Raw genomic sequence first — 50,924 nt, 5'->3', positions numbered from 1 at the left:
CTAAAATATGTATATATATATTTTTATATTATTTTACATACAATATATACACTAAGAACTGATGACACAAAGAAAAACATATTAACATACAATATAAAATACGTACAATATAAACACTTGTGTAATTTTCATCTTTTCTGAGACATTGTCAATGTTTTTGCCCAAATAGTTTTCCCAGGTAGTTTCCCCAACAAACACAGAAACTATGCTAAAATGACACTCGTTTGATTGCTCTGATTAACATTAGAATGCCTGTGTAGAAATGGTAAACATTGGAAAAAGCCCTATATAAAAAAACAAGCTTTTTCCACATTTCCTTTGTTATAATAAACTGTGTTGTGAAACACACTGTGTTTACTTATTTGGTGTAGCTAAGTAGCCTAACAGTGATTAAAAGATGTAGAACAGTAGTGACACCCTTTTCCTAGAGCCTGATGAAGGTAAGCACCTAGAATCTTCTTCTCAGTGAAACCCCAGAAAGATCAGTGATCAGTGTTCTAATCTTTGTTTCTCTGGTTGACAGTTCTAGTAATAGGCAAGGCAAGGCAAGTTTATTTATATAGCACATTTCATACACAAAGGTAATTCAAAGTGCTTTACATAAAAGGAAGTAGAATAATCATAAAAAACAATATTATATTAAAACAATAATAAAAACAATAATCACAAAAAAGGAAGTAGAACATTCATAAAAACAATGATCACAACAATAAAACAAAAAATGTAAAATGTAAAAACTGATTGATTTAATGATTTAAAAATAATTTAAAAATTGATTTAAAATAAATTTAAGACAATGATTATACATAGTGCAATCAGTTCGGACGAAGCACAGTGCTCATTCAGTAAATGCACAGCTAAACAGATGAGTTTTGAGTCTAGATTTAAATGTAGTTAATGTTTTAACACATTTGATCTCTTCTGGAAGCTGGTTCCAACTGTGGGCAGCATAATAGCCAAAAGCGGATTCCCCTTGTTTTGTGTGAACCCTTGGTATTTCTAACTGACTTGATCCTAATGATCTGAGTGGTCTGTTAGGTTTATATTCAGTGAGCATATCTTCAATGTATTTAGTAGAGTTCTAAATTAAGTAAACAGTTGTCTGATATGCTTAAAACAACAAACAATGAACGTACAGGTGTTATATTAAAACTATCAGGCCAGCAGCTGATGGTTTTCAGTCATAGCTTTATTTAGCTCATTGACTCATAACACATGAACTATTGATCATCTCTAATTTAGAACAGTTTACTACCACTGCAAGGCTGTATGCTAGTGTCATGCTGTTATTTTATCTTCCAGATTTTTCGTGGACACATTTTTTTGAGATCACAACTTGTTGAGACCTGTTTGAAAGTTATTTTGTTGTTTAAAAAGCCCCATTTGGATTGTACCTCAAAGACTCAAATTTGAACGCAGCATTGTTGAACTTCAGCAATTCAGCCTTGGGCTTCTCAACCTTTGGTTTATGTTTCAAGTCTAGCCAGTTTTAGCAAGAGGAATGCGGCACAAAAAATTCCACTGGACCCTGAACACATGGGGAAGGTATGCTAGTCCCACCAAGCCTGCAAAAGACTGCTGAGCAGCCGGATTCCACCAGCTTTAGTGTTTGATGTATTATTTTATCAGTGCATTGGATTGTCACAACATAGACTCATGCACTATTGTCAAGAAAGCCTCAGCGCCATTCACATTTGATTGGCCGGATTGTGACCAAGCCGACAGGAATCCTTGAATAATATGAATGGGATCACAGTGGAATGGCGTCTCTGCATGTGAATGAACACGATAAAAGGAAAACTAGCACTGAAATAACATCTGAAAGTTGGAGAACAACTTTCATGCCATTATGTAATCCAAGCATGACAAATTAAAAATGCATCGATTTGCACAGGAACAAAAGGAACATACAGCAATTATATCGTGTGTAGTAGTTTTCCACAGTTAGGGAGGAGTACGTCATGTTTGCACTGGTTGACAGGACACTGACTGGGAGGCGGTACCTAATATTGTTCATTTGTTGTCCTGCTATGAACCCCAAGCATGTGACCGTAGAGTCAGTTCTTGACCTACCTCTAGGCAATTCTCTCACCAGACTCTTCTATAACTCTTCTTTGTTTTCTGCCACATAAAAAAGAAGAACATATTATTGCGTGACAGCCATAAAAGAAAGACATGGTAACGGCTGATTACAATTTCCCATAAAATACAATATGGCCCATAAAGTCAGTAACAAAAGGACTAGAATGAAAGCAAACTTGGGTTAACTATCCTTGGAGCTTGTAATATAAATAACCCACAGCTGCTTGCCTCTCTAAATATGCATTATCTGGCAATGAATGCTCATTTACTAGACACAAACACACCACAATGACGACTACTTCTTAGACAATTAAATGTCAATGACACTATATGGTTGTTTAATACAGAGGAGTTCTTTTAATGAACAACATTTACACAAAACAATGCTTTACCAAGTGGCACAATTTCAGAATCAATCGTTAAATGGCCCTTTCAGCTTCCCGATTGTGCCAACTCAGCTTAGCAACATTGGTTTATTAGGCGGGATCTGTTTGATGACTAATGGCAGACAGGATGACTATTTTGGAAACCTGTTTATCTTTATTTAGTCATTTATCTTTGCTGTTGATTTGCACAGAAACATACATTTTCTTAGAAAAAAGTAAGCATTAAAGGAATAGCTCAACCAAAAATGAAAATTACCCCATGATTTACTCGTCCTCAATCAGAGTTGTATTAAAAAATGTCCTAGCTCTTCCAAGCTTTATAATAAAGGTGAATGGGTGGCAATATTCAGTAGTCCAGCAGAAGTCCAAAAATGCATCCATCCATCATAAAAAGTACTCTAAACAGCTCCATGGGGTTAATAAATTCCTCCTGAAGAGAATCGATGCCTATACTATGCCTACATCCTACATCAACTACCGGAACGCCATTCTCTAACATGAGTACAACAATTGTATAAAGTTTTAAATATGGAAGTTTTTCTTACAAAAACTTAGCGATTCACTTCAGGAGGCCTTTATCAACCCCCGGGAGCCGTGTGGAGCACTTTTTATGATGGATGGATGCAGTTTTTTGGACTTCAGAAAATAACACCCATTCACTGCCATTATAAATCTTGAAATAGTCAGGACAGTTTATAATATAACTCAGATTATATTCGTCAACTTATCTTATGTCATATAGGCTTAGGATAAGTTGAGGGTGAGTAAATCATTGGGTAATTTTCATTTTTGGGTGAACTATCCCTTTAAGGACCACCCCAAATCTAACTGTTTTTGGGATGTAAGGATATTGAATGAAAACAGACGAAAGGACTAATACAAATTCATACGATTTAGCCACCAACAGTGTTGGAGGTAACGCATTACAAGTAACGTTACGTAATAAATTACTTTTTTCAAGTAACTAGTAAAGTAACTCATTACCTTTAAATTTCTAAGAAAATACCCGCCAGTTACTTTTTTCCCCATTTATTGATTGACAAGTCTACTGTCGGGAAAGTGGGAGTAAACATGATGATACTGTATTCTAGACTAAATGTGAACATGCATTAATTCATCTCACTCACAAAAACACATATTTAGTATTCATCAAAAGGAATAAAAACAGTGAAATGCAAACTCAGAATATGACACAACCCTGCAATAATTAAATATGGTAAATAAAACAAATATCCTTTATGTATTTAATCCCATTTAATTAACCATTGTCTTTGCTGCTGATCTTCGATGATGCAATTCAACCATACTAATAAGCAAAAATTACTTTAGATAAACATTTGTGCTTCATTTTTTTTTATAGCTGAAGAGTGATCTCCTGCAAAAATGTACTTTTCTTTCAGCCTGAGGTGAATTCAGTTCACTTTTAGTGTAAAAGGGCTTTTACATTAGAATTGTTTTATATTAAAAACAAAAAAGCAAGCCTGCCCAGATTTAAAAAGTAACTTGAAAGTAGCGTAACGCATTACTCTTCATAAAAAGCAACTAATGTAATTAGTTACTTTTTCAGAGAGTAACACAAAATTGTAATGCATTACTTTTAAAAGTAACTTTCCCAACACTGGCCATTAATTCCCCAAAATGCAAAATAGAAACAAATTGCCATGTGACGATTCTAGGACTGAAATGACTATTGTGACATTGTACTACAAAACCTGTCATAAGGGTCCATTTTTAAAACTAAGATTTATATATAAATAAGCTTTCCATTGATGTATAGTTTGTTAGGATAGGACAATATTTGGCACAACTATTTAAAAATCTGAATCTGAAAGTATTGAGAAAATCACCTTTAAAGTTGTCCAAATGAAGTTCTTAGCAATGCATATTACTAAGCAAAATTAAGTTTTGATATATTCACAGTAAGAAATTTACTAAATATCTTCATGGAATAGGTCTTAATATCCTAATGATTTTTAACATAAAAGAAAAATTGATAATTTTTGTCCCATACAATTGGCTATTGCTACAAATATACCAGTGCTACTTAAGTTTTGTGGTCCAGGGTCACATTTTCCCTTTTGTTTTGTTTTAATCCACAACTACTTTTGTTCTTACAACCAACTGGAAACCACAATGAAGTATGAATGAATGATTTTGTATGAATTTGTACAATTTAAAACACTGAAAATGGACAATTTCTAGAAAAAAAAAATACTCCTAACCAGCAATAAACCGAACCATCGATGGGACATACAGTAAGATCACATGAAAATGTACAAAAGAGATTGTACAAATTCATATGAACTCACCAATTTGCCAAAACAGGGGTTGACACGAGAGCATGTTGGTTTTGGGATTCAAATTACTCACTTCACCTTTTGTTTTGGTTAAATCCATTACATGACTAACCTTTGTCCTACAACCAATTGGAAACCACAAAATATGAATTTGTACACCGTGATTCATACAGAAACATATATTTTTTTAAAGAAAAAGCATGAAGGTCCAACCCTAACCACACCTGTAAACGTAACCATTATGGAATTTAAGCAAATTGTATGAAAATGTATGAAAGGAATCAGACAAATTCATTTGAATTAGCTACCAATTTGCCAAAATGTAAAATAAATACAAATTGCAATTAAAGTTTGTTGGTACTGGGACTGAAACTACTCAGTCACCTCTCATTTTGCTTTAATCTATTGTCATCTTTACAACCTACTGGAAACCACAATAGAGTATGAATAATTTCATAGACACAAACTGTTAAGCCATAAACACAAACAATAATAATAAAATCTCCTTTTTTATGGGTGGATTTTCACTCAGAATTTTTTTATAGAAGTACTACCAATCAAACACTAAAACATTAAATTTCACAGAATGGACATTAGTATCCATAAAAGCATAAGTATTTGAACCCCATTAAAACCACACCTTCTTTTTAACCACTTTTGGCTTTTTTAAAGACATCATATGCTGAATATAAAATACAGCAAACATAATGTGTTAGGTAACTTCGTGACACAAGGTTTACTCAATGATTACCTAAAAAAACAACTTTCCACAGTCAGCTGCTACAGCATAAATACTTTAACTTTTCATTAAGGACTAATCAAACATTATTCATACTGTTCCCAATATGCCTGGATGTAGTTGTTCTCCTCGGGGTACAAATGACGGACAGGTTTGGAGCATTTGGTGTAAGCGTTGCTGGTTTTGTGGGCACATTCATCACTGTGGGTGTTACAGGTGCTGCAGTGGCAACTAAGTGCTACCGGATAGGTGAAGTGAGGATCTGCATGTGAAGGGCAGCCGGGCAAGATGGCCGTCCGGTACTCTACTTCCTGATAGGTGCAGCCCCTCTGAACCAGGAAACGAGGACCCACCAACTCCTTCACATTACTGTCCTACAGAATGAATGTTTTGCCACATTGTCACTAAATCATTTCCAGTTTTTCTTAAAATAACACATTGTGAAATACGTTTACTCATCCTCATATATTTCCAAACCCACTCAACCTTTATTCTTCCGTGGAACCCAAAACAAAATACATATATAATGGCAATAACAATGTTATCTCTGAATGTGTTCCACAGAAGAAGGTCATACAGGTTTGGCAAACAATAACAGAATTATCAATGGTGGAAATCAGCTTGTCGTGCTGCAAGCTGGAACATTTCTTCCTGAATCCAGTTCTCTACATTACATCTTTTCCTCACCATGTCCACTTACCCTGGAGAAACAGAAGCCCATGCAGATGGTGGTGTTGACAGCCACACAGTAATTGCATTCCTGCCTCTCGATGTAAATGGTGTACTCAGTGGGAGCACACATAGGCATGGCTACCTTCATCAAAAGTCCTAGCATGCCAACTACATACACAGGAGACATGGCTGGTGGATGTCTATTAAAGGGATATGAAGAGCCATAGTGAATATAATGAAAAATAAACACTAAAAATCACAAAACTAGACAGTAAACCAGGCAACATGATTTAAAGTAATCTTAAACTACAGTAGATGTGACATTTTTTGGTGAAATGTGAGTGGTTGCACTTGTTTTGGGTGGTTCCAAGGAACTGTTGAGCTGTTATGTATGCTGCCTTCCAGTACCTTTGTGTCGGGCGTTTATTATTGCAACACAATCGTGTTGAAAATATGTCATGGATACATTATAAACAAATAAAATACATAGTGAACAATAAATCCACATAACTACATCTGAATTTAGATTCTACGTTGATAGGAGTGATGTAGAAGTATTCACTCTGAAGTTTACACTGCTGATGCATCGGAGAGAAAATGGGTTTCACAGTAAACTATCTCATTTTCAGCATTAAGAAAAAAGTGTTTAAATGCTTGTTGTTTAACATCACATTTATATATGATATGAGAACAGGAGGGCCTGTAGATAGGGAGTATGTGTTATTTAATAAAAATATAATGATATTTTCAGACTGACATATTTTTTTTTCTCAAACATAGTCAGTGGGGTAAAACGCCCCCAGGGGGCAATGGGCAATTACTGTAGTTATTCTGTTCTGAACATCAAATCTTTTGTTTTTCCTTTAAATGTATTCTAACTAGTTGGTTGAATAAAAATATTTGGACTTTATATTTAAAAATTACCTAAAATTAGCATCAGGTAGCTATTTAGCTATCCAGTTGGCATTAGCTAACAAAATTTTTCAAATAGGCTATTTTAATTTTGTAATTCATAATTATTGATTATATTCTTTTAAATTTTATGTACATAATACATAAACGTAGGTAACTGGTCTATTGTCTAAAATTGTCTACGAGTTTCTTACTCGTACATACAACGACTCCACAGTAAAGGCAGATTCCAAACGCCGTTTTTGTATCCTTGAAGGGCACTTTGGGAAGGAGATGCCATTTGTAGGGGTGTTCCAAATGAAAACACAAATCCCTTCACAAAGGGCCCTTCACAAGCCCGTTAGCGAAGATTACAATTCAAGTAAGTAATTTATGGTCACGATTCCTTTTAAAGTGCTCTTTTTATGCCTTTTCAAATATGACCTTTCATGCAATGTGTCAGGTAGCTTGACTGTCTGTCTGTCTAAAGGATGGCACACAAAGCGGCTTTCACACCGATTGCGGAAAGTGCTGCACTTTGAAACCCATTCGTTTCAATTGCTTGTGCCGCGCAAGGATGGCTTGTTTCTGCGTCAACCAAAGTGCATATGCAGCTGAGCGCACCACTGGCGTGCAAGCCGTGCACGGCGCGCTCAACACTTTTCGCGTTTGGTGTGAAAGCCGCTTAATGCAATATAAAATGTTGACGTTTATAACATAGAGGTGTGCCCGGTTCGCTTACATAAGCAAATTGCGAGCACTTTCCACGGTAGACTGTGCTAACTTGTCGATCAGCCACTTCAGCCGTTTCATTGTCAGGCTCTGGCTCGAATTGGTAAGGTAAAATCGATGCCATCTTTTCTACGTATTGACAAGTCTCCAGGGCTGTCATTCAGTTATGGCAATGGGCTTCGTTTCCCGACACGCGCTGTACGCGGTAGACCAATCATAAAGGACTGTGCCATCTGACCAATCACAGCAGTGAGAGCTCACGGAAAGGAGGGGTTTATAGAGAGTGATTCTTCGAACTGCTTTGCACGAGTCATTTACGAATCATTTAGAAATGAGGTAAAATTAAATCTATTTTTGGAGAAAACTAAAGTGTTTTTTGACCTTGCATACATGTAAACATGTTTTAGTAGACTCATAAAACAATATTAGCAACCTTTAAAATGGCATAATAGGAGCACTTTAAAGCCAGATAGCAGTGGTAGAGGTAACAAAATTCTAATCACGTTTCTGTATTTTTTTTCGGGGTACTTGTACTTTCATGAGTATATTTTTATTTTAATTAAAAAAAAAAAAATAATTAAAAAGTAATTTTACTTGTACTTAAGTACAATGATCAAAGTCTTCACAATTCGTTACTGAGTACACCTTCTAGGGTTGTAAACATGATCTTGCGATATTAAAATGTGATAGGATTGTGTGAGATAAGCGAAATCTGCACAGAACCTATAGATCAATTTGGAGTAGACGTCACAGTTACGTCACTTGCAGCTGCGTGCGCATAGTGGTTGAAGAAAAACACTGGTAACAAGTGGAGGAAATTGGATAAAATCCACGGAATAAGAGAAAAATATTTTTGTGCCTTTTGATTTTAAGATCGGATTGCAAATAATTTATATAGAATACTGTAGTCAAAGATGCCATTTGAAGCTAAACGAAGATGGTTAAACGGACGTTCTATGGAGGAAAACTGTCATTTTTTGCCACTAGACAGGCTCGGCCCACAAAAAAGTCATCCCTGTTTCGGATCTGTAAGACTATCCCACTATCTAACGTCAATTTAATTGAATAACAGTGCTTATCGGTGGGTGACAAGCTCTTTTAATATGCGGAGAACATTTTGAAAATAGCATCTAATTAATATAATCTACAATATTTTTAAATCTAACTATTTTGCACCATATCCATGTAATTCTCTAGCCATAAAGGCTATCTCTCCCGGGTTTTCTGCAACCATGATGTGCATTACAAACATGTAATTGGTCTATACAAAGCCAATAAAAGGCAAACCTGCAACCTTTAGCTAAAAAGCATAACAGCTAAAGCTAACGTTTCCGGTTTGAGAAAGGAGACCAGAGACCAGAGTTCTCTTTGAATGGACGTCAATGGAGAAGAGGCTTCACTATGCTGACTAAAAAGCTTTTTATTTTCAACGTGTTTTACACTAAACAATACTTTTGGAAAAAAATACCATTTCATAAGAGCAATTACTGACTTTTGGCGACAAGTGGCATTCAGCTTATAGCACTTCCCATATAGCACTTAATTTCTATGGTATCCATAAATGCAGATTGAGTGTCGCACATCTCTGAACTGAAATTTAATGACGTCAAGGCTGTAATGTGATTGAGTTAAAAACCTACCACAGGCTGGGCTGTGTAGTTGTAATCATTTCTTAGCTCTGTATCATGCTTGAAGTAAAATGTGGTCTCTATTTGCACCTTGCCAGTACTTTGATTATGATTACACTTATTGTTTGCAAGTTAAAAAGTTGTTTATTTTTGTTATTTATACTTTTTTTTTTTTAATTTCTATGTTCAATATGTGAAAAGGAATTCAGTTTGGTCACACACAGCTTCAATCAGAAGTTCTAGAAGCTCAGAATTTAAATACAGTTCTAAGGTCTGAAGTATGTGAAATCGTACAGAGATAAGCCAGTCAATTGAGTTTGTGGCAAAACATTTTATTGTGCTTAGATATCATTGTCTTTTACTGCATATAATAATTCATCCTCCGAAAGTACTAAAAAGACATTTACAAGACAATAAGTTAAAACAATTCAAAATGCACCCGCAGACAATTTTTTTTTAGTCATGTAGCTTTTTTTTTTCTAAACTACTAAACTAAAACTTTTTTTTTCAAAGAGCATTTTAAAAAAATGTACTGTGTAAAATTCTTGTCTCATTCTCATTTTGAAATCTCTTGCCATGTCTCATCTTGTGAACTAAGTGTCTGATCTCACGGTGAGTGAATTCCCAAAAATGCAAATAGTGTCATTAATTTCTCACCCTCATGTTGCTCCAAACCTGTAAGACCTTTGTCCATCTTCAGAACACAAATTAAGATATTTTTTGATAAAATCCAAGAGCTTTCTGACCCTGCATAGACAGCAAAGCAACTGACATGTTCAAGGCCCAGAAAGGTAGTAAGGACATCAATGGTTCAACCATAATTTTATGAAGCTACGTGAAGCAAAGAAAACAAGAAATTGTTGAATGACAATTATTTCATTATTTTTGTTTTGCAGTTTCAGAAAGTTCTCGGATTTCATCAGAAATATCTTAATTTGTGTTCCGAAGATGAATGAAGGTCTGACGGTTTGGATGAGTAATTAATAATTTTTGCCAATTCGAGCTAACCAATCAAAGGCTGTATATGGTTACATAGATTTATATATGTATTTCTTTAACTTGCTGTAGGTGTTTTTAAATAATAAATGGAAAGCAAAGTTATGTTTGTACTGCTATATTTTATTTCTTCAATTTATCCAATTTAATTTTTGTGTTTTTTGTCAATTCATTAAATATGAATGGCTAAAATATACTAGCACTCCGAGTAGTTTTTGAGATGAGTACTTTGTACTTACACCTTACACAACTAAATATTCCATTTGTCACTTAAATTAACATTAAATAACTTAAAATTTCACATTGACTAAACTAAATTTTTTTTAAGTCAGCAGGGTAACCAATTATATTAAGTTGAAACAACTTTTTGAAAGATTTTTTTTTTTTTTTGTATGTCCTCATACTTGATTTTCAGTACTCTTTCCGCCAGTGTGGGAGAGTTCATAATAATCCAAGTTGTTTTGTTTTGTTGTGATTCCATCACACACATAATATACTGTAAGAACCTTGTATATCTCTCAAAGGATATTTGTTGTAAAAATGTAAGATTTCGCATATGAGCACAACATTTTATCTACATTTATTGTTTAACTGCTGTTTATTGCTGTAATTGCATGGTTTTGTAATTGTTTTGTATGTTTCTTCAATGGAACTGCATTCATAGTATTTGTTAACGCATGTTATTTATGTAGCAGAGACCGGAGATGAAAGTAACACTTTTTGTTTGACCATCAATAACTCTCTGGTTGTTTGTGCTAGATCTTTCAAACCACATTTGTCTATTACAAATAAAACTTGCTTGGATGTGTACTACACAATCACTGATTATGTGAGGTAATGTCAAATACAACAAGCTCAGATGTTACAACCTACCCCACTGGGGTGAGTTGTAACAGTTTGGGGATAGATGTAACAAGGTGAGGTAATTTGCTAAAATAAGATATACACTATCCAATTTATGCAAGACGTTTATTCAAAACTGAGCAGATTATTCTTTGTTCTTCAATAAAGTTAACAATTTAAAGTGACAAAAAAAAAAAAAAAAAAAAAAAACCTTTTGTATGGTTTTAGGACTTTAAATTTAGAATAAAAACAATTCCTGTGTGTGCTTGTTTGAGTGTTCGTGCATATGTACTGTATTCCTGTCACATAAGAGTTCAGTCACTAGCTGTGTTGTCATCTACCTATTTTTATACGGGATATAACATCAAAAAAAAAAAAATAATAATAAAAAAAATAAATAAATGCTAGATGGAAATTCCAAGATGAGCGTAAATTCTAAAAATGTGCACAAAAAACGTATTTGCTTTTCTGAGGCGGACTATGTTTTTATCCAAAAAGGTATGCACATAAATTACGATGGAAACACATTTACCACATAAATCCCTTGATGTGCAACAAAACATTCACATGACTGCTTCAAAAGGATGTGATTGGATAACTGGACTTATTGGAATCAGGAGTTGGTAGTAACTTTTTTAATATACTGTTACAACTATCCCCACCCCAAACAGCCATACCATAGCGTGTGGGTTTGAAATGAACATGAATGTAAAACATCAAATTAAACGAGAGAAATTACTACTTTATGTTACGTAGATCAATTATTTGTATCTATAATACAATGATTGCTAGGCAAAAAATAGTCTTAACAAGAAAATGTACTTTCTTTGCTGAAAATATTTTTTTTGGTCATAAAATCTACAGTGTTACTCACAGTCACATGCTGCTTTTCCTGTAAACTCAAAAATATGTTTGGAGTGTGTGATATTGATAAAATCACCACAGCTCTTTTCTGACTTGTCAAACTGACAGTGTTTCAACTGATCCCATGTTATAACAGTTTTTTTTTTTTAATCAAATGTGACCCTGGATCAAAAAAATTGTAGTAATAGCCAAAAATACATTGTATGTGTCAAAATTATTGATTTTTCCTCTTTGCCAAATAATTAGGATATAAAGTAAAGATCATGTTACATGAATATATTTTGTAAATTCCCTACCGTATTAGTAATATGCATTGCTGAGAACTTCATTTAGATGATTTTTTCAATATTTAGATTTTTTTTGCACCCTCAGATTCCAGATTTTTAAATAGTTGTATCTCAGCCAGTTTTATCTATAGCTTTCAGATGTTGTATAAATCTCAATTTAAAAAAGAATTACCCTTATGACTGGTTTTGTGGTCCAGGGTCACAAAAGTAAATTCATGTCCCAGTTACATTTTTTAGAAAAATATTTTTTATATATTTTGTACATTAACATTGTAATCAATATTCTATTAAAGCCAATTATGACTCTCATCAAATTAGTGTTTTTAAGCATTTTGCATTTATTACAAAATAATATTTCAAGGCAGCAACAGTAGGTTTAAACAATATATTTTATTTGTGAACTTATGTTCAGCTATTCTTTTTAATGGTTAACTTTTAACCATTTTTGAATTTTTCAGATCATCAGTCATCAAAGCTCTGTAAACATTGGTCACAGGTTTACTTTACCTTAGAACTGTATATCAATAATACGCTTCTACAACTTTAGCTTGAAGCTGTGTGTGAGCTCCTAACTGAACTTCTTTTCACAAATTGAACAAAAAAGATTACTTTAAATTTCACCGAGCTGATTACTTACTAAAAACTCCCAAAGATCATGTTTTCAAGCCATTTTAAGTCTTATTTTGATGTAACAAAGTGGTTATATCTAAGCGTGAGCTGTTTACTTATTTTTTTTAATTTAGTCTTCCCAACATCGCCATTAAAATTGTTCATTCAGACTGATTTGCGAACACAGAACACACGCTAACACACACCAACACACGCTAACACACAAGGCGGGATTTATCACAAGAACCAATTACAGCCGATCATAAATAGTCATATCCAATCATATCGCGATGGAAGCATTGGCTGCTCTCACGTGACGGGTCTGTTAAAACTCAATGGGCTCAGAGGAGGTGAGAGAGACATGGACTCCCGCTGTAACTTTACCTGCTGGTGTCGCTGTTGGACAATGTTTGTTTAGAAACATTATCATCCAATATTTTGAGGAGACACTGCCTCCCTTGTCTCCTCAGAGGACAAACCCCTGCTGTTTCAAGACGCGTGTTAACTTTAACTTTTAACTTACGTTTAAACGTGGTGCTCCTGTGCGAGACCCCACAAGACGCGGACGTAACAGCAAAAATACAACAAGAAAAATCAAAAATCATCAATGTTCTATGTCCAGTGGCCCAAATCAGCACAGAATCATAGAAAAGACTTTTTGGACTAGAGCTCAAAAATACATACTGAATCTTATAGCTGTCTTTTCATGTCTTTTTGAGCTTTCTTTAACTTTTTAGCAGCAGTATTATAGTAAATCAAAGGACCACTTACCTGGAGGATCTGGTTAAGCCTGCTTGTGTTGAAAGGCTTCTGTTCTTATATAGACACTGAACCTGATCTCCAGATGTCTCCATCGTCATCTATGGTGCAGCATGCATAAAACTAATGTTTTCTAAGCATATCACCCACATGCTGTATGGTCACCATTCAGGACCCACTAAATATTCAGTCTGCATCTAAAGTAGTGAGGTTTTTCTCCTCAGAGAAGAGGCTGCTGCTGCTCCTTTTCATATTTTGAGGTGTTACATTTAATATCAGCTTGAGTCTTAGATGTTTCTTCTAAAATGACCTGTAAAATAAAAGAGAAAATTACATGTGTAAAATTATAAATAATTAGACACAGAGTTTTTGTTTATTTTTTTAAGTAAGTTTAATAGAATAGCTCTTGGTCTTAGACGAGCTTGATGAGAAATTTTTAAGTTATATTACAATATAATAAAATCTATGACCTTTGATAGCAAATGTTACATCTGACGACACTTTGACACCTCAATTAATCTCATGAACAGATAATCTGCTAGAGAGATACTAGAGAGATCTTATTTGTATTTTCCTCTCCTACAATAGCCTTTTTTGGTCTGATCCAAAATCAGCCTTGTCACTGTATGATGCTTTGGTATAAGCATATATAATGCCGCTTTCTACAATAATTACAGGATTGATTTAATACTTTTTGTTGTTCCTAAGATACCCATTGTAGAAATATATCCCATGTCGGTTATGTACACAAATTAAGCTGTGTTATGACATGGCAACAAATGGGCTTCATCTAGTCATCTTGCTTGGCAGTTCACACACCTGATCTTTAATAAAGCTGCACGCTATCAGTTCAGTCAATTTACCGAGCTCTCATCATATAAAGCTTTCATGTCTTATCTGGCGTACAAAGTTCACAATATTGAAAAATGGAAAATTAAATGCATGCACCGTTTGCATGCAATTCCTTCCAGCTGAGTGATACGCATCTCAACATGCTCAAAAAGGAGAAAGAATGCCATTAAAAATTGTTTTGCAGCTCGGAGAACCTGTAACAGCATCACAACGACTAGATGTTTTGACAGTGTCACAGATTAACTTCCTCAGCCGTCACGCAGCACCATTACTTATGTTGATTCACTGGACTGAACTATAGGTTTATGTTCACAGTACACATGCAGGTGCCTTTGAATAGCATCTATATATGATTTTATAGCTATCTTTTGCTAACTCATATCTGACGACGTCCTATAGACCCCTGGTTTCACATGCTGTTAATAATTGTTTCATCTTATCACCTGTAATGTTTCTGTCAAGCTGTAACTGAATGGAAAACAGCACACTGTTTCTGATTTACCTGGAATCGTTAGTAGACACTGATTCAACAGGACTTGCGGGAAACAAACGAAAAAAAAAAAACGTCTTGTTTCAAGTAAACTTCAAAACAGTACTGGGAACTGAAGACTTTGACATGACCTGTGATGAAACGGTACGTTAGTCATATTCTGGAAGTCCTCTGATCTTCTGAAAAGAGCTTAGCTCTCACCTTGCTGACTAAGCATGGTTAAAATCAGCACAAACTCCTAAACTCCTAAATTCATTATTATGCGAGATTAGGAATAAAAAAACATTCACTTCCTTTTACAATGTAACTTGATATGTCTTCTGGCCTTGAGGGATCATTAACCCACGTTTTTTTGTGGTTGGTCCAAGATTACAGAAGACCTGACTCCTTATCAGTTATTGGCACTGACAGGAGCTACTTGGTTTCGTCCTCCTGTTGGCAAAAGCTTTGAAGGAATTTCCAGCTGAACATCCCTTCTGACCGCCTATATATATCTATTTGAGGTCTCTCTGAGCGCACTTTCCAAATCATGCCGGGGAGTGGAGGTCCAGTTGCGACGTTCTCAGTATGGGACTACGTTGTGTTCGCCGGCTTGATTCTTTTTGCTGCAGGCATTGGCTTGTTCCAAGCCATCCGTGGACGCAAGCAGACCAGCAGCGATGAGTTTCTGCTGGGTGGCCGTCAGATGACCGCCGTGCCTGTGGCTTTGTCCCTCACGGCTAGTTTTATGTCAGGTATCACTGTTATTGGGACTCCCGCAGAGTCGTACTTGTACGGCACACCGTTCTGGCTCTTTGTCTTCTCCTACACCATCATGTCCATCATCAGCGCTGAAATCTTCGTGCCTCTGTTTTACCGGCTGAGCATCACCAGTACATACGAGGTAAAAGGGCGCCACTGGGCACAAGGGGTTTGCATAAGGACAGAGACAGAAAACACCATTTGTGCCTGTGCTTGATAAAGAATCAATAGATGGAAATAAAACGCGGACCAGACAGAGTGAGATTAAAAGGATTAAAGGAAAGAGGTTATGTCGGCATAGGCAATTTAGACAGGTTCATAGTGAGAAGTGTTTTATTATGTAATCTAAAGTGCAAACACTATTCTTGGTTATTGTCCATGAATGATCTAAAGTGATCTAAAGTTCAGTTGCTGCCTTTTTTAGGTTAAATTATATTAAATTGACTGAAAAACTGAATTTCGTATAACTTGAAATTGTATAAGATAAAATTGGTTAAATTACTGGCGTTGAAGTAATGGAAAAATGGGCTTCCATGACTAATTGATTGCATAATTTTGTGCCGTGTGGAAAAACAACAACCAAAAAATTAAAAATATAAATATTTAAAAATGTAAAATAAATCTAGATTAAAACAAAAAAGTATATAAATCAACGAGTATTTCAAAAACAGTGAAACTACAAAGGTTTCGATAATGTGACGTTTAACTACAAAATTCTCATCATTAACCGTTAAAACAACAGATGTTAACTGTATGTAATAGTTGATCGTACAAACTGTTTCGTGTAATTATGTACATTATGTAAAGTAAATATGTTGTTTTGTTTGCTAATAATTAATTGAATTGGTCACTTGTTTTCGCAGTACTTGGAAATGCGTTACAACAAGTTGATACGAGTGATTGGGACCAGCATGTATATTGCTCAAACCGTAAGTTGGCTTCTCGCATGACTTTATACATAACTAAACTCACATCGCAACTGCGTCATTGTATATTGCTTTGGAAAAACAACGTCTGCTGTGTCTGTGCTTCTTTCATGTCATAATGTGACATGAGTGTTGAATATATTGAAGAGAGATTATTGTCCAATTATCTAATGGCTGTTGTTATCTCTCTAGGCTTTATACACAGGCATGGTTATCTATGCTCCTGCACTCGCACTTAATCAGAGTAAGTAGAGATTTGCATTTATTAACGCTTGGACAAAAGAAGTATTTTATGCTTATCAAGGCTGCATTTGTTTGATAAAAAATAGAGTAAAAACTGTAATATTGTGAAATATTATTTCAATTTTGATCCTTCAGAAATCATTCTGATATACTGATTTTGTTTTCAAGAAACATTTCTTATTACTGAACTATGAAATTCGTTTTATTTTTTCCCAAATTCCATTTTATTTTTTTTTCCAAATTCCGTTTTTTCTGGATTCTGTTTTTTCCCATTTTAATAGTTACATTAAATTTGATTAATCAAATAGCATGTCTAATTAATTAAAATCATTAAACTTGTACAATTTCACATCAATTTAATAAAGGTTTAACAAAAATGACATGTTCAGGGCCCTATGAAATGTTTTATTTTTTCTCATCATATGTTTTATTGTTATCAAATTCTGTGTTTTAGCATGTCTAATTATTTGAATGCATACTTAATTTATTCTAATTTATTCTAAAAATAGCCTTATAACAGTTTTTTTTACCCTCAGAAATTATGTGTTTTGTATTTAAAATGTTCTGGTTATCAAATGAAGGCATAAAACATCAATTTCAATTATCTTTTAATTATTGAAAAATAAGCAAACTTTTTTTTGGCAAACAAAGGAGAATGTACTATTAAAATTAAAACATGGAAGAAATGTTGTGTGCTTATACCCTAAAAAATAATGTTTGTTTCATTTTAGTAGTAGTAGTAATAGTAGTAATATATATCTGGCACAATGTCTTCAAGTTAAACTGGACTTTTATTTTGACGGGTTGCCATGTATACCTTTACATTTCTGGGTGTATATGATATAACTCTAGTTTTTCTAAAATGGAATGGTCAAATGCTCATGAAGTGACTCTCAGCAGACATTGTTCATGTATTTAGTGAGACAACAGATGCTGAAATCATGCATCATGTGCGCTTCAGTGTGTGTAGTAAACAAAACCGCTCGTCTGCTCCATTCATTAAAACAGAGACACGCAGAACATGAAGGATTCACATTTAAATGGTATTTTTGCGGCGTAATATTTACAGGTACTAATCTTACCCCAAACTTTTTGTGTTTCAACAAAAATCATGGTTTTGAGAAAATATGAAGCAGCACAACTGTTTGCAATATTGATAATCATAAGAAGTGTTTCTTGAGCAGTAAATCAGCATATTAGAATGATTTCTGAAGGATCATTTGACACTGAAGACTGGAGTAATGATGTTGAAAATTCAGCTTTGAATCACAGGAATTTGTGACCCTGGACAACAAAACCAGTCTTAAGTAGCATGGGTATATTTGAAGCAATAGCCAAAATACACTGTATAGGTCAAAATTATTGATTTTTCTTTTATGCCAAAAATCATTAGGATATTAAGTAAAGATCATATTCCATGAAGATATTTTCTACATTTTCTACTGTAAATATATCAACATTTAATTTTTGATTAGTAATATGTATTGCTAAGAACTTTGTTTGAACTTCAAAGGTGATTTTCTCAATACTTGGATTTTTTTGGACCCTCAGATTCCAGATTTTCAAACAGCTGTATCTCGGCCAAATATTGTCATAACCTAGCAAATCAGCTCATTTATTCAGCTTTGTGTATAAATTTCAGCTGGTGTATTAATCTCAATTTAAAAAAATTGACCCTTATGACTGGTTTTGTGATCCAGAGTCACATATATTCAAATAGAAAACAGTTATTTCAAATTGCATTAGTATTTCACAATATTAGAGTATTTTTGATCAAATAAATGCAGCCTTGGTGAGCATAAGAGAATTCTTTTGATCGGTATTTGTATATCAAATCAAATAATCAGGGTTCCCACTCCTTGGTTAACTTCAAATTCAAGAACCTTTCAAGGACTTTCCAGGTCCAATACCCTCAAATTCAAGGACTTAATGTGGGGACACATTTCAAGTGAGAGCAAGGTTACATCGTACCTTGTAAGATACATTGTTACAGTTTTCATGTGTCAAACACAACTATGCAAAAAAAAAAGCATTTATTTTTGGCCATATGTGACCCTGGACCACAAAACTAGTCTTAAGTATATGGGTATATTAGTAGCAAAAGCCAAAAATACATTGTATGGGTCAAAATTATCAATTTTTCTTTTATGTCAAAAATCATTAGGATATTAAAAAAATATCATGTTCCATGAAAATCTTTTGTAAATTTCCTTCCATAAATATATAAAAACGTAATTTTTGATTTGTAATATGCATTGCTAAGAACTTAATTCGGACAACGAGCGATTTTCTCAAAATTTATGTTTTTGCACCATCAGATTTTTTTAAACTTTTTTTAAATTTTTTTTTTAAAAATTAACCCTTATGACTGGTTTTGTGGTCCAGGGTCACATATGAAAAAAGGTCTTACGCGTAAATGCGCATAACTAGCGTAAATCAAGCTAGTATGCATAGGCCACGAAGTGTTGGCAAAATAACACAATAGCGGACCAGAGGGAACAATATGATATTGTTTCCAGAAAACGTCTTGCACAAAATAAATTCAAGCACTTTCAAGGACCTGTATCTATTATGTTAATTTTCAAAAACTTTCCAGGGCCTTGATATTTTTTTTCAGATTCACAAACTTTCAAGGATTTCGAGGACCCATGGGAACCCTGAATAATGCTTAGCCTACATGTAAATGCATAAGGGTGATTCTTCAATTAGATGCACTTTTCTGTCCCAAAGGATGATTTTAGGAAACGAAATCACATAAATGTCTATAAATAAGCTGTTGTGTTGCAGTCACTGGTCTGAATCTATGGGGAGTGCTTGTGGCAACAGGGGCCGTCTGCATCATCTACTGCACCCTGGTCAGTAACAAGACAAACAGTTTTGCATTTTTGCTTAAACTTCCATGAAAAATAAAATCAATTTAGGCTGTGAAAAAAGCTCCACTTTTCATCTAGACTCGAAAAGACCAACAATACTATCTTTTATTTCTTATTCCTGGCCTTCAGGTGCTCATCTAAACTATGATTTTGCACAAAGGGACAAGATGTTTTCCATTTGTGTTTTATATGAATTTTCTTTTGTTAACAGGGAGGACTGAAAGCAGTGATATGGACAGATGTGTTCCAGATGATCATCATGTTAAGTGGATTTATGGCAGTCATTGCTCGTGGAGCTGTGCTGCAGGGGGGACTTGGAAATATCTGGAATGACAGCTACCATGGAGGACGTTTGGAAACATTCAGGTAAAGAAATCTGTTTTAGATAACCACATTACATACAGTTCTGTTCAAAAGTTTGGATTTCTTTTTTAGAAATGCATACTTTTATTTAGTAAGGATGCTTTAAATTGATCAAAAGTAACATTTATGATGTTACAAAAGATTTCTGTTTTAAATGCTATTTTTTAAACATTCTGTTCATAGAAGAATCCTAAAAAATGAAAATTGTCACAGTTTTTACAAAAATATTAAGCTGCAGAGCTGGTCTGATTCTTAAGCATCAATTGAGCATATTAGAATGATTTATGAAGAATCATGTGACACTAAAGACCGGAGTAATGATGCTGAAAACTCTGCTTTGCATCACAGAAATAAATTACATTTTAAAATATATTAAAATAGAAAGCAGTTATTTTAAATTGTATTAATATTTCACAATATTACTATTTTAACCATATTTTAATCAAATAAATGCAGCCTTGGTGAGCATTAGAGACCACTTTCAAAAATACAAAAATTTTAGACAGTCAGACAGACTAGATTCTAACATACCTCTCAAATGTTCCTTCAGTTTTGATCCTGATCCTTTGAGACGTCATAGTTTCTGGACAATCGTCGTTGGCGGCAGTCTGATGTGGACATCCATATACTCGATCAACCAGTCACAGGTCCAGCGCTACATCTCCTGCAAGACAATGACTCAAGCCAAGCTGTGAGTATTCTCTCAAAACATGATATTTTTTAGACTTTACTCATGTTCCTACAGGTCCAAACACCACTGTCTTGTCAACATTTGCCCACAGATCTCTGTATATCAATATGGTGGGATTATGGGTCACAGTAAGTTTGGCCATGCTCTCGGGTCTCACCATGTACTCCATCTATAAAGACTGTGATCCTTTCACCAATAAAGATGTAGGAGCCACAGACCAGGTAATGCAAGTTCCAGTAGTGGCTTCTTAATTAATCTTTACTCACAATGCTTACATTTAATTTGACTGAATCTAATGTTCGCCAGCTCCTTCCGTATCTGGTGATGGACATACTAGCAGATTTTCCAGGACTGCCTGGGTTGTTCGTGGCTGCAGCTTACAGTGGAACATTAAGGTGAACAACAAATGTCTGTCAGAGCATATACTTACTTGCCGGCAACATGGCAAAATAAAAGTTCACTGATTTTGGGTTTTCATAAAAAAATAAAATAAATAAATAAAGATAGAAAAAAGTCAAAAAGAATGTAAATATTAACATTGTATTTTTAAGTAAAATATATAATTGTATTTAAAAAAATATTACAATACTATATATATATATATATATATATATATATATATATATATATATATATATATTTTTATTTTAAAAATAACCAAATTAAACAAAGCACAATTATGTTTTACTATTCTTTTATTTTTTTATAGTTAGATTTAACCAAATCTCTAGGTGCTCTCATTAAAATCAGAACCAACAACTTATATGCACCCTGTATACCAAACTATATTAAATAACGTATATAATTAAATAAATAATGATAAAATTTTGATGATTAATTATAGTTTTTTTCCACATACATATTGTTCTATTTTACACTATATGTATGTGTACAGTTTGTTTTTTTATTTTTAATATATTAAGAAATGTTGTTCATATATTTATATTCTTTGTACACTCTTTCTCTTTATTTTTAAAAATTATTTTGTTATATATTTATATTTCTTCCCAATATATATATACAGGGGTTGGACAGTGAAACTGAAACACCTGGGTTTAGACCACAATTAGTATGCCGTTTGGCCTCCTTTTGCAGCCAATACAGCATTATTTCATCTTGGGAATGACAAATACAAGTCCTGCACAGTAGCCAGAAGGATTTTGAGCCATTCCTTTCGCAGAACAGTGGCCAGGTCACTATGTGATGTTGGTGTATGAAAACATTTCCTGACTCGCTCCTCCAAAACACCCCAAAGTGGCTCAATAATATTCAGATCTGGTGACTGTGCAGGCCATGGGAGATGTTTAACTTTACTTTCATGTTCATCAAATCACTCTTGTCACCAGTCTTGCTGTGTGTATTGGTGCATTATCATCCTAATATACGGCACCACCTTCAGGGTACAATGTTTGAGCTATTGGGTACACATAGTCAACCTTCACACTCTGCTCTTATTGGTGGAATGTGCGATCAGTAAAGACTGGCCACCAGGCTGCATAAATATAGCCATGAAACCTCCAACACTATATTGGCCAGTGTTTCAGTTTCATTGTCCAACCCCTGTATATATATATATATATATATATGTAACATTATTTTTTTAACATATAAAATTACATTTTTGATTTTTTTATTTGTATAACAAATTATTATATATTATAAATTCTAAATAATTATATTGATTTTTTTCTGATAGCTTTCTGTATTATTTATTTATATTATTAATTTATTTTTAAGTATTTATTTTTTTATTTTTTTAAAGCTTAAAACAAATTGAAATACCAGAGCATACTTAAAATACTAATTTTAAAATGAGAACATCAGAATTTAGCTAACAAAATGTGCAGGACCCTCGATTTCAAGTCATGATGTAACACTAAATGTAATTTTTGTTGATGTCAGGTCACACGTCAGCTAGCATTAGTTATAGCTTATGTTTCTGGTTTCAACAGTACGGTGTCGTCAAGTATCAATGCTCTGGTGGCTGTCACAGTGGAGGACTTTATGAAGCCAGCCTGGCCCTGGCTGACAGAGAGACAGCTGACCTGGATCAACATGGGCATGAGTGAGTTTCAGTGCAACAGCTGTATATACAGTGACAACTGAAGCCGGGGATAGAGGGGGGTGATGGACTGATGTGTAACAGTGTGCTGCTTATCTCTAGGTGTATTCTATGGAGGCGTATGCATTGGTATGGCTGGTATTGCATCCTTGATGGGCAACATACTGCAGGTAAATCGATTCTATACACAAATTTGAATGTAATACTGCATTAATGTCCCTGCAAATGTTCTATTAGGTTTCAGTCAATCCACTGAGCTTTTCATTGTACCTAAAGCACCCTCTGCTGATAACAGACTGTAATGACAAGCTATGAAACTCTTCCTCCACAGGCAGCTTTGTCCATATTTGGTATGATCAGCGGACCTCTCTTGGGCCTCTATTTTCTCGGCATCTTCTTCCGCTGTGTGAACTCCACAGTAAGAATATATATTTTAATGTACTCATTACTACTTTTCAAGAGTCATCTTTTTAAACAAACTGCACCAAGTAACTGTTTTTCACAGCAAATGACAAACAGTAACCAATAAATATCTGCTTTTTACATTATACTACATTCACACCAATAAGTCTTGGTGCAAATTTCAAGACCACTGTCATATTTCCAAAAAGTATGTAAAATTTTCAAGTTTAAATCTGACGTATCACAGATTCATACAGATTAACTGTGTTTTCCTACAGGGAGGTTTAGCTGGTTTGATTTCCGGCCTGGTTATAACGTTATGGGTGGGAATTGGAGCTCAGTTGTATCCTCCTTTACCTAGTAAGACCCTTCGGCTTCCCTTGAGTGTGGAAGGATGCATTGCACCGGAAATGAATGAAACCACTACTATGACACCACTCACCACAATCCTACAGAACACAACTTCAAAGTAAGCAATCCCATATTTGTATACATTTACGCAACAATTCAAATGATTGGGGTCAGGGTCTGTCATGCTCACTAAGCCTGCATTTATTTCATTAAAATACACTGGCAAATTGAGTTAAATTGTTAAATATGATTTTTTTTAATGCAACCTACTGACATCAAATCTAACTGTAATTTCTCTTTAGGCCAAGACCAGATTTGGCAGACAACTGGTATTCTCTGTCCTACCTTTACTTCTGCCCTGTGGGCATAATAGTGACCATGGTCACAGCACTACTAGTTAGTGCAGTCACAGGTAAAGTCACTCTTTTTTTATCTTATTGTAGGTCATGCAAACAGTCAGAGACTGAGCCTAAACTCAGAGATTGAACTCATTAAACTCGTTCATTTTTATTTTTACTTTAGGTGGCTGTAAGCAGGAGAAAACTCGACCTGAGCTCTTTATTGGAAAATCAGATCTCATCTGCTATGGATGCAGAAACTCAGACTCAGATGTAAGACCTTTCATTACCAGTGTGACACTGTACTACAAAAAAAAAAAACCCTTATAGAAATGTATTTTTATATAATGTGTTTCCTACATCTCAAATGGTCGGAAATTAATGACGGCTTGAAAATTCCCCTGCACAATTAAACAACATACTATGGCTGTCGCAATTAAAACGAAATGTGAAAATGATTGAAAAGTGCCAATTTGCAGAATTACATTTAGACTCGCTCACACGGCATCAGATTGCTTTTACGAGCTGTTGGGTGCAGTGTTGAGCTTTATAACCAAACAAATGCATTTCTGTTGAACTTAGGAATGCATTGGCTAATCACAGGCACTTAGATCAGTCAGTGCTGAAAATGCCAGAGCTGTTGAGTTTGCACACTGACGAATTACCTCATCATAAACAACACAATGCAGATACGATGTAAATAAAAGATGAATTTTGTAGTTTCAGTGATTATAACGGGTGTTTTTGCATAACTTGTGCTAGACTAATGTCTGTCTGTGAAGCCAGAATGTGATGTGCCCAAACCAAAGCAAAAATTTTTTTATATTGTTTTCAATAATGATGTTAATAATCACTATTACAATTTAAAGAGTAATAATCTACATAATATTGCAGCCCTATGAGCTCCTGTTTTTAATTTAGATACAATTTTAAACAATCTATTGTTATTGACAATATATTAAAAATATTGATTAAAGCAACTGGGAAAATGTAAGTATTTGATAATAAATACAACATAGTATAATAATAAGGTGATTGTAAAAGTTGCCCTCACAAATGTAAAAAATGGCCCAGGAAATCAGTTCCAGGGGCAAATATTGCCCCTTATTCGGAAAGTTCATTTCTGACCCTGGTCTGAAATAATATTCTTCAGCTAAAATGATAAAATATTTGTCTGCGCTGATAGCCTCGTGGTTAGTGTGCAGACATATAGCACAACTGTGCTTGCGGCGACCCGAGTTTGATTCCTGTCTTGAGGTCCTTTGCCAATCCCGCCCCCCTCTCTTCACCCAATGCTTTCCTGTCTGCTCTCTACTGTCCTATCAAACACAGGCAAAAGCCCATGAATATAACTTAAAAAATATATAATAATAATAACATGAGGTGAAATGGCTTTGCATTTAATTGCATCTCATTTTTTTTCTTTTTAGGACTTAATTAAGAAAGACCCCAAAAATATCCAGGGACTGGACAGTCCAGTTTTCAGCAGCAATGAAATTGCACTGAAAGAGAAAGACTACAAAGAGAAGATCACTAAGTTTTAGATGTGAAAAACTAACTGATTTTTGGTTATGTTGTAAATAGTAAATTATAACTGTATTTTTGTATGTTGAAATTCATGATGACACATTGAATCCTTTTAAACCTTCCCATAAGAAAAGCAAGAAATTAATATTAAACATGTTTTTTATGCCAACAGGCTACATTACACTGTATAAGTACTGTTCTCATAAACTTTGTCAAAATTCTGTGATTTTAATAATCAAGCTGTGAATAATTTACACTGGAATATTTAGTTTGTTTTGTATTAAATCTGAATTGTTTTGAAATAAAATTTGACAAATGATTTTGTGTCAAACTCACTGAGTAAAACTGAAATCAAACAAGTACACTAGGGTTACACATGGGTTAAACAATGACTGAACACGTGCCTCCTCGATGCCGGTCAAGGAAGTCAGCCATACAAGGCCGGCCCCCTCTACCTGTTTGTTTGACGTGGAACCGAGCTGTTTTTATCAGGGAGTGGAAAAAGAATGGAGCCTGTAGCAGGTGGGGGAGTGTATTAACTGCTGCCAGCCACTTCCTGCTTTCACTACAAACGTTTGTTTCAGCTTACAGGTAAGTTCTGCTCTTGTTGTCCTATATTAATTCTGTTTTTATACAAACTACAACAATTACACAAACAAGAGAGTAGAATAAAAGCGAGATGAGAGAAAAAGATAGAAGCAGGAATAGTTTTTTTCTGAAAGATCTATAGCACACAGCTCACAGCTTTTGTAACAGTAATGTATACTAAATGTAAACGTAACAAAATTATTCGCGAAACAATTATAGGAAGCCACTTAATTAGGGTAAATCTGTGATGGGTGACATTTATAAAATGGGTCGCCCATGACTGTTTGTTTAGCCTATGCAAAACCATGTGGCTCTTTGTTGTCTTCTGTTTCATGTCAGCGCCATTTTAGACGTAAAGCCTCATGTTCCAACTTTCTGTATGTTTTCTTTTAAGTACACATTTCATTTTTAATCCACATATTAACAATTAAAACATCTAGTACAAAAAAAAAACATTCTGAAAAAGAAGAGAGAAACACAGTTTGAAAAATTAAATACAAAGGAAGTCATAATGCTGCCTATTTACCAGAAATAAAAGTACAAGGTAATTGGAGACTTTGCAAGTGCATAACAGGAAACCACATGCAACACCACACACAGATAAAACATGCTGAATTAGGTCATGAGCTGTATGAAAGTGCTTTGTCTTCTCTCTCGAGCTGGAGTGACTCATGATTTGTGTATGTGTGTTTTTTTAAGGAGCAAGCAGTTATGGGTGTGTTAACTCTTCAGCTTTTGGTATGTGGCCAGCTAATATTGTATTCGCTGGTCTTGATTAACATAACTGATGCACAACAGAACAGTGTGTCACCATTAACCCTGATAACTACAATAGCTCCACCTCTGAATGCAACAGGAAACTACACAGAAAATAATGTCTCAAATTCAACAAGCTTTTCAGGATACAATAATAACACAACAGCTCAAAACAGCCTGACAACCCCGGCAACCACTGTTGCATTCAACAGTACTTTGGGACCCATCCTAAGCAATGTAACAGGATCAGCAGGACAGCCAAACAAAACAGAAACAGCTCAGACAACCCAACCAGCCACATCCTCACCATCCAACATCACATCAACAGCTGCAGCCTCTACAGCCAACACCACTCACAGCAGCAATGGAAGTGCTACAACAAGCACTACACCAGTGACCAAACCAACAGCTGTTACTTCAACAGCTATCACTCAAAACAGCACAACTTCTTTGAATGAATCTCAAGGTAGGTCGGGAACATGTTGTAGCATTAATAATGTAAACCAAATAATGAAATATGTTTCTCTTGCCTAACTATTCCTACCTCTATTTTAAAGCAGGTGGTGGCATGAATCATTCAGAGAAATCTCTGACTGTTTTATTCAGTGTTCTGCTTGGTGTAATAGTTCTGGTAATTCTGGTGCACTTCATGTACAAGTTCAGGAGGAGCAAAGAGAGAAGTATCCAATATACTCACCGCCGTCTCCACAATGAAGATACAGGTTAGGAAAATGTATCGTTATTTTTTTTTTTTGGTCTATCAACCACTCACAAAACCTTAGAGATGGGTTACAGTCTGGGAAAGTTGGCAGGTCAATTCCAACATCATGCCAATGCTGTCAAGTCGTGCATGGGCAAGCATATTTAATCTAGTATATAGTTTACAGTAACCATACAGATTAAATAGTCACTGAACAGTACCATCGTCTGTAATTTCATTCACAGGTGAGCCATTTGCAGTGCCAGATGACACACTGGTAATTTCAGGAGGACTCTATGACGGTCCTCAGATTTATAACCCCACCATGACAGTGCAGAACGAAGATTTCCAGACAGACACATCTGGATTTGCTTCCAGACCCACTCAGTTCCGCTTGGAGTTTCTGAGAGAGGATCAAGACAGAGAATTCGACCATGAGACCTCCACCTTTGAGACATTCCATGCACATGACCAAGAGCCTTAAGATCTCAGCAACAAACCTCTTTTTATTAAAAAAAAGAAAAAAGAAAAAAAAAACTTTCTGAGCTGAAAATTTTTACTTTTACTTGAAGCTTCTATGGAAGAAGACTGTTTTAAACGGTTACATTTTTTTAAATTTTGAAACTGAACTTTTGAACTAAATTAGATAAACAGAAATGTAAATACAAATATCTGTAAAACACACAACTAAAACCAACAATAACTTTACCAGGAACCAGCATCTTTTGATAAACAAAGATTCTGTATTTTAATCTAACATACTACATAGAGAAAGTGTGTACTGAGAAATAATATAAATACTTCTGCTTATTCAAACACCAGTAGAAATCGTAAGCAATCAAAAGCTATTGTCTTAAGAGTTTTTGTACTCCAAGTTTTTTTTTTTTTTAAGGATAATTAAATTTTTTGATGCTTTGATGCTTTTAAGCAAAGATCTTGTCTGTTACTTTTTTTTTCTTCTTATCTGAATTGCTAACGGTGGTCCATCCAGCATCTCGCATTCTTTTTATTGCAGCCAGTTTTAGCACTGTTCCTGGAGACTTGCATGGAAAAGAACTCTGCACCTGTACATCATTTGCACATGATGACAGTCAAAACAAAAACATGAAGGAATAAAATGGGACAAAACTGGTCAAATGTATTTTGTTTTACCTTCTTGAACAAGTCCAAACTCCCTGTGTCTGCTTCTTTTGGTTGCATTGGTCTCTTTGATTTAACAGGTCTTGGAGAGAAACTCTGCGCAACAGATACAGGGGATTAAGAAAGAGTTAACACAAACCACAATCTTAAGGAAAAATGCAGATCACTGAAAAACTGTTTGTATATAGCACAACACCAATGGTATGTGAACAGATAAAATTTACCAGTATGTCATTGCTGTCTGAGTTGTCTGATTTTGGGTCCAGCTTCAGAATGTCTTTCTTCCAAGACCCTTTAATCTCAGGTGTGGGTGGTGTGCGAATTCTGAACGACTGAAGCGGAAAATAAACTGGCTCACATAAATGCGCAAGATGAATGATGAGTAATGCAAACAGTTCATACCTTTATCTGAGGTGTTGTTTTAGTTGTTTTGCTCCATAATGGAGTATGAAGGTCTTCGTTCACTGTCCCCTTGCATCAACAACAAAAACAACAATTTTTTTTCTAATAGATGAATGAGAACACACAAAATGGACATCGATAATGGGAAAAAACTCACAGCAGGAATGTAAGATGCATTTCTTGATGCAGGTACATATTCATCCTCATATAAAAGTTCATACACATGCTTCTTTGTGGTGTCAGCTTTTTGTGTTTTAGAGATCTTGTTTCTTCCTTTCTTTGGTTTGATTTCAGTTACCTAAAACAATATTTTCATATTGCACTGTCCATTTAAAATTGCCATGTATACTGTCAATTGACAAGATACAACACCTGTTGAAGTGTGTCTTTTTCAAGAGACGAAACTGGTGTCCTTAAGGCCATCTCCTCTCCTTTGAGCTTTTCAACTTGTTGTCTAAGCTCATCATTTTCCACTTGCAGGTGGGACAGCTCCAGTTCCTAAAAGTATCAGTTATTTTGGTATTTAGCAAAGCTTTGTTTATCCATTATCATTATCAACTAAGATAGCAACCTTTGGTTAAATGTATCAAGGACACAATGGTAACTCAGCATCAAAGTTTCCAATTAATTTATAAATTCAACTTTTGGACCTAGGACTCTTTGGTTACTATCTCGGACATCTAATGACCAGTTATGCTGAGTATGATATTCAATTCAAACAATGGATTGAAAAATGTCAAGTTAAGGCATAAAATGACAAATAATTACCAGTGATGCTTTGCTTGCACTGACTTCAGCCTCTCTCATTCGTTTTTCATTCAGCTCTGCATCTTTTTCTTCTACCATTTTGTCATATTCATGCTACCAAGAAAAGAACAACATTAAAATGAATAAAAAGGGCTCAAAACAACTGACAATATTGTACAATACTATTGTATAATAGGCCACTTATTAAGAATGATAATAACCTTATGCCTCTCCATCAAAGCAACCATGTTTGAGATCTTCTGCTGACATTTGATTTCTGTGTCATCTTTACTCTTCAGTGCCTCCATGGCTGTTTGCTTCAGTTTTTGCACCTACAAAAACCCCCACCAAAAACATGATCAATTATTTGCATTAATTTAAATCAATTTTTCAGTTATTGTATTTCATTGGGGGGAAAAATACCTCAAGGTTGAGTTGAGCCTCTGATGTTGATTTATCTTCGAGGTCAGAACTTAGTTTCTGAAGCTCCTCCTTGTGATGCTTCTTTATACTTTCTGAATCTTCCTTCAATTTAATAATCTACAAGAAATATGTCAAATACTGTAACATGACCACTACAAGCAAGCATCTATTTACTCATAATTCAGTTTTACAAGAAAAGCAGTGTATATGCTAAATCCTCTAAAAAAAACTCCAGTTTCTGGTTGACTTTCAACATAAACCTTATTTGATCATTCAAAAAAACAATATTAAATGATTTACCTCTTTTAGGCATTCCTCATGAGCTACTGTTTTGGTCTCTAGTTTTGTTTTAGTGTTTGTTAGCTAAAAAAGAGAAAATTTTAAATTTAAAAACATGTGTTTAAGAAGTACAGAGAACAATAGTGTAATGCATGTTACATTTTTTTTTTTACCTTTGACTCCAGTGCTTTGATTTGTTTGTCTTTTATCAGAAGTTCTCTCTTTGTGGATTTGCCCTATTGGGATGATTTAACATGAATTATGGTTAGATATGTGAGATGATACTTAGCTAAAGTAAGAAAAAAAGTGCAGAAAAAAAGTGAACGCACACTCTCTTTTAACTGCTGCTGAACATTCTTACTCTCTTCATCCTGCCCAGCAATTTTTGCAGATAACATATCCACCTTCTCCCTGTAATATGAAATTGTACATGTAAGACAAAACTAAACTATAAATAAAACCAAATTTGCAATGTTACAAAACAAAAGTCTCTTCTAATCTTACTGAAGCTGCTGTTTCTCTCTCTCAAGTCTCTCTATTTCAGTCTTCTCTCTTTCTGCATTTGCATTGCTTTTCTGTAAATAAATAAACCACAGCATACAGCACTTGAGGATCTTTTTGTCATATTTACAACATACAGAGGCTTGATTTAATTTAGAAACCTTGAGATGAGACTGAAGGACTTTCTTCTCTAAAGCACCACTATCAACCTGTTGTTGAATGGTGTCCTTCTGCATCTGCAGGTCATTAAACTTCAACATCAGCTCCTCATATTTCTCCCTTCAAGAAAATAAAAAGGTCAATACAATACTGAATGGATTTCAGAGATACAATACCAGAAAAGCCAAAATACTTAATTTAATTTGATTTAATGCAATGTTTTTATAACTTGTTTTTTTATTATAAGAAATTCAGGTCACACTTTAATTTGGGGACCAGATAGTTATTAAGGTAGTTGTTAAGTTTAGGTATGACGTAGGTTTAGGGGATGTACATTACTGTCATGCAGAATAAGGCATTAACATATTCTTTATAAGTACTAATAAACAGCCAATATGCTAGTAATATTCATGATAATAAACAATAGTTAATAGTGAGAATTGGTCCCCAACCTAAAGTGTTGCCAAAATTTAGTGTACATCCTTGTTTTCACATATAGTACCTCCATTTCCATTTGTTACCTCCTTTACATATCTAACTACCTACTGTAGATTGTCTGTATAGCTTGTGAAATAGTAAGCAATATATTAGAGGAGTAAATGGCTAAACAAATTTACATGAATTGTTTTTAACATGAGTGGTTCCGTCTGAGATATAAAGATTAATGGTATAAAACCAGACGCTCTTACTTCTGCTGCTTTATGTCGTTCTCCAATCTTTCTACCTCTTGTGATGATTTACAACTGCTCTCCAAAGCTCCTGACAATTGTTCCTCCACTTCTTTTAATTTGGCCTGGATGAAAGACGTACAGATATAATGTGAGTATCTAAGTTAAACTGTAATACTCAACTCAAATAAATACATATGCTTTGTAATATATTGAAAATAGAAACTTATTAACCTCTTTTAAAGCTACAACTTCTTGCAGCTCTTCATTGTCAAGTCTAGCTTTACTCAGGGCTTCCTTCATGTTGTTATTTTCTGTGGTGACACTCTCCATTTCATCCTGAGAGGGTTGAATGTTAGATATAAATCATATAAATCATATAAATATGTTAGATATAAATGTAGCACTGAAATGACTATGCTGCTATGTCGATGCATGCTTAATGACCTTCTCACCTTCAAATCACTTGCCTCGTTTTTTTTCTCTTCAACTGAGGCAATAAGCTGGAATACCTGAACCTCCATTGTCTTTAATTCCTCCTTTACAGACAACAGTGAATTTGACTTCTCATCCTGTTACAGAAACACTGTGAGCTTGGTTTCATAAATGCATAAATCACAGAACGTGAATGCTTAAACAGAGAAAACGACATACCAGCTCATTTCTGAGTGTCTGTATTTGCTTGTTATTGTCCTCTTTCTGTCCCTTGATAACTTCTTCATAAAGATAACCAAGCGTAACCAATGATTTTAGAATGGTACTAAACATGCAATGATATCATTATTCATTAACCTATATAGTTTTAACACACCTAACTCTGTGTTTTTGTCACTGAGTTCATTCACCAATGAGCTTATCTTTGTCTCAAGATCTTGTGTCCTGTACAAACAACGAAAGCATTCAATAATGGGTTTTAAATGAATTATTAAAGTCTCTGGTTAATATTATATTTTATTTGACTTGTGATCCTGGTTTGAGACGTAAAAATCATTATGTCAGGTCTTGCACTTACACAGCCTCTTTAACCTACCTTTGTATCTCAGATGTTAGTGAGAACTGCAAAGAATTCACTGTTAGCTGCATCTCTGAAAGTTGTTTTGACTGTTGCTCTTTCATGTTGTTTAATTCCTGTAGTTCACTGTCTTTCGTTTGAAGAGCTTTCTCATGGTTCTCCTTGCTTTGCTCCAGTTTGTAAGTTAGGTCTCTCTGGGTTTGCTATGAAGAGCAATACAATACACAACATAAATTCTTTTAATCTTTATGTACTATCCTGATAAGTAAGTATACTTGATTTAAGATCTTGCACAAGGACAAACCTCAATCTCCCTTTTGAGTTGCTCTGTCACCCTTAGATTCTCCTCAAGTGCATCCCGGTCCTGTGTAACACTTTGAAGTAATTTCTGATGTTTCCCTAAAAAACAACAAAAGTGATGGTAAATTACTTTTACTTTTTAAAAAATCAAGAAAAGAATGACACAAATGTTTCAAGCATTCTTACTTTCTGACTCCTCTATTATACTGCAGCTTTGCTGTGCCTCTTTGAGTTTTAGTAAAACATCTTTGAGATTGTTTTCTTTTTCTTGGAGTTTTTCTTGAAGCATAGCAACCTCAACAAGTCAAAGTCAAGGAACACAAAATACACATGTTTTCGTTCCAACATGGAAAAAAAAGGTAAATATTACTGTATGCAAGATCTTTCAAAATAAAGATTAAGCAAATGCTGCCCCCTTCAGGCTAAATGAGGTAAATGTATGGCACATGTGCATAGGCACTAACCTGCTTCTCCTTCACATGGCATTCACTCTCCAAGTTCACTTTAAGATCCTCAAACTGTGTGAGGCATTCTCTTACTGTAGAATGTTAACCAAACAATGCTAAAATGTTTCAATTCATTGTGTCAAATATATTACATGCTTCAAATTAATTCACTTGATTATTTAAAAAATAATTAGAAAAATGAATAAAAGCAGCACATTTCAACATATCCTGCTGATCAGCCTCTGACTGTTTCCGAAGACCTTCAAATGCTGCCACCATCCGCTGCAAATGAACAAATTACTGTGTCATAAAATGATTGTCCTAATCTACGGTTCGACCTATTGCCAACACTTTACCCATCCTAAATAAATAAACAAACAAAAAGTCATTATATAGTTACCTGAATATTCTCACTGTTCTGTATGAACAGGTCATGAGTTTCTTCCCGTTCAGCCTCAACTATTCAGGCAAAATGATAAACACAGTATCGTCCCATAATAATTGACAATGAATTATTTAGTGTTATGCTATGTGACATATTATAATATGCTCTCACACTTACACAAATTCATCTTCTCAGCAGATCTCTCAAATGTGTCCTTGAGTATGTTACACAAATTTCTGGTTGCATTACTTCTGCATAATAAAGAATATAATAAATTAGAATAGAATAGAATAGAATAGAATAGAATAGAATGTGCTTATATAAAAATTACCCACTTATTTCTAAGGTCTTCATTCTCATTCAGTTGATCCTCTAACTTCATGCTCAGACTTTCATTTGCAAACTGCAAAGGACATAATTCAGTCTTTAGTAAAGCAGACAAAAAAATAATATAAACAAATGCACTACCTGCAAATGTGATTTACCTGAAGCTCCTGAATAGCTTTGCGTTGCGTCTCAATGGTTTTTCTGTTCTCCTGAAGCTTCCTGTCTTTTTGTGAAATCTCAGAATCCATTTTGAACTTCCAGAGTTTGATTTTCTCAGCTTCATCAAGCAATCTGGAGTACAGCTGGCTGGATCTTAATGATGTCTGTAATGCAAAAGCACAACAGCTATTAAACTGCTTAGATTTATTTATATTACGCGTTGCACTGAATTCATAATGTGGACCTCAAACCATTCTAGATTATAAAAAATAAATGAATAATCATTTAAGCAATAAACTACAGTGCAAAATGGATTTAACAGTGCATTTAATCAGACCTCCTCCTTTTCCATTGGCATGACTGCAGCCTTCTTCATACCCTCTGCAAGTACCAAGTATCAACATTAATGGATTTACAGAATTAAAACCTGAAAAGCACACCTTTCCATTTAGACTAGAAATGTTACCAGTTCTTGATGTCTTAGTAGGAAGCACCATTTTAGATGGAAACGGCAGACGTGTCTCTATATCTGTACACTTGTTATAACTCTACAAAGAGAATAAACGTATCATCCAACAATTAAATGTTCACACGGCAGTTTCGACAGCCAGAGGTCAAATAGCAACATTACAGCACAAACAGAGAATTTACAAGTTTGCCGACCTGGTTTGAAGGAAACAAAACAGAGTTTTCTTCAAACAAGCCTGTTTCCTGAGGCTTCACTGCTGAAACTTGATTCAGATGAGCTCTTGGGGGCACCAGCAGTTTGAAGTTGAATGGTTTTTGCATGCTGTGGAGTCAAACGAAATATATCACTTCAGAAATCCTCAGAACTGTATACCGGATAGTTTTATTGTCGAGTCGTTCCCCCTTTTTGAGACCAAAACGTTAGTTAGCTGAGAAACGTCAAGTCGAAAGTTGAGGCGGTTAAGCAAAGGTAAATATTCCTCACAAATGTTCGATTTTCGTCACTTTTCCTCTTTTGTTAACTACGTGTATGTAATTAAACTTAATTTAAGAGACATTTCTTTACCTTCAAGCAAATCACCTAGCACTTTCTGCAACGTTTTTATAACAAATACGACTCCGCTGACTAACGGTTTTTACCTGACGTCAGTTAAACTCGCGCGACTCTGATTTGAAATGGTTTGCGCGGGTCCACGCTCCGATAAGCAAGCCGGAACTTCCGAAATGTAATATTTATTTCCCCTACTTTTCTATAAAGAATGCTAATTATAAGACAAGATTTAAGCTTTATATCATGCTTCAAAAATGCATTATTATTCGGCGCCTCAGAGACCCAAGCTAACATAAAGGCGTTGAATTTTTTATTTTTTGAATTTTGAATTATATCTTTGAATTATAATATTCTCATATTCGTGTAAATATACACTGCTGCCAGTTGGTTGTTTCTTCTTTTATTGTTTTTTTTTCTCCCCCCTGAAAATACATTTATTTTCAAAACCACTGCTGTCACGTTTCTGAAAGGTACATCTAAGGGTTAAAGCTTCAGTAATATCAAATGGGTTTTGAATAGGTCATATGAACATTTTTGCAGAAAAAAAAGTCAGAGAAAAAAAAGGTAGGCCTACTTATATCATTGTTGGTCTTAAAAGAACACCAGGGTTAACACCCAACACTTGAAAGATATGAAGCTTTGTGAATATTTTATTAAAATGAGAATCATTTTTATTTTAGCCATTTTGCATTTGCATGTGGGCTTATTTGGCATTTCAAGAACAATTCCCATTAGGCTATACACAAACGCTTTTGCGTTTACACAGTTTTAAACAAGTAATATTTCATTACTAAATTGCTAGACTAAACACATAGACACACATGCACAAGAATACACAAAACAACTGTTTTAACTTGGAAAATATTTACCAAATGACATGTTTAATTTGTGCATATATTTAACAAGATACACTATTTGTACATCTACTGCTTTCACATTTTTGTTACAAGGCAACATTTGTAGATTAGTTCTTTATATTTTCACTAATTTAATCTTTCACTCACTCTCAGCACACATAAAATGCCCCAAAATAATAGCCACAGTTCTTGACCTACAATAAATGCATGTTTTAAACTAAAACTAAAACTAAATTCTAAAAATAAAAATATCAATTGCATGAACATGCTCATGCAAGGCACTGAAATGTTTGCATCACTGTCTCAGTAACCAGAATAGTCCAAGATGAATGTCTGTAATCAGATCCTCAATGTAGTGAGTGCCGAAATGTAAGAATCACCCCGAATAAACCAGGACCATCTAGTGTCACACAGCATCTTCTGCAGTATTGTCATCAGGTACTTTCAGTGCCTCTACAACCTCTTTGCCAGGTGCCTCCTGGAGATTGGCTCTCTTGGATTCCTCTTTTGCTTCTTTATCCAGTAGCCTGTAGTTGATGCCCATTCCGATGAACAGAAACAAACTGCCCACCAGCAGGATAATTCCACAGGACATGTATGTATACTTGTAGTCATGGTAGATGTCATTGAACTTCCCTGTGAGTGCAGACAATTATTATAAAGAAAAGTCAGTGATCCATCAATGTAAATTCAATAAAAAGTGATTCAAATGTAGGTCATACTTTGCTTTCACTCACAAATCTCTTGCAAGATAATAATGCACAATGCATGAATCTATTCCTCATTATGCATTTTAATTTTGCAAAAGTGCAAAAGTGTTTTCTTCTGGGACTGCATTGTTAATGTGTTTCCATGGATGTTTTTTTTTTTTTTATAATAAAAATGTATCTGAATGCACAAGGGAAAATTAACTTTAACATTTTGTCTTCACTAGTGTCAAACAGTTTTTGTATATGCTATTTAAAACCGGAAAATTGCATTGAGTATGAGACATAAACACGCCATACTCACCTAGTAAAGGAGGCCCCAGTAACACTGGCCCACATTCCACAATCGTCACCAGTCCCACAGCACTGGAGAAACGTTGAGATCCTACAAGATCCATTAGAGTCTCAAACAGCACAGAGCTCAGCCAGCCAAAGGCGAACCCAAAGAAGATGGCATAAATCACAAACCCTGTGTAGTCTGTGGTCAAAGGGGCAAGCAGGTGGCACACACCATTAAGGAGAATGGAGGCGGCGAAGAAATGTTGCACTCTTGGTCTCACCCATTTCGTGTTAGCGACTATTCCCATTGAAGGTCGTGCAACCATATCTACGAAGGCCAGGATAGAGAGTAGAAAAGCCGCCTTGTCCTTAGCAATTTCTTTACTCTTGGCGTAATTACTGAGGAACACAAGAGGAGTGAAGAGGCCGAAGAACATGACAACGTTACCCAGAAGGTAAAGCAAGAAGCCACGGTGCTTAAAGAGTGTCAGATCGATAAAACCATTGATGATCTCTATCAGGCTCTTTCGCTCTCTGGCTTCGCTATTACTGTTAGCAGCTTTAACAGCAGGTTGGGGCTTGGGCCCAATGGGCCTCATCAGTGATCCAGCTACACAACAATTCAACAGAAGTCCACCCAGAATCAAAAAGCTCCCTCTCCAGCCAAACTGGTCGAAGAACCATGTGTTTAGGGGAGCCAGAGTAGACAAGAAGACCGGGCTACCAGCCATAGCGATACCATTAGCTATCGGGCGTCTCTTGTAGAAATATTTGCCAATCATTGTGAGAGCTGGGTTGAGATTGAACGCCAGTCCCAGACCTGGAACACATCATAACACACACAGTTCAAAATGAAAACAGGTCCCCTGGGTGATATTAAAATGTGTCAGAAGAGTGTAATATCACTACGAGTGTTATTACTGTAAATTGCATGGGATAAGAGCAACGGTGTATGTTTAAAATTCATATTTGTTTTTAATTATACCTCCCACAACACCCACACAGAAGTACAAGCCTTCGACAGTATTGCAGAAAGAGGCACCGATGAGTCCTGCTCCTGAGAGGCAGCCTCCTAAAATCATAATAGGCCGACTTCCATACTTATTGACCAGGATACTGCTGACAGGACCTGGGAATGAGATGTGAAAAAAAAAAAAAAGTCAGAATTTGCACAGAACAGAGTAAAATGCATTTATTTCTTTAATATGCCAAAAGCCAACCTTTTTTTCAGTTTTTAAAAGCATTTAAATCAGTATGTATATATAATAAATCAGCATGTAAATATTTATTCATGTATTTATTTTTATAACAATTATTTTGATATTACTGTAGTTTTGGTCAAATAAAGACTTAAAATTCTTCATTCATCATAAAGATATTATTATATGTGACCCTGGACCACAAAACCAGTTTTAAGTAGCACGGGTATATTTGTAGAAATGGCCAAAAATACATTGAATGGGTCAAAATTAAAAAATTTTCGTTTATGCACAAAATAAATTGGGATATTAAATAAAGATCATGTACCATTAAGATATTTTGCAAATTTCCTACCATAAATATATCAAAAATTAATTTCTGATTAGTAATATGTATTGCTAAGAACTTCATTTGGACAACTTTAAAGGCGATTTTCTCAATATTTAGATTTTTTGCCACCCTCAGATTCCAGATTTCAAATAGTTGTATCTCGGCCAAATTTTTTTCATATCCAAACAAACCATACATCAATGGAAAGCTTATCTATTGAGTATGACGAATCTCAATTTTAAAAAATTACCCTTATGACTGGTTTTGTAGTCCAGGGTCACATTTGTGATACAATCATAAACCACTTCAATACTTCTGTAAAATGATTTGAATTTATTTTTTTATATTTATTAATAAATTATGACTCTTTTGATAAATTAAAGCTTTATCTGAAGTTAGTTTACTTGTTTACCAATGAGATAACAGTGTTGTTGAAAAGCATGCTTGAGATTAAGTATAAGATATGTAGTGTGTGAAGAAAAATCAATGTAATAATAAAAAAGAACAATGGTTCAAGTAACACCCAATTTCAAGTTATCAGGGAGTTTAACAGAGAACTTGATTTTATCCATTGGGAATTGATGGGATTGAAAAAAGATGGCTTTACCTATCACAGGAACACTGTTTCAGAGGGGGAGCATGTTATTACATTATGATAAAAGATTACAAAGACAAACATCTCTCTGAAATAGCATGCGCAAATGAACGGTTCACAATAACACCTGGAATGTATACTGAAACAATAAACGGTCAATTTTGACTTCATGACGTAAGATGACAGTCACTGTTCACACCACTAGAGGGCATTGCAGCTCTGTGGGGAAGAACAATAGAATTTGACATTGCATATTACTGCAGCAATCATCAAACTGCAGATTTTGCTGTTTCTCACCATCATCCAGCTAAGTGAGCAAAAGATGTTACCTGTGAAATGCAGAGGAGGAAAGGGCAATCTTAAAATGTTCTACTAAATCACATTCCAGTTCAGTTTCACCCTATGGCAAACTTTATCCCTAACAAACCAAACTAATGTGTTCTGATACTCCCCTACAGTAGCAAACACAACGATCCCAAAGGTATTTCCAGTTACGTGCATGTCTTTAGGGCTTCTGTTTACTGAGTCCAAATCCTATCATGAATGTAGGAAGGAGGCCTGCTAATCATGTGAAAACCGGGGAGTGATGGCGAGCGCCTGCATGTCTTCAGCCTCTCAGTACAATAGGCTGCCTTGTTTGCCTCTCTAATCCACCTCGCACAGCGGGGGAGCGAGTCACTGCGAACATGTACGAAAGAACATATTAACACATTTACAAATGTGGAAATTCATTAGCGTCACGTACAAACCCTAGTTTACCCCATAACTACTAATACCAGAACTTTCACCAGATTTGATCATTCATAGGGAAAGAATGGAGAAAAATTCAGATTTTTCTGATTAACCAAATTATATTAAATAAATAAAAAATAATAAAATCCAAGTTCACTGTGTAGTGGTTGTATGTAGGGCTCCACAATTTGGCCAAAATGTTCTGATTATAAATAAAATAAAATAAAATAAAATAATTATAAATTAAGGCCATCAAATTGATCATTTAATCCAATCCAAAGTAAAAGTTTGTGTATATATGTGTGCATACTACACACACACACACACACACATATATACATATATACATATATATATATATATATATATATACACATATACATATACATATACATATATAAAATGTATATATATATTTTATACATATAAAATTCATATTTATGTATTATTTATATTATATAAAAATATATTTATATATTTTTCATATATTTCCTGTATACACATATATAAATATACTAAGTACGCACTCATACACTATGTAACAAACTTTTATTTTGGGTGTGTTTAATTGTGATTAATCGCGATTAATTGATTTGACAGCTTTCATATAAATACAAATCTGAACATTGCTAAATAAAAACAAAACAAGAAATATTACTCCTAAAATATTTACTCGTAAAAATAAAAAAAAAATAGTATTTTTTATGAATATAAATCACAACTAAGAGAATTTAATAATTCCATCAAGCCACAACATGATTTTCAAATTCATTTTCATTAATAAGATACAAATGAGCTTAAATACTTGCAAAAGTCGCAACCAATGGTGAGAGTCTAGGGCGTGGCTATCTGTTTAACCAACCAATGGCAAATGAGTGGAGAACTCAAGAAAACCTGTTTAAAAACAGTCATTATGTGACATTATAGTGATGCAGAAATGACAGAGTTAAGCATGAACTATTTAACCAAGGGTAATCTGGAAGCAAAGTAGACAAAATTAATGTGACTATAAATGTGGTACAAGAATAATCAAAAATCAGACTAGGCCCTTCGGTGAAATTAAACAAAAACTCACTCCTGACATATCATATCAGTCCATGTACATGTAAATATCCTCATATCTGGGCCTCTCTTGCTTCAGGCAAACTACCTCTGGGCTGCCTGGGTCACCGACAACAAACTAAAATGCATTGGAGGTCTATGTGGGAAGATGTCTTGGCCTAGTATGCCAAAACAACATATCCTTGAAAAAGAAATGAACACCTTCTGACAGTATTTAGCTTAGAGGGCATTCAGACTTCCTTGCAAATGCTGGGTGAGACAGTGCCTGTATTCAGGGAGATGAGAGCAAAAGGGGAACCACAACACATGTCAGTCATGGACAGCTTCAAACTATGCTAAAACAATGCCATTCTGATTTACTTGCAAGCATGTGAATGATTATGAATATGGAATATACTGCTACACTGACTCCTGATGTGCATAAGTCAGCATAAAATATTCACACAATTATGTCTTGCCTGCAAATATGTTAGTACAAACTAGTAGCACTGCATAATGCGTTTCTGTACATCATTGTCGTCAGAACAAATTGCTGGATATTTTCCATGCGTGGTTGGTTCTGTGATCATCTGGGTCATGTGCTATGTATTGCCCCCCTGCATTACAGTAGGGAATTAGCTCTGCTGGGCCAGAAGGGCCAGTGTAGGAGTATGAGGTCAAATGTAAAGTCATGTGCCTCTCACATGCCATGAGTTCCCATGGCCATAATGTCAAACCCACCGGCATGAACTGAAAGGTCCATCTTTCAAAAACATCCTGATCGACTGCCTTGTTTTTTTTTTTTAATGACATATGTGAGGCCAAAATGTCAAGTTTGACAGAAGTATGTGGGTCAATGACATATAAAGCATAAGGTAAAAAAAAAAAAAAAAAATCACATTGTACAACCTGAACTAACAAAAATAAAATTTCAAAAATTAATAAAAAATTATGTCTTATAAAATGTATACAGTTTATATTTTGTATTAAGTAAATATTATTTATAAAAGAATATTATTATGAAATAATAAAATGAAACAAACAATATATATATATATATATATATATATATATATTTATATATATATATATATATATTTATATATATATATATATATATATATATATATATATATCATAAGTACTATTTCAAGTTATATCATGAGATTTTTCCTTTTATGAAATATTTTAAATACGTTGCTATACATATAAATTATTTTTATTATCAATATATATATATATATATATATATAGGACAAAACATAGGACAAAAAAGTGAGTGTCACATCATCTACCCACCCTTGGTATTTTGTCTAATTAATTAATTAGACAAATGTTAATTTTGTGATTTTATCAGTTATCAGTTGATTTTTTGGTGGGATTATTGTCTACAATATTGATATACTTGATTGACTGTACATTACTGTACTAGAGTATGTGGACAACAGAATAAAAGACTAAAGTCAAAGAATTTATCCATATTCTGAAGTTTTTTGTCTTTTTTTTTGGAACTTTACAATCACTAGTTACTGTATGCTTTTGCCGAATGGAAAATAAGAGCGTTAACTTTCTTCAAAATATCTTTTTTTGTGTGTTCCACAGAGGACAGAAATTTCCACGGGTTTGGAATGACATGAGGATATGGAAAAAGATAAAAAGGATAAAAAAATCAAATTGCAGGTTGGTTTATTTTTGGCTGTTTTAAAGGTTATGTGTAAGCAAACCATACTGACAGTACAGAACACTAATTGGCTTTTGTGCTGTAACCACAAAGTAGCACCATACTGTCAGAAACACTCAAGCCTTTATTTCTCATATCCGTAATGTTTTTTTTTTTTTTTCACTCACGTTTGGTCTGCTCAGTAGCGTGAGAAGGCGAACGTGCAATTTAGTCTGTCTATGTGAGTGCGCTGACATCATTTGGTGGTGCTCCACTTCCTGAGACAAGTTTGCTATTGACGCTAGTCATCACAAGTCTGTGTGACTCCTGAGTTAGGCGTCTCATCTCCTCATCTCTCTCCAAGGAAAACATCTGACACTTGCAGAATAAAGAGCTGACTGAGAAGAAAGGCTCCAGAGGGAGATAGAGTTGCCCATTCAGAGCTCAATCTCTCAGCAAAGCAGCCGGTGGCTGATGTCTAAGCCTTGTCTAGCATGCTTCTCGTTTCTACAATTCAAATGAATAAGGGCCTTTCACTCGCACCACAACCATTGATAAACTGCGTCGGGATCTTCATTACCTGTGCCATGATCTCACCATTGGCTTGAATGGATGAAAAACAGCTTGATTTCAAAAGACAGAATAATTCTATTAAACAACTCAGGTTTTGAATCAGTGCTAACGTCTAGTATGAGACTAAACCATTATGAATTCAGAAAGAACATTTTATAAGAGAAGGGGAACAATACTGCTTACCTCCTCCATACATGACAGCAAGCATGATGGAAGAGATCCAAGACACTTGACTGCTGGTGGCATGGAAGATCACTTCAATTTCCTTAAAGAACACAGTGATGGACTTTGGGAAGGCGTAGGAGAAACCAATGGAAATGAAGGCACCAAACACTACGGCCCAGCCCCAGCCACCTTCAGGAGGGGTGTATCCCACAGGACCTCCAACAGCAGGTGCCATGCCTCCAGGTGTTTATAAAGCTCTCTCTGTAAAGAAACAGGGAAAATGGAAAGTGAAAAAAAGAAAAAGGTCAAATGTTTGGACTTTAAAATCTTAATATCTCCAAGGCTTGTTAGAAAAACATTCTAGACTGCATATTTGAATGATGTCACCTAATTTAAACTTTAAAGAAACGTACAAGAGACATACATTAGCATACAAAAGTTTGGGGTCCGTAAGATTTTTAAATGTTTTTGAAAGAAGTCTTTTATGCTCACTAAGGCTGCAGTTATTTATTCAAAAAATACAGTATTATATTTGTATATTATTATTATTATATATAATTAATATATATTATTTACATATATTTTATATATTATATTTTTATAATATGTGACCCTGGACCACAAAACCTTAAGTAGCATGGGTATATTTGTAGCAACACCCAAAAATACATTGTATGGGTCAAAATTATCGATTTGTCTTTTATGCCAAAAATCATTAGGATATTAAGTAAAGATCATGTTCCATGAAGATATTTTGTAAATTTCCTACCATAAATATATCAAAAAAAAAAATTCTTAATTTGGACAACTTTAAAGGCGATTTTCTCAATATTTAGATTTTTTTGGACCCTCAGATTCCAGATTTTCAAATAGTTGTATCTTGGCCAAATATTGTCCTAACAAACCATACATCAAGCAGATTCATTCAGCTTTCAGATGATGTATAAATCTCAATTTCAAAGAATTGACACTTATGACTGGTTTTGTGGTCCATGGTCACATATATAAAAAAAAACCATAATATTGTTAAATATTATCACAATTTAAAATAACTGTTTTCTATTTAAATATATTTGGAAATGAAATTTTTTTCTTTCGGAAATGTTTCAGCAGCCATTATTCCAGTCTTCAGTCTTACATGACTTTTCACAAATCATTTTAATATGCTAATTTGGGGCTCAGAAAGCATTTCTTCTTATTATTAATGTTAATAACATTTGTGCTGCTCACAATTTCTGCTCAGTTTTTTTTTTTTTTTTAGGATTCTAAATGAATTGAAAATTCAAATAAACATCATTAATTTGAAATACGAATCTTTTGTAACCCTCAAGTTTGAATTTCCAAAATGCAGTTTAAATGCAGCTTCAAAGGGCTCTTTGAAGGGCCCAAGCTGAGGAATAAGGGTCTTATCTAGCAAAACGATCGGTCATTTTCTAAAAAAAAAAAAAATTGTATATAGTTTTTAACCTCAAATGCTTGTCTTGTCCAGCTCTGCGTGTACTCTGTGCATTCTGGGTCAAGAGAGTTATACTATGTCGAAAACCTCCCATCTCATTTTGTCCTCCAACTTCAGAATCATCCTACATTGCTGCAGAAGTACGAACCTAGTGTGTACAAAGTGAACGTACAAAGAAGGTCACCTCTGAAGCTGCATTTAAACTGCATTTTGGAAGTTTAAACCCATGGACCTCATAGAAGTCTACTATATGGAGATAATTCCTGAAATGTTTTCCTTAAAAAATTGGAGAAAGAAAGACATGAACACTTGGATGACAACAGGGTAAGTATGTTATCTGTAAATTTTTGTTCTGGAAGTGAACTACTCCTTTAAACTTTCATATATATTTATAGTATTTGCTGGTTCAAAGGTAGCTACAGAGCTAGGGTGTTCTTAGTCGTTACAATATTCTGGTCTTTAGATTTGGCCCATGTCACTCATTCAGTATAATTCTATAGCATTTTCTTGTCCATTCATCCAGCAGGTGAGAAATATCAGAAAAGCTCCTCAACCGCATCATTTGAGGTATCATTCATGTCCGAAGCACAAGTGGTGTGAGATGAGTTACACGCTGAAGTTCAATACCCTGAGTTGTCGGTTTGTTCAAATCCTATCACTAAGTATGAGCAATAGTAATAGTGATGCTACCATCTCTAATGCTTTGATTCATGGCCAGGAAATACATGATTTTCTGCACAACTAGTCCTCTAAAGGTAAACCTAAAACTTCAAAGCATCACACATCAATAAAGATGAATCATACCTAACAGCTGCAAGAAATCATTGTGCATACATGTGGCAAAAAAGTGTTTAAAGAAAACAGACGACATATAAAGAGTCATGGTGCCTTTACACATTAAAGCCTCACAGCCGACCTGAGCGCATCGAGAATTTGTAAAGCCACAGCAGGAGGCTTTTAAAGTGAACATGCCCTCCAAAATGGAAATGCGACTTACATTATTTCAGGAGGATCAGAGGTTTATGTCAGAAAGAGGCACCTTATACCAATATCAGGTTATTTCCCCCACTGACATTTAAGCCTCTCTACATGTGCTCTTGGATTTGTTTTGCCAGCCCAGACAGCATGATCTTGAGGCATCAGGGCGCCTTGCCATTAGCTGCTAGGTCGTTTTTTTAAAAACAACTTTCTCATTAAAACAACAATGTGCAGTCATTATCACAAAACAAATTCATACAAGAGAGTCTTGCATCACCCTGAAGAGGTTTATTTTGTGATAATGTCTGGCTGGCTTTATGTTGTCCTCCATATTACACAGCAGCAACCAAAACAAATGAATAAACAGACATGAAATAATTTTAATACACTACAATTCAAAAGATTTGGGTCTGGAAAATGTTTTTGAAGCAATCTCTTATGCTCACCACGGCTGCATTTTATTTGATCAAAAATAAAGTAAAAACAGTGAATGCTACAGTGAATGATTACACAAAAATATCTGACTGTAGCATGACTGACCAATCAGAATCGAACATTCCAGAATGACGTATAGTATTTTTTTTTTAAAATATCGTCAGTTTCACATTAACTGAATGCATACAAGCTCTCTTAGCATACCTCGTCATTGATACAATTTAGTATTAAATTCACTTTGAATTCGGACCATCTGACAGTTTGATCATGTTGGCAGAGCATATCGTTCCTTTCAGCTGAAGTGCTGTATGGTTTAAAAAGAAGTGAGAATGAAATGAATCACTTTACAGGTAAAACGTGTCCTTGACACGCCGTCAGCCTAGACGTTTTAGCGCATTCAAGCTTAGAATCACACATTGCACACAGAAGTGCTCCTACCTTTCTGGCACAGTCTATAAATTCTCTGCATATAGTAGTCCAAAGTACTCTTCTATTCCACTGTGATGGTAAGCAGCATTTTAAGGGACCGGTCTGGGTCAAGGCAAGTGTCTAGTTACGTGAATAATCCTGAGGAAAAACACGGATGCTGGCCTGTGAAAAAAAAAAACAAAAAAAACAAAACAAATGAACTGTTTAAAGTTCTAGGCCTGTGAAATGGTCAGCCTTGTCAAACTGTGTTCAGCTGAGCTCAAGACAGCTCTTATTGGCCCTCAATGTCTACAGAGAATCCAAGATAGGTTTCTATTGGCTCCTTGATGTCTGCCACCATGCCCACTTTTGTTCCTGCTCTCCTCCTCCTTGTTCTTTGTCTAAGCCACCCATTCAGGAGTCTGTTGAGGTCTCCTTTGGAGGATACAGGTTTCAATATGGGGTCTTTGAGATAGCATGTGCATTGCTTTTTGATTGTGTCAATGCATCCAATGTCAACAAACACCTATTATATAGTAACAGGCACTGACGTTACTACACTTCCTGGAGCGTGTACATGCTAATATATAATTAGACTTCATTCATGTTACTTGTCTTTCAATCAGGTCAAGGAACAAAAAACAATGACTGACAACAAGGATGAACGTTCGCAGCTGCACATGAGATGTGACACGTACAAAAACCATCACGCACACCCACACCCACACGCACAGATTTTCCTAAGGGTCAAATACTGAGCACAACAATTGTTTACAGCTATTAATCTCTTTGACATCTGTGAGAAAGATTGCATAAAATGCTCAGAACAAGAGCTTTTTCTTGTTTCACCATGTGGTCCAAGAGAAATCTATCTATCTGTCTATCTGTCTGTCTGTCTACCTATCTATTATATATATTTTTCTAAACGAAGTTTAATACTGTACCCATATACCAATGTCTGTCTATCTATCTAGATCTATCTCTCTTATATAGTATCTATCTATCTATCTATCTATCTATCTATCTATCTATCTATCTATCTATCACTTATACAGTATCTATCTATCTATCTATCTATCTATCTATCTATCTCTTATATAGTATCTATCCATCTATCTATCTATCTATCATTTATACAGTATCTATCTATCTATCTATCTATCTATCTATCTATCTATCTATCTATCTATCTATCTATCTATACTATCTATCTATCTATCTATCTATCTATCTATCTATCTATCTGTCTGTCTGTCTATAATTTTCTATCTATAATTTTCAAATTTCATGAATATTTCTCCAAACTAATTAATTTTAATACTGTAACACACAGCAAAACAGCTTATAAACAATTCATCACCATGCTGTTTTATGTGATAATACTGTATGAGTAATAATATTAAAATACATTTTAGATAATAATGATAATAATTAGGGGCCAAGCACCGAAGGTGCTTCTTCTTCCGTTTCTTCTGCTTGAGTCTATGGCAGCCCAAAGAATCGCTTGCGGGAAATTTGGCACACTGATTGATAGAGGACAGTCTCAACATTAACCATAGAAAATTTGGAGTCTCTAACAAAAAACTCTCTAGCACCACCACTTGTCCAAAGTTTCACATTGTTTATGCTAATAACTTTTGAACCATAAGGCACAAAATTCTTTTTTTCTCTGAATCCTTAGCTCATGCCAAGTCAAATAAAGTCCAAAATTAAAAAATCGTAAGGTTTAGTTTTTTTTCTATAATTTTTGTTCGAAAACCTACTTTTTCTCGTCCTAGATGGTTTGTCTGATTTTCACCAAAATTGGCTCAGACATTCTTCAGATCATGCTGGCAAAAAGTTATGGAATTCAAGTTGATTAGTCAACCCGTTTTCAAATAACGCGCAAACGATTCCTACGAAAAGGCTGAGGCTATCTCTCTGCAACGGTTTGGCGTATTGAGACCAAATTTGGTGTGTGTCATAACAAGCATGACCTGAGGCTACCTGCAGTGTTTCGGCACAGTGCCACCTAGTGGTCAGGAGATATGAAAAATGGCTATTTTTGCTTATAACTTCTGAATGGTTCAGCCAAAATTCACAAACCCAATTTTCACAAATACCCAATTTTTTGGTGTCGGCCATACTGAATTTTGTCAAAAAATGCTATATTTTACAAACGCATTATTGTATCATTACGAAACTTGGTATGTGTCTTCGGCACCATGCCCTGACAGTACTCAAAAAGTTTGGTTATAAAAAGTTATAAAGAAATTTACAAAAATGCTAATAACTTCTGCTTACACTAGCCTATTGTAATGACAGCAATCTCAATAGATTTCTTGGCTCAAGCCGAGAACACTGATACCCATTATGCCAATATTGGCCACACTTCCTGTCCGCCATTTTGATTAATGTACAAAACCTACTTTTTCGAACTGCTACTAGACCGTTAGTCCGATTTTCACCAAATTTGACTCAGATCATCTTCAGACCTTGCTAACAAAAAGTTATGGATTTTGAGTCGATATACAAAACGGTTCACGTTTAGCGCATCAACAAATTTGCTGGAAAGATGCCGAACCACATCTGAAGCTGTATCTCTGCAAAGCTTTGACATACTGACACCAAATTTTATGCGTGCCATTGTCACCTCACACTGACCACGCCACATCAATTTGGTAACAGCGCCACCTATTAGTCAGAAGTAATATGCCATTCATTAAACGTTAATAATGAAATTTCCAAAAATGCTAATAACTTTGGATTGCATTAGCCTATTGTAATAAAACTGATCTCAAAATCTTCCTTCTTCATGCCGACAACATACATACCAAATATACCACAGTTGGCCAAATTTCCTTTCCGCCATTTTGATTAATGTACAAAATCTACTTGTTTGAACTCCTCCTAGACCATTGGTCCAATTTTCTCCAAATTTGACTCAAATCATCTTCAGACTGTGCTAACACAAAGTTATGGATTTCGTGTTGATAGACAAAACTGTTTTCGTTCAGCGCCACTACACATTTGAGGCATGATGCCAAAATGACTCTGAGGCTGTATCTTTGCAAAACTTTGACATAATGACACCAAACTTTGTGTGCGTCATTGTCAACTCACACAAAACACGTCACATCAATTTGAAAACAGCACCACCTATTGGTCAAATGTGATAAGCCATTAAATTATATTGTTAGTGGCTGTATTTATGATTTTTCAGCCATTTTTACTGATCTCATCCTAAAATGGCTTTAATTACTAATTTTTGTAGTCTGTCTGTTGCTCCTTGCTATGCTTAGCTCCTCATTCAGCCTCTTTCGTGCTTGGCCCCGCAATTGCTGCTTGCAGCTATATTCATAATTATTATTATTACTACAATCACATTATTAAAACCTAATTTGAACTCAAATGACTTTCTTTGAATTTCATTCCATTCTAAGTCCATTTTAAATTCAAATTACATTTCTACACCCTATTTGCCTCCCAAGATCACATTAAATTTAAATTCAAGAATGAACTGGAATTTAAAAAGAATTCTAAGTATAATTTGGAATGTTGCACAACTCTAAAACCCAGATTGTCTTCATTCTCATGAATTCAGTCATCTCAATTATAACCAGTAATTTACAGAATCAATCAACATTAAGTTACAGAGCATTTATAGTCTCTCATTCTAAATGCGCAGGCCAGGGACCAAAGAACCATGGTGACAATGTTTTAAGCCATATTTCCCAAGCGAGAACAAACTGAGGCAATCATTACACTCTAGTTTTTTTTTTAGAAAACTAGAAAATGCTCAGCTCCACGCATCAGCAGAGTCAAACCGTAAAACACGTCCTTCCTAATTCCCCTCTGTGACTTTCAAAGGCCTA

General features: G+C 34.8%; 4 protein-coding genes across 8 annotated transcripts; 2 read left to right on the top strand and 2 right to left on the bottom strand.

Moving 5' to 3' along the window:
* Positions 1-5,234: 5,234 nt before the first annotated feature.
* Positions 5,235-13,904, bottom strand: tshba (thyroid stimulating hormone subunit beta a). Of its 2 annotated transcripts, none has more exons than XM_051111967.1 (3): positions 13,798-13,904; positions 6,205-6,376; positions 5,235-5,878 (listed from the first exon to the last, which is right to left on the bottom strand). In XM_051111967.1, the coding sequence occupies exons 1-3, from the start codon at positions 13,884-13,886 to the stop codon at positions 5,591-5,593; spliced, it is 549 nt and encodes a 182-aa protein (XP_050967924.1). In that variant the 5' UTR covers positions 13,887-13,904; the 3' UTR covers positions 5,235-5,590. The 2 variants fall into 2 exon arrangements, with proteins under 2 accessions (XP_050967924.1, XP_050967925.1); XM_051111968.1 differs by lacking the exon at positions 13,798-13,904 and adding an exon at positions 13,550-13,573.
* Positions 13,905-15,494: 1,590 nt separating this feature from the next.
* Positions 15,495-25,963, top strand: slc5a8l (solute carrier family 5 member 8, like). Its single transcript, XM_051111964.1, has 15 exons — positions 15,495-16,010; positions 16,732-16,797; positions 16,987-17,038; positions 19,825-19,892; positions 20,122-20,276; positions 20,824-20,964; positions 21,056-21,185; positions 21,271-21,359; positions 22,917-23,029; positions 23,129-23,196; positions 23,358-23,444; positions 23,707-23,897; positions 24,082-24,191; positions 24,302-24,390; positions 25,548-25,963. The coding sequence occupies exons 1-15, from the start codon at positions 15,657-15,659 to the stop codon at positions 25,659-25,661; spliced, it is 1,827 nt and encodes a 608-aa protein (XP_050967921.1). The 5' UTR covers positions 15,495-15,656; the 3' UTR covers positions 25,662-25,963.
* A 121-nt stretch (positions 25,964-26,084) lies between these two features.
* si:ch211-105j21.9 (sialomucin core protein 24-like) lies at positions 26,085-28,477 on the top strand. 2 transcript variants are annotated; one of them, XM_051111966.1, is made up of 4 exons: positions 26,085-26,235; positions 26,932-27,454; positions 27,549-27,710; positions 27,934-28,477. In XM_051111966.1, the coding sequence occupies exons 2-4, from the start codon at positions 26,944-26,946 to the stop codon at positions 28,170-28,172; spliced, it is 912 nt and encodes a 303-aa protein (XP_050967923.1). In that variant the 5' UTR covers positions 26,085-26,235; positions 26,932-26,943; the 3' UTR covers positions 28,173-28,477. The 2 variants fall into 2 exon arrangements, with proteins under 2 accessions (XP_050967923.1, XP_050967922.1); XM_051111965.1 differs by having other exon boundaries at positions 27,546-27,710.
* A 71-nt stretch (positions 28,478-28,548) lies between these two features.
* On the bottom strand, positions 28,549-35,856 carry sycp1 (synaptonemal complex protein 1). Of its 3 annotated transcripts, none has more exons than XM_051111961.1 (32): positions 35,670-35,856; positions 35,300-35,426; positions 35,103-35,184; positions 34,974-35,017; positions 34,636-34,800; positions 34,486-34,553; positions 34,328-34,401; positions 34,166-34,224; positions 33,981-34,047; positions 33,784-33,857; positions 33,506-33,614; positions 33,324-33,418; positions 33,038-33,222; positions 32,819-32,886; positions 32,662-32,723; positions 32,463-32,579; positions 32,242-32,346; positions 32,029-32,132; positions 31,342-31,459; positions 31,184-31,254; positions 31,009-31,090; positions 30,853-30,915; positions 30,701-30,763; positions 30,401-30,517; positions 30,199-30,309; positions 29,999-30,091; positions 29,603-29,728; positions 29,388-29,528; positions 29,231-29,299; positions 29,053-29,160; positions 28,841-28,924; positions 28,549-28,752 (listed from the first exon to the last, which is right to left on the bottom strand). In XM_051111961.1, exons 2-32 carry the CDS (start codon positions 35,423-35,425, stop codon positions 28,612-28,614), a joined length of 2,991 nt encoding a protein of 996 aa, XP_050967918.1. In that variant the 5' UTR covers position 35,426; positions 35,670-35,856; the 3' UTR covers positions 28,549-28,611. The 3 variants fall into 3 exon arrangements, with proteins under 3 accessions (XP_050967918.1, XP_050967920.1, XP_050967919.1); XM_051111963.1 differs by having other exon boundaries at positions 31,390-31,459; XM_051111962.1 differs by having other exon boundaries at positions 35,744-35,856.
* Between the last annotated feature and the right edge of the window lie 15,068 nt (positions 35,857-50,924).

Source organism: Labeo rohita, chromosome 6, assembly GCF_022985175.1.
Source record: "Labeo rohita strain BAU-BD-2019 chromosome 6, IGBB_LRoh.1.0, whole genome shotgun sequence".
Taxonomy (NCBI): domain Eukaryota; kingdom Metazoa; phylum Chordata; class Actinopteri; order Cypriniformes; family Cyprinidae; genus Labeo; species Labeo rohita.
The sequence above is the reverse complement of the archived record's forward strand: the minus strand, read 5'-3'. Positions and strand labels throughout refer to the sequence as shown.

Bases quoted from the DNA above. Each gene is read 5' to 3' on its own strand.
- sycp1 (XM_051111961.1), bottom strand. From the start codon at position 35,425: ATGCAAAAACCATTCAACTTCAAACTGCTGGTGCCCCCAAGAGCTCAT. The intron at 33,419-33,505 runs GTAAGAATGCTT...GTTGTTTTTTAG, and splicing joins TATAATAGAGGAGTCAGAAA to GGAAACATCAGAAATTACTT. The intron at 29,729-29,998 runs GTAATTATTTGT...TGATACTTTTAG, and splicing joins GTGCAAGCAAAGCATCACTG to GAACTGGAGCTGTCCCACCT.
- si:ch211-105j21.9 (XM_051111965.1), top strand. From the start codon at position 26,944: ATGGGTGTGTTAACTCTTCAGCTTTTGGTATGTGGCCAGCTAATATTG. The intron at 27,455-27,545 runs GTAGGTCGGGAA...TCTATTTTAAAG, and splicing joins TTCTTTGAATGAATCTCAAG to CAGGTGGTGGCATGAATCAT. The intron at 27,711-27,933 runs GTTAGGAAAATG...TTTCATTCACAG, and splicing joins TCTCCACAATGAAGATACAG to GTGAGCCATTTGCAGTGCCA.
- slc5a8l (XM_051111964.1), top strand. From the start codon at position 15,657: ATGCCGGGGAGTGGAGGTCCAGTTGCGACGTTCTCAGTATGGGACTAC. The intron at 20,965-21,055 runs GTGAGTATTCTC...ATTTGCCCACAG, and splicing joins ACAATGACTCAAGCCAAGCT to ATCTCTGTATATCAATATGG. The intron at 24,391-25,547 runs GTAAGACCTTTC...TTTTCTTTTTAG, and splicing joins GCAGAAACTCAGACTCAGAT to GACTTAATTAAGAAAGACCC.
- tshba (XM_051111967.1), bottom strand. From the start codon at position 13,886: ATGACGATGGAGACATCTGGAGATCAGGTTCAGTGTCTATATAAGAAC. The intron at 6,377-13,797 runs GTAAGTGGTCCT...TCCCTTTAATAG, and splicing joins GGCTTAACCAGATCCTCCAG to ACATCCACCAGCCATGTCTC. The intron at 5,879-6,204 runs GTAAGTGGACAT...TTCATTCTGTAG, and splicing joins TGGGCTTCTGTTTCTCCAGG to GACAGTAATGTGAAGGAGTT.